Source organism: Polyodon spathula, chromosome 1, assembly GCF_017654505.1.
Source record: "Polyodon spathula isolate WHYD16114869_AA chromosome 1, ASM1765450v1, whole genome shotgun sequence".
In the NCBI taxonomy this organism is placed as follows: domain Eukaryota; kingdom Metazoa; phylum Chordata; class Actinopteri; order Acipenseriformes; family Polyodontidae; genus Polyodon; species Polyodon spathula.
Window position 1 is genome coordinate 43,625,743 of NC_054534.1, and position 72,089 is coordinate 43,697,831.

Consider the following 72,089-nt stretch of genomic DNA (forward strand, 5'->3'; position numbering starts at 1 on the left):
CTTACCTCAGTATTGCAATTTGTGTTTTGAACTATGAAAACTGCAACTGACAAATTGCCTTATTTTCAAATAAAAAGAGCTGTTGTTGAATGCGTTTTTGAAATGAGTGGACTTGCAAGTGTTTTTTTCACACAACTCACCGACGGTGAGTCTGAGATTTTGTGTAAAATTATATACGTAGATTGTGTTAGTGTGGATATTTATTAAGGATTTCAATACATCATTAATCAATGAAATGTTTCATTTAACCTGAAATAAATTCTACCGCCCCGTGCAACAACAGTTCAACCTTGTTTACATTGTCATCTTGTGTGTCTGTCTACTGTCTTGACCACAACTGCAAAGCAGGAAGTAACGTCCTGTCAAAAAATGCAGTACATAAACAATTTTACTTTTTAGACTAATCCCCCTAGCAAAAGCAACAAGGCTTATGCAGTATTACAAAAATAAGTTACTGACTCTCTTAAATTATACAAATAAAACATAATACAATAAATGTGGTTCATACACGCGTTGCTGCTATACGTTGTTCAGCTTTATATTTCTGCTTACACTAGGATAAACAATTGATAAGTCTATTATTTTTTCACAGATTTGTAGTTTTTATTATCTTGTTTTGTAATGCAGACCTTGTTTTCTGGGTCGATGATTTAGTGTAATGTAGCTCCACTACATGTCCGACTTCTGTCTAACCCTGGGAATGAATTACCTAGCCATCCACTCTGTTCCCTTTACACAGTGCCCTCACAGGTCAGGAGGAAAATTTAAAACCAAGATTTATTCTGTCTCTGTCACATATCCCACCGCTCAGAGTGGAGCTGAAGGAACACTCAGCTGAATCTACCTTTCCCATTACTCCCCCCTCCCGGGAAAAATAATTCGCATTTTGATGTTCTTTCTCTGCATGGTGGAACATATGATACCTGAAGGGCTGCAATGCCAGATACAATGAGTTATCCGGGCATTGCTGTCTTTCATTGTGCTTAAACACTTGAATGGGGTGTGGTCTGTGACGAGATCAAATGAATGTCCCAGTAGGTAGCATCGTAAAGAGTGAGTAGCCCATTTAAAGGCCAGACACTCCTTTTCGACTAAGGAGTAGTTGTATTCCCGGGGAAGAATCTTTTTGCTGAGATACATAATAGGGTGTTCTACTCTGTCTACCTTTTGGGACAAAATCGCACTCAAACCAACATCTGACGCATTGGTGTGGAGGATGAATCTCTTGGTGAAATCTGGTGTGAAGAGAGTGTGGGCCTGGCAGAGTCTCTGCTTAATAGTATCAAACGTCCTCTGACATGCTACTGACCACTTAATCAAATTTGATGCGCTCTTTCTGGTGAGGTCAACTAAGGGATTGACCACTGCGGCATACTCAGGGATGAATCTATGGTAATAACTGGGTAACCCCAGTAGAGACCTCACCTAAGCCTTGGTTTTGGGGATTGCCCAAATATTGTTTCTCTGTTTTGGCAAATGCACATTTTCTCAAGTTGGCTGCCAGCAGAGCTACCCTTAGAGACTGAAGGACGGCTGTAATCCTAGCCAAATGCTCTTGCCAGATGGAGCTGTAAATGACCACCTCATCGATATATGCTGCAGCATACTCACTATGTGGACATAAAACCTGTCCCATCAGTCTCTGAAAGGCAGAGAAATGGAACAGCCCTTCAGGAGTTGAAAATGTGTTTTTCTCTTTAGAACTGTGGGATCTGCCAGTATCCCTTCATCAGCCCAGAGAGGAGATAAACCTAGCCATTCCTAGTCTATCGAGAAGCTTGTCGACCTGAGGCATGGGGTAGGCATCGAACTTGGCAATAGTGTTTACCTTACAGAAATCAACACAAAAGTGGTTGGTGCCGTCCTTTTTGATGACTATCACAATCAAATTGCAGCCCAAATTTGAGCATCGCCCATACCTCTTTGCTAACGCTACTCCGTCAACTTTCTCGGATCCGGTAAGTTCTCTCTTGCACCATGATACCTGGGGCATATTCAACAAGGTTAGTACTACCGGGCAAGTCAGAAAAAACATCAACTCCTCAATTAACCGTTTGTGGTCCTATGTCGGACCAGGTCTGACATTACAATTTTCCCTTTCCAGTCCAATGTCAGATTCTGTTTGACATCATCAAAAAGACATAATCTGCACTAGTTCTTTGGCTATTGCAGCTGCACTATTGGACCTCAATGGAACTGCTTTCGGGTATAGAGTTGCATAATCTACCAACACTAACATACTCCCGGAATCAGAAGGTAGCACAGGGTCCAATACGTCCATTGCAATGCGTTCAAATGGAGTGGAAATAATTGGCAGTGGGACTTGGATCTACTCTCTGGCAGTCTTGGTATGTGGCTACATATTTCTACACTTCCTTATGAAGCCTTTCCCAATAAAATTGAGACAATATCCCTTCCCTTGTTTTGTCAACTCCAAGGTGCCCCGCAAAAAGGAATATAATGTGCCAGCCTCATGACCTCAAGCTGACAAGAGGCGGGAACCATCAGCTGTGTTACAGGCTGTCCTGTGCCCGTGGCAAGGTTTACCCTATATAATAATTGCCCCTTAATAACAAAGTGTGGAAATACTAGCACTCCAGCGCTTTCAACATCCTTACCTTCAATAGACTGGGACTGTTCCCAATCGTGCACCAGTGTGGGGTCGGTGCTTGAGGCCCACCAATCTGGTATATTGAGAAGGGCTGGAGTAGCCTTTGCTCTGGATGGCTCAGTAGCCTTGCCCTCTCGGTCACACTACGTATCAACTCCCTTTGATTGGCGTTTGTTACCATCCGAGTATTCTCCCACCAGACCCCAGCCTCGTCTCATTAATGCACCCTCCCATTTTCTGATCCGTCTCTCTTTGTTAGTTTTTCTTGGTCGAAAAGGGGTGAAAACATTTCACCTTGAAAGGGAAAAACATCACCAATCATTTCCCTTTTTTTCTGCCACGTTTACGTGTGCGGTCGAGACTGCCATTAATTTCACCAATTCTTTGTAGTTTGACCAGTCTCGGCCCAGAATTACTGGGTATGGTATCCTTTCCGCCAGCCCAACTACTAGGTGGCGTTTTATCTGTCCTACCATTAACCCTTTTCAGTCCATTTATTCTGCGGCTGTCAGGCTGGTCAGGTCTAATTAATTTTTGTAAACAAAATAAAATTTCAGACCATGTGCTGTTCAAAGTGACTTTATTTGCTAAAAACAAGTAACAAAGCAGTGTAAGTCCAAGGGGTCCAAAGACAACAGTACCAAAATTCTGAACAAAAAACTTTTTTTTTAAATTTTATATCAGAAAAACATTGGAAAAAAAGTAACAAAATTTCACAAATGTTTTGTTTTTATTATAACTATTTATATCAGGCAAGGCTTGCAAACAAAAAAAAGGCATTTACACTGGCAGAAATGATCTGTATGTGTCCATGGTATGGTATCTTTCAAAACAGTCATCTGGGTGTAACCATGGCTGCCTTGAGCAGGTTTTGCAGAACCATACAGTCTCTCTCCTCCCCCCTTTTGTCTTTCTGTCAGTCTTTGGTGCTCTTCGATTAATTTTTGGAAATGAAATGTATCTTTCCATTCAGCCTTTCTCATCAGTCTGTTGATGATGGACGACCACGTTTTCTTGAGCTAGGGTTGCGCACATCTCCCACCAGTTGTATCAGTAAGGCTTTCCTGAAGGTTTTATAGCGAACAGGTAGCTGTCCTGATTCCACCTTCATCAAATTGAACAGGATACCACTATTCACAATTGCTACTTCCACAGCCAAAAGAACATTTCCCTCCACTACTTCAGGGACTTTCTTGTGAAAGCATAGCTGGCACAGTACTGATCCGCCTGGTCCACTGCACCCATCTTGCTGTTGTAATCGCAGATAACTGAAGGCTTGTCCAGCTCTTTAATTGTTCCTCTCTTGATTGTGCGCTGTACCTTCTCACAATCACTGCCATCTGTCACCGTCTCATTTTTTTTTAGTTTGAGGCCTTGCTTCACTGGTACTGGCAATCCTCTTCTGTTGGCCATTACTGTTCCAGTAAGGTGGATTTTTATTTTTAGCAGTTCCATGGCCAGGTTGTAACCTGTGTAAAATCTATCTGTAAACAAATGAAAGCCATGTCCATTTGTTCTCTTCAGCAATGCTTCACACAGGTGAAGAACAATTCTTGATGAAAACTGCATGTCAGGTATCAAAAGGGAGTCTGTTGTTGGGCTGCCAAAGTTAAGAACAATAGCAGAGACATAACCAGTTTCACAGTCAACTAAAAAAAAAAAAAAAACACACGCATCCCCCACTTGGTAGGCTTCTGAGGATTGTAGCACTTGAAGATAATCCTTCCTTTGAAGCCAACGGTGCTCTCATTAATGCAAATGTCTCTACCTGGGATAAATAGCTCACAGTATTTTGTGTCTGTGTAGCTGACCACATTCCTGACCTTTTGTCCTCTGCTAACAAAAGCAACCTGAGGCACCTGGGTGGGGGGAGGGAAAAGGTTTAGCATCCAAAAGATCTACATAAAATGTGATCTCTTGAATACATCTTTGAAAAACGGCATTCTGTTGGCTATGCTCAATTGCAAGTCGCAATGTCACACTCTACTGCAGATGGGCACGACCTGACCTGGTGTTCCGGTTGGTGGCATCTAACACAGGTAGGGGGGACAAAGGGAGCATTGGTTAAATGACAATGGGGTAGGCGTAGAAAATCTACCCCAGCTGGGAGCCAACCTTGGCCTCCATGGACGGGAGGCAAAGTTGCCCATTGGAGTTTGCAGGGAGTGGTTGTACTGGGAGAGGTGGTACTCAGTTGCTCTGTGGTACTGGAGCAGCGGTGAGTAGGCCAGTCCTGGTGGAGACCAGGAATTCTTTAACCCTTTGCAGTCCATTTATTCAGCACCTGTCAGGCACGTCAGGTCCAATTTATTTTCACACGCGTTGTTTATTTTACACACGCCGTTTAATTCCCCCCACCCCCAAGTAAAACAGGTTTAAAGGGCATTGCAATGCAAAATGACATCAGTACTGCATCTCCAGCCAAGACCCACCCTGTGTTCGCTGTATTTCACATACCTTTTTATAAACGTGCATACTGATAAATCCTCTCCTGACAACTCGTTTTATCACCAAACTCCTCAATGATGCAATCCAAGTTATTATTTTATTACTATAACATCTCAAAAAGCTCTGCAAATGTCTGTGATATTCTTTGAGCACTGGATGCTGAAGCAGCTACCTCCTTTGTTTATGTCCACTTATCTCTGTGGTGTAGCTACTAGGGCTATTGCTCACACGCCCCTTTTTTCCGGTTTCATTCAGCTCCTTTTTGTCTTACTTGGCCATTAAATGGTTTTCTCTGCTTTTTCTGGAGAAAAAAATGACTAGAGACCTGTGCTTTACGTCTTTTCGATGATGTTAGACAGAATTTGACATTGGACTGGAAAGGCAAAATTGTAAATTCATACCTGTTCCGACATTGGACCGCAAAGGGTTAAAGTCCTTGTCCAGTTTCACTGCAGCTGTGTCGGGGTTGTGGTGTCATATCCATGTTTTGGTGCCGACCACATGGCAAAACTGTTTCACCACCATCTGTAAGCTCGTCTTCTTGGTGGGGTTCAGCTAGTGTACCATGTGGTCACACAACTTCTGTGCGACCACCCTGGGGTGTGTATCTGAAGATCTTTAGTACTCCCTGAACCACATCCAGTGTGTTTCCCATGTGGTGTTGAGACAGCAGAGGATAGCTAGCTTTACCAAGTCATACTTTGTTGGCAGCTTTGTTGTCCATCATGGCCTGGTATGCTGCCTAAGCCTCCCAAATCAGACAGGGTCCCAGCTGGCTCTTCGAGAACTGCTTGTAGCCAACCACTCAAAAGAGACCAGGTAAGCTTCCGAGTCATCCTCTGCCATCATCTTCCATGCCCGTGCCTTAAGGGCCGTCATCAGCGTCACTGCCAGACTGACTCTCTCAATCAGTGCCGTGTAATTTTCCTCTCTCTTTCTCTCCTCAATCTCCCGTCTGCCATCCAGCACCTCCAACAGCAACGAAACCAAACCAAACCTAACAGGATCAGTGAAAGCGATCTGACCAGCCTGACCTGTGTGTTTGTGACTTTTTTTTTGTTTACTTGTTTTATTTTTGCTCTCTGTGAGCAGTGTTTTTTTTGTTTAAATAGTTTATGAATTTTTTTGTCTTTAATAAAAATGTCGCACGCCGCAGCTTTTTGAACAGGCAGTGCCTGATTATTTGTTAATCATTTCGGCTTCTGGCCTGATGTCATCGCAACACCATTTCCTGTCACACCCTGGTACTGTGGTTTCTGCACAAGAAACAGTGGCAAAAGACACATTTTCATAAAGTAAATCATTATTGTGGTTTACTTCTGCCTTTCTTTTAGATGTACTCGCAAGTAAAAAAAACTTAAATAAACTTTTCAAAATGTATAAGAAAAGGGGGCATTGTACAAAGAAAAAACAACTAATCGTTTTTGTTTTTGTTTTTGTTTTTTACAGCCCTCATAACAGAAAATACTAGGATCACAACAAAACAAAACATTGAACACTATGCTTAACATGTACCTTGCAAGTTGGGCCAGTGTTTGAAAAGTGGGAAGCACACCTACATCTTTTTACACAGCACTCTCGCAGGTCAGGAGGGAGATTTATCATTCTGTCTCTGTCACAGTATAACATTACTTTTTTAGTTTTAAACATTGTTCTGTCTATAATGGGTTACTTTTTTTTCTTTTTGTTATAATCTTCAAGTTAATTAAATGAGATGCCTGCTTCTGCCAAGGTTAACACAGACTTCTGCGCATGATAGTGCTTATTAATTTAAAGATAGTGGAAGACACTATTTTTAAGTCTGACCAGCTTTAACAAAGGCATACAGACATGTTTTTTCAGCACGGAGAATCCGCTTAAATAAATGTCACTGAATGAATGATGATAATCATGATGATGATGATTGCGATTGCAATTACAGATGATTTATGACTGTGAGGGGCGCTCAGGGCCCGATGACTGGGGTCACTCAGGGCCTGAGTGAAAGATAAATTTGGCTGAAGGTCTCGTCCATGGTTACCTGCGCGAGGTCGGCTAGAAAAATATGAACAGTCACATGCATTTCAGTGCCGCAGATATAAAGTGGCTGTAGCTACCTCTCCCTGAAAAAGACGAGGCCACTAAACTATGAATAAATAATAATAGTTAACGCACTCCACAGTGATACTCTGCCACCTAACCCCAAATATTGAATTTAATAAAAATCAGCAGCTGAGACACGGCTCGTCCCCCAGAGCATGACTGCGCCGGGGGAGAGAGCTCAGCCTCTCCACTCACCACGCAGAACTAAATACGAACTGCTCAGTACTCAGGTAAGGAAAAAACCCCTACTCACATATTTTTTTTTATTTTTTAGGGGGAACCTCAGGAAATCCATGGCTGAGGGCAGCCCTTCCTCTAGGCTGTAAGCTGTCAACTCCCGTTTCGGCTTCCAAGCTCTTGAGTGAGCAGCCAAAACAAAAAAAAGCGACAAGAAAGAATAATACACCTTTTATGTGCTTTCTGATGACATATTGTTTAGGGGCGGATTCTCCTTCCAGAAAAGCAACCAAGTTTACAATTCTAACATTAACTTTTAATTCAAATTGTTATTATGCTCATAATTTGCTGCAATAGTATTTCTACTGGTTGTATATTCTTTAAAACACAATACAATTATTACAATATTCTGACAGTGTCAGTTAGTACTGAACTCTCATTTTTAACTAATATGTTCTTTCAACAATAATAATTTTATTTGTATAACAGTTTAACTTTAAATGATTTTACAACATGTACAGTGGATTGCGAAAGTATTGACCCCCCCTTGGCATTTTTCCTATTTTGTTGCCTTACAACCTGGAATTAAAATGGATTTTTATTTGGATTTCATGTAATGGACATACACAAAATAGTCCAAATTGGTGAAGTGAAATGAAAAAAATAACTTGTTTCAAAAGATTCTAAAAAATAAATAACAGAAAAGTGGTGCGTGCATATGTATTAACCCCCTTTGCTATTAAGCCTCTAAATAAGATCTGGTGCAACCAATTACCTTCAGAAGTCACATAATTAGTTAAATAAAGTCCACCTGTGTGCAATCTAAGTGTCACATGATCTGTCACATGATCTCAGTATATATACACCTGTTCTGAAAGGCCCCAGAGTCTGCAACACCACTAAGCAAGGGGCACCACCAAGCAAGCGGCACCATGAAGACCAAGGAGCTCTCCAAACAGGTCAGGGACAAAGTTGTGGAGAAGTACAGATCAGGGTTGGGTTATAAAAAAATATCCGAAACTTTGAACATCCCACGGAGCACCATTAAAGCCATTATTAAAAAATGGAAAGAATATGGCACCGCAACAAACCTGGCAAGAGAGGGCCGTCCACCAAAACTCACGGACCAGGCAAGGAGGGCATTAATCAGAGAGGCAACAAAGAGACCAAAGATAACCCTGAAGGAGCTGCAAAGCTCCACAGTGGAGATTGGAGTACCTGTCCATAGGACCACTTTAAGCCATACACTCCACAGAGCTGGGATTTACGGAAGAGTGGCCAGAAAAAAAACATTGCTTAAAGAAAAAAAAAGCTAACATGTTTGGTGCTCGCCAAAAGGCATATGGGAGACTCCCCAAACATATGGAAGAAGGTACTCTGGTCAGATGAGACTGAAACTGAGCTTTTTGGCCATCAAGGAAAACGCTATGTCTGGCGCAAACCCAACACCTCTCATCACCCTGAGAACACCATCCCCACAGTGAAGCATGGTGGTGGCAGCATCATGCTGTGGGGATGTTTTTCATCGGCAGGGACTGGGAAACTGGTCAGAATTGAAGGAATGATGGATGGCGCTAAATACAGGGAAATTCTTGAGGGAAACCTGTTTCAGTCTTCCAGAGATTTGAGACTGGGATGGAGGTTCACCTTCCAGCAGGACAATAACCCTAAAGCAACACTCGAGTGGTTTAAACCCCAAACATTTAAATGTCTTGGAATGGCATAGTCAAAGCCCAGACCTCAATCCAATTGAGAATCTGTGGTATGACTTAAAGATTGCTGTACACCAGCGGAACCCATCCAACTTGAAGGAGCTGGAGCAGTTTTGCCTTGAAGAATGGGCAAAAATCCCAGTGGCTAGATGTGCCAAGCTTATAGATACATACCCCAAGAGACTTGCAGCTGTAATTGCTGCAAAAGGTGGCTCTACAAAGTATTGACTTTGGGGGGGTGAATACTTATGCACGCTCAAGTTTTCTGTTTTTTTGTCTTATTTCTTGCTTGTTTCACAATAAAAAATATTTTGCATCTTCAAAGTGGTAGGCGTGTTGTATAAATCAAATGATACAAACCCCCAAAAAATCAATTTTAATTCCAGGTTGTAAGGCAACAAAATAGGAAAAATGCCAAGGGGGGTCAATACTTTCACAAGCATCTGTATTTCTAATTCAGATACTTCAATATAGCAATCTTATAAATTGTAATTTTATTTTACTTCACTGATATACACAGCAGGCAAGAGGTTAATTTTTAATTAGGCACCTGCTTAGCAGCAAATGCAACCTTGAATATTAAAACTTAGGACTGCTATACTTTGATATAGCCACAAACCTATTCTAGTTCAATTGTTCCTGGCCTGTTAACTGTATCCATAGATTTTGCCATTCTGTTCTCACTGGATTAAAATGTTTGAAGCTTAGTCTAATTAAAAAAGATGGTTTTGCCTGATAAGGGAGGCTTGGAACTTTCAGCAGGTCGGCCTGACGTTTTGATACCAGAAGCTCTTTCTCAGACCTTACACACTTATTCAAAAGGATACAAAATACAGAAACCTACATTACTATTAGCAATGTATTTCATTCTATAGCATCCAATCCATATCAAATAAGTCAGCTTGTTCTCAGCAAGATTTGAATTCTCCTCCTGGCTCAGCTTGAAGTGGCTTGGTGAACACCACCACAGGCCTGTGCATCCAGCATTTTACATTACAGGTGTAGGCGACCAGTCTACTTGATACCTGCAAGATGCTTGTACACGTTTGGCAGGAACATTCTAGCACACCTAAATGAGCCCATTATACTGGATGATCACGTTCAGTTTATGCATTCAATTCTTTTCAAATTATCTGGGTCCACCTTTAAGTGTGAAACGATATTCCTTCAGGGCCATTAATTTCAAATAGAATTCGACAGTGCCTGACCAAGAGACTACAGGCCTGGCAAAGTTTTTACTTTTTACTAATCGGCTCCAGCACCTATCACATCCACATTTCACACTTTCAGAATCAGTTTTCTACCGGAAACAATGGTTCTGGATCTATAACTGTTTTCTTGATACATTTCATGTTGTTCAGATGGTAATTTTAGGAGGTACCCCCTCCATCCACAATACAGATGTGGGCCAAAATTCACTAGTTCATATCACTTGGCTTCCAACCTATTCTTGCACATCATCAGTGGGCAAACACATTTGAACTGAATCTGGGTCCATTAAAGAACCACACACCCTTGCAACCAAGGTATTCCATGCAAAAGGATCTAATGACTTATAGCACAAAAGGGATGTGCCAGAACCACCTGTGACACCATGCTGCTCCCTACTCTTCATCTTGAAGGGGACAGCTCTCCACAGCCGAGGCACCATTCCTGGCAACCAAAGTAGTCGATGCAATTGCTGGCAGTGACGTTTTTGTTCATCGTTTCTTGGCAGTCAGTCATGTTGCTGTTTGTGTACTCTGGTAGTCACATCTCATGTTGCCAGCTTTAATACACGCATCACTATATTCTACTTGAATTAAGACACAGGCTATTTTTGAAGAAAAAAAAAAGACGGTTTGAAAAGTGAGTCTTAAATTCAAAGGAATATGGAAATTTTTTAAAACCATGCAGATAAGGAAAACATAGCACAGTAAAAACTTAAAGTGGCACAATTGCAGTCATGAATGGGGTTTCTCCATGATCGAGTCATGGAATACAGAAGGTGTAACGTGCACCGATTGGCCAAAAGATCCTGAGCTGTCTATAATATGCAATATGTTACCACCCTTTATGCATATTGCGTTTACAATCCAGCCTTGAAACCAACAATTTGTGCTGCCAGCCAGATATACAATTCTGTATTTGGCACAAGGAATTGAGTCTAGTTACATAAATATGTTGGCTCTTCTGCATTTACACTGGAATACATTTTGTGACAGACATGTTGCATGTACAGGCAGAGGTCAATTTTAGAACATTCTCTATTTGAATATACCTGCAACATGAAAGGGAGCCTTAAATGTATTGACATGTTTTATTTATTAAAAGAGTACATTGACTTTACTTGGACACAACCACCCTGCTCAGGCAAGGTGAAAATCTCATCCAATTTTACATGATCAACATTTTACTACAAACTAGTTACTTCATACATATATTTCTCTACTGTTATATGATTATATATTTCAGGGAGAGATGTGTGGGTAAAAGCAGATTATTATTTGTTCTTCCACAGCAAGGACTCGCACACATCCCGATATGGAATTTAGTTATTGCTTCCACAGAGAGCCAGCAGGATCTGCTCATAATCTCCCTTGGTATCATCCTGCAATAATTTAAAAAAAGAGGAAACATGTCAGCTGTGATAACCTCAGACAGGTTTATCTTTGAAACCAAGTGTACTGATTTTCATTCGGTGGAGGCAATCACTTCTTATACTGTAGGTCTATCGTACCACCTTTTTTTCCTCCCCAGATCAATAGAGATGCAAAAAAAATGTGATGGCTTCATATCAAACGGGAATATCAACTGAAAGCAGCTTATTATGTTTGCTGGTACAATATGTTACACACTTACCTGTTGGCTGAATAAACATGTAAATTTATATATATATTTTTTCCTGCATTCAGGTAGTACTGACAGCAGATGCGCCACACATTCTATTACATAATTACTATGGGATAATGGTAAAAAGAGAGACAACAAACAAGTCTGTGTTAGAGCTGCAGTGGAGATAGTCAATAAATGGGAGAAAAGTTGGAAAACCCAAGTGAAGCAAAGACACAAGCATATGCTACACACTCATTTTATTATGCACTTTTTGGAGGCACGGTGTATATGACATTTGTTATATTAAGATTTTGAAGAAATTAGCACACTTTTTTTTTTACTCTTGTGTTTAGGGCACTCTTATGTCTGCAAGTTTGATTGAATAGCAACACAAAACAAAGAAAAAAAAAAAAGACCAAAGTGCTGCTGTATTTTTTTTTGGATTGAATCTGCCCCTTAGCCACTTTACAGAGCCTCTACCAAAAACAGCTGAAGGAATCCTATGGCACACACATTTAGTATAACATTAAAAGAAAAAAAAAAAGGCACAAATTGGTCTTACAAAATAACAGCGGCAGCTATATAGAATTCTGAGAAAAACTTACCAGAATATCCTGGTAAAGAGTCTTGCCATATTTTTTCTGATATTCAGCTTTGATGTCCAGCAAATCAATTTCAGATCTGCTAATCATAATCCTGTTCAGTATCTTTTCTCTGGTTCCAGATCCCTGTATGCATTAACAGAGGAACAATGAGTAGGCTGCTATGGTGTTAAATGAAGGCCAAAAGACAGTATAGGATGTCCAAATAACGGCTGTGGGTACGAGCACCATTAGTTTAACATTTGTTTATAGCAGTTGCTTGGGAATGCCTTATCCAATTGAAATGCAATTTGGTATGGGCATTCCACAGCACACGTTTTACTTATAAACCAGGCACAGGAGTTGCATGGTACTAATATACTACACATGTAACTGTTGCTGGACAATAGTGATTATTTTACCGCTTAACCATTAAAATTCAGCATGATTTGAACCTTCAATTTAGGAAAAACAGAACAAACTTTATTTTTACCTTCATTGAGAGGTACAGCTTTTCAGCAAAGAAAGCTGGTTTGTTTCCAGCACATTTGACTGTTTAAAAAAAAAACAAAAAAAAAAAAACACACACACACACCACAGAGCGTTAATTACTCTTGTACAATATCCATGACTGAACGTGACATGAGAAATCACAAAATATAGTATTGAATATGAAGACAGTATCTCAAAGTGTTAGGTATGTATCATTTTGAAACCAACATGTTACATGCCACTAATATGACAGCCATCTTAGGTCCTAAGTGAAGGAAACCGTTTGACTTGCCTGACAAGTTTCTATTACACTGAAATTATGAAGTCAGCATCTGAGACAGCTTATATTCAGTTAAAGTACTGGTGGCAGATTGACCGTTTCATACAAGAACCATTTGCTATGCATAGCACTGTTTTTTAAAACCACCATGTTTAACAATGTTAAAACAGTATTGGTTTCAATAAATAAATTCTGTGTTTACAAAGAAAATATCTTTACATACCAACAGCAGTCAGGCAGCTTTCAATATCCCCCTTCAGCTCCAGATCAAGAGCCTGAGACACATCATGTTTGCTATATTTGCTGTATCTCTCAAATGCTAAATATTTAAAAAGACAGTTTTAAATGTAGGAAATAGCTATCTGCAAGCCTCATGTGTAAGTTGCATTGGAAGTGCAGTATTGGCAATAGAAACTTCTGACAACTACATAATGCCAAAAACACTGGAAATTTACCAAGAGCACCCCAATAATGAGTTAACTCAGCTCTGAGGGAACCTTTCTTTACAGTGTTACAATTCTCTCTAGCCCTTGCTCTCACAACATCTCACCACAGCACTGAAACTGAATGAACCTTTTAAGCTAAAGAAAAGTGTTTCTATAATGGCCCATTTACTTAGATTTACAAATGATTTTATTAAGGATATTTACTCAAAACAAAAGAACATATGTACTGTACCAAGCATTCCAATCAAGCCCTAATACAGAGCAATCCCTAATATACAGTATGGGACAACAGCAGGATATGAAAGCTACAGTACATGTGTGACACTGCAATAATTCTTAATGTTTTTCTTTTAACCTTGACAACGCTAACCCTTACTTTTGCGAAGCTGTGGAGCACTCCTGGTGGTGAGTATGTTGATGAAAGTCAAGCAATCTGTCCCCTTTCTCTTCTCCCCAGCTTCATACAGAGCCTACAGAGAAAATCTAGTTTAATTTCTACTAAAGGCTGAGTGGCTTACACTGAAATCACGTACTAAAAAGCAAAAAAATAACATATTTAGTTACTTTGACAAATGTGCATTTTATTTTCCTACCATTCCAAAACTGTCCAGAGGGGGAAAAAAAAAAAAAAAAAAAAAAAAGGACTGATGAAAGACAAATTCTTACTCTGGCATCACTGTCAGCGAGATCTTCATTCACAACGTTGTCCTCACTCCTGTCTCCCTAAAGAACGACCCATATAATATTAGTAAGTAAAATTTAAAATACTAACTTTGTCATCTACTCACAACAGCTAGTGATACAAGTGTCCTTTTCAGGCTCTGTGTTATAGTACCAACCAGTAAGACCAGTATTTCAAATTGTTTACCCATAAAACCCATATTTCCTAACTTACCTTACAAAGGGAAAGGAGTGCCCTTTTGAAGTCTCCAGATGTCTCAGAGACAATGTCTTTTTCAAGGTTGTTTTTTCCTACAATGCAACACAGAAAACGTGACTCGGGTCAGTTTAAAACATATTCACTTGTCTTTCTTACATGAATGCATTCCTTTCATAACTTTATTAAATTCCATACAACATGTAAATGAAATAATGCAATTACCATCATTGTAGACTTTTAAAATCTCTTTTATCTCTTTGTTAGTCCTGGATGCCAGCACCTCAATAAGACAGTCTTCATCGGTTCCAAGACCCTGCAAATGCGTTGTTACAAAGAGGGATTTTCACAGCACATTAATGGCTACTGCTACAACAAAGGGAAGCTGTACCATTGTACATATTGTCAGATAGATTTTATTAAAAAAAAAGACTACATTAAATATTTAACAAATATTTGGAACACATTAATATACAGTTGTTTGTATTCTGGTTTGGATGACAGGAGTAGATTATATTTAAGTTAAAACATTAGCCTTGGTAAAATCTAAGGAAACAAAAATTACTCTTACTTTGCCCTTACATTCAATAGATACCATAACATTTAAATTAATATATTTATGCCTCTAGGGTTATACCGTGCAGCAAGACAAACAATCTTTGAAGTCCTCTGTTAATATCCAATCCCCATATATAGAAATGCACCCACCCTAATTAAGTATTTATTCTGATGAATTCTGTTATTTATAACTATCCAACTTAATCACATAAAAATCCTTTGTTCGTGGTGTTTCATGTTTAATGTAGATGCTTCTTGTTGCTTCCCTAAAATAAATGAAGTAGAAATGTGACGTGCATCAACACATTTCTTGTATATTTTATACATGAACTAGAATTTAAAGAAATCTGTTGTTCTTAATCAGCTACCAAAAGCATCTGAATTGAACAGATCTGTTTTACAGTGTCCCCACTAATGTATGCAAAATAATATTCCAAATTAATCAATTACCTTGACTCACAATTACATACTGCAAGTAACTTAAACTTTCCACTGTAAGCTTACCTTCATGGCAGTCTTCAACAGGTGAGCATCATACTGGGCCGGTGTTTTTAACAGGGCCAGGACCACATCTTCAAGTTGGCCAGAGAGGGCACTTTTCAAAGCAGCATCTAGAGCCTATGTGACAATTAGTAAGCATGCATATATTTACTATAATTTAATAAGAAAAAAGGATTCATAAACTCATTAAGTTCTACCTTTCCGGTAGCCTTCTGGTAAGCCTCTTTGATTTGCTGACGCTGGGCATTGCTCCTCTTCACCAGTACTTCAATAATGGTTTTCTCATCCACACCTAACAATTTAAAACAAGGTTATGACCTCTTGCATAGTACGCACTTTGTATAAACAAAGTTCTCCTGACATTTTAGTTTTTATGCAAATAAAATCCCAGACGTGTATTCTGAGGTAAGCAAAAACGGACACATTTTGTTAAAGGCCTAGTCAATACACCAATCTTAAGTGACAAATATATGGACCATATTCTGGAACAGACTCCACAGATGTGTCCTACCTCAAACCCCCATCACTGGACACTTACTCCTCAAGAAAGATAAAAACACTTTACACACTTCTTGAGTTAAGTAAGTGCCCTGGTTGCTCACAGTGGATTCCGTACATTGGTATCATAGGTCACAGGTCAAAGTGAAGCATACAGTAGTGGCTGCGAGTTTAGAAAATACACAGAAGCTCCTCTCATTGGGATGCTTGAACAAAAAATAAATAAATAAATCCAGCCACGCTCATGTACTGAAGAGTTATTATTAATGTGTCTCTTGTGAAGTGTTGGAATGCCTTGTGGAATGTTGCAGTTTGGGTAGAATATGACTTAAAAAAAGTCAAGATAATATAGTTTGTTTCTCAGAGTTATTTCATACGGTTTTAATAAGAGTCTCCAGTTTCAAACAAATAGTGTCAACTTGCAGAACCAAGAGTGAGAATCATATTCCATCAATACCTTTTACTTTGATTGCTTTGTCCAACAGTGCGACATCAGCACTCGCATTAAAGTAAGGGTATGGAGTCACTGTTGGTCCTTTGTGTGGTGGCTAAAAGAGGTACAAAATATAATTAATTTAGAAAACTATAAAATATTCAAGTAACAAAGTAATAGATCATTAATGTTTTAATTTAAAAACACAATCTAATATATTTTAAGTTCAGCAAATGTGTTGCAGTAGTTACCTATGGCACAAAGCACTGATCTGTCTACATTCCATCCTAGATATTTAAAGGTCAAGGGAGGGGCTCACATTCCAGACTCTTGGAATCAGTTGCTTTGTCATGGCCAATTCTGAACAGAGGGAAATTATATTTTTCCTACTGGTTAATGCAAGCACAAACATAACTAACAGATATTGGTAGTCTGTGCCACTATCGAGATGCCTTGGGAGGATGAAAATCGCATCTTATCACAATGTAAGACACCTGCGATGTTGACATGCCAACTTTCTTTGCCACAGCAGCCTATGAAACCAAAGGAGACTCCAGCTCCTTTAAAAAGAGTTCAACCTGGTTTACGCAAGTCACAGCGTAATCACTGCACTGTGCTACATGAACCTGTCTTGCTCTCCAAAGTTACTTCTGTTCATTTAAATAAAAAAAATACAATATCCCAATTAAATGAAGCGACATCCCAATTAAATGACATAAATAACATTGGGAAGAACTGTCTCCCACTGTTCTATCCCATTCAAGCAGCAATCCCGATTATCAGTGTCCCGATTAAGTGGCACTGACTGTACATGGATACCTACTGGATAATCGTCCAGGCCCATATATACGGCCTGTTGCAAAAATTCTGTGATGAAGGACATTTTCAGTGAAGTTTCTGGGGGAAAAAAAAAAAAAAAAAAAATTATATATATGACATAACATGCACATCCATACTCTTCTGTGTTGTATGCAGCCACTGCTTGGCTTTTGATTGTTCAAGGATAATTTCATTAAAATGTGAGATGCTTTTAGGAAACTGAATCTTCCTTTATATCAGTCCATTATCCTTAATTTCTATTAAATACTCAAGTTATTTTTACTAATGTGCTTTTATGATTTTAAATTGAATTTGCATTTTTTCCCCAGAAGTTTAAATGATACAAGTGAATCTAAACAATAAGAATACATTTGGGGAAAGAAAAAAAAAAAAAAACACACACACTCCACACGCTCAAAAATGACTACACCTTATTACACAATCTGTACTGAAAAAACATACCATCAACTGTCATGCTTAGATTAAGAAAACCAGAAAAGTGACTCCTAAGATTGTCATCAATTGGTCAGAAAAACAAACCTGTCAGAATCTTGAGAAAGTCCTACGCAAATTCAAACCGACAGTTCTGAAGATGCAGACCAGATGCCAAACGATCTAATTTCAGATTCCCTCCAAGACATTAACAAGTTTCACAATAACTTCATGCAGTCTTAAGATAATAGAAGTGTGTGCTATTAAAACAGAGAAGATAATAAAATGACAGCCCAATTTGTTGGTTTGAAAAAAAATATACAATAATAATTATTGAAATGTTCAAAATGTGTTGCAGATAATGCCTGTAAAAATCATGTAATCCAAATTAATCTACTGTAAAGTTAAACCAAGCAGGTAGCTTTCATGTTGAAAAGTTACTTTTCAAAGTAAGAAAATCCTTTGTACTCAGCCCCCTGCTGTGCATATAAATTGCCTTCAATTTAATTTGATCATAGGGGAGCTGTTACCTAGGAAAGTCTGATATATACCCAGGTAAAGGTTCAATAAAACTAGGATTATAAATTAACTGAATTATTGTGCCAATTAACTTGTTACAATGAACATTATTATATATATATATATATATTATATATAATATATATATTATCATATATAATATATTAATTTTTTTTTTTTTTTATGGTTAACCATAACTGAACCTGCATAGAATTTGTGGTGCAGGAACTTAGTATTGTGGAAGTGCAACAGTGAGCAGAGACAAAATAACACCAAAAGATTAAGGATTGTTTAAACTCCAGCATAACAAGGTTTCTTTTAGTACAGTGAGAAATGGATCCCGCCTTAAAACATGATTCCAGAACAATTGTTACTTGTCAAACAGCTGAGGTTCTTTGAGCATAATACACAGTCACACAAGCTACAATTAACATGTATTGTAGTTGTCAGTTTATTAAGGGTACAATTAATGTTGTTTATCAAATGCATCGGAAAGTCTAGAGGTCTTCCAGTATCTGCATATAAAGTCCTGGAGAGAACACTCCCCTTCCCAGGGTTGCACACACTTGGTTTAAGGTATCTGCACTGCATATAAGTTATGTAATTACTGTATTACTGAATTACTGTATTACTTTCAAATGGAGCAAAGATGTAGCCAACTTTCTTAATTGTACAGACATGGTTCACTGTATCAAACCCATAGTCAGCTTTCTAAAGCGAGTTTGAAGGAGTTTTAGGGTTGGTTCATACTTCTGTCACAGGTGAATGTGATAACTCAGGCGCAGACAGCTCTAAAAGCTGTGTAGCTTCACATGCTGAAATTTTTAGACATTGCCCGACCTTGTGCGATTTCATGTGCAGACACAGGAGCCAGGATTACTTAATTCTGACATGTCACACAGGGATGGAGACCCTCCATTCTGACCAGACATTATGTTGGCATCTGAAGTACGAACCTTTTGTACTGTTCAATGCTTTCTTTGTATTTTTCAGGAACATCTTAAGATTGCAGCAGCAGTACCAATGCCACACCCAAATGTGGCAATTCATTGGTTTAACACTCTGGCAATATTAATCAGTGTAGAAATATAATAACCAACATGCTAACGGGTTAATGAGAATAACTGTAAAAGAAAACCATTAAAAAAAAAAACCAACAACAAAAAAAAACACACATTTATAGAACGCTTTGTATTATCAGATTTGTTTTATCTTTACTGTCATTGCAGGTCTGCAGTGCTCCCCCAGGATCCATAGTACCCGACTGAGACCTTTTTGTCACACAAATGGTAATCATTTTTTTTATGTTATAGCTCTGCTTGGTTTTATATTACTTTAGCAGGGGTAACGTAAGTTAAAGTGGTGATATATATATATATATATATATATATATATATATATATATATATATATATATATATATATATATATATATATTATATTTTTTTTTTTTTTTTTTTTTTATATCACACACATATATAAAAAAATAAAACAAAGTAGTGGTGATTTTTTCGATACCACTAAAAGTTTTTAATGCATTTGTCAATTTTCAAATTGTAAATGAAAAAAAACGACACCATATTTTCATGTTTAAAATTTCTGAAATGTTCCAGATATGTAACGGATAAGCGTTACATTAAACGTGATGGGACTACAGTGTGTCAATCAACCACGGGTGTGTAACATCAGCAATACCAAACTTCCTGGTCAAATCCTGTAGTTCTTTTCATAGAAATACCACACCTCACATTGAAGAATGATGCACAAAACAGTCGGCTCCCAGATGGCGTATTTAAAAATAAAAAACAAAAAAACAAACAAAAAAAAAAAAAAAAAAAAAACACATCGTTTACGATATTAACAGAATTTTTAAACTACATCTAAACATTATCCGATATATAGAGTATTGCACCAATATTTACCATTTACATTACATTTTACTGTGGTTTTGTAGTTTTGTATGGTCAAGAAAATGGTTATAGTAAAATTAAAAGGTTGCCAAATAGTGTCACGCAAACCAACATGTTGCAGACACTAGAAATATAATTGTCAGAGTTTAATACATACCCTAAATGTATAACTTAATGATAACTACATTTATCACTAAGCACAAAACACAAACAAACACCGTACCTCTTGTTTCTGTTGTTCACGAACTCCAACTGCCTATAAAAAACAGACTTTCCAGTGTGAGCTAACTCTTCAAATATGTATTTTATACCCACAAGATTGCCACACCTAGCAACAGCAGGCCACGCAAGACCCTTAATGATTGGCTGCAAGTTTTTTTTTTGTTTGTTTTTTTTTCCCATTTTGTCAGGCACGCGCCCCCAAAAAAGTTTCCAAAGATGAAAAAAGAAAAAAAAAAAAACTAACTTGAGTTAATTTTGAGCCCAATCAGTTTACGCATAATTTTAAAAGCTTTGGTATTTGTAAAAACTTTAAAAGTACCGCTAGAGGAAAGGGAACCCCTAAAATAAATAAATGAATACAATTAAAAAAAAAAAAAAAAAAAAAAAAACGGAAGCCTGTATACACAAGATCATAAAGCAATACTGTTCAATTCCTATACTATCCAGTATATTGCAGCACTTATTAAATTGTGTTAAACTGCTCCAAGTACTTGACATCTAGAATATGAAACAAAACAATATTAATTAACCCAGGGCAATTCATTCTTCGTGTTCTCGTTTAAAACTGGTTCCAATTACATCAACAAATTGTATCAGTGCCTTTATATAGAGGCTTGTTGGGAAATCAGGTATTGTATGATCTTTTTGCATTATATGGTGTTACGCTATCCAGAACTCCATGAATAATAGTAAGATTATATCGAAGCTCAAAAGACAGAGTGCAACCCGTCCCGTCCGTCCCCCCCTTCCGTCCCCTCTTCGAGTCTCTGGAACGACTCGTTGCTTTCGCTTCACGTGCACGCGCAGCTCATAGACACAGACGGCAGGGAGATTTTAATACCAACACATAATCGTTGCGTGCTGTTTTTATTATCTGGTAAAATAAAATAAAAAATAAAAAAATAATAAAAACGATAGCTATATAAATACAGATCATTATTAACGTTTCCCAGCAAAGTGGTTTGAATCAAAATAGCTTTAGTGTGTTATCTTGAAGTAAAGATATTTGCTGTAGTTGAATTATATATATATACACACACAGCTCTGGAAAAAATTAAGAGACCACTGCAAAATTATCAGTTTCTCTGGTTTTACTATTTATAGGTATGTGTTTGGGTAAAATGAACATTTTTGTTTTATTCTATAAACTACTGACAACATTTCTCCCAAATTCTAAATAAAAATATTGTCATTTTGAGCATTTATTTGCAGAAAATGACAACTGGTCAAAATAACAAAAAAGATGCAGTGTTGTCAGACCTCGAATAATGCAAAGAAAATAAGTTCATATTCATTTTTAAACAACACAATACTAATGTTTTAACTTAGGAAGAGTTCAGAAATCAATATTTGGTGGAGTAACCCTGATTTTCAAGTACAGCTTTCATGTGTCTTGGCATGCTCTCCACCAGTCTTTCACATTGATGTTGGGTGACTTTATGCCACTCCTGGCGCAAAAATTCAAGCAGCTCGGCTTTGTTTGATGGCTTGTGACCATCCGTCTTCCTCTTGATCACATTCCAGAGGTTTTCAATGGGGTTCAGGTCTGGAGATTGGGCTGGCCATGACAGGGTCTTGATCTGGTGGTCCTCCATTCACACCTTGATTGACCTGGCTGTGTGGCATGGAGCATTGTCCTGCTGGAAAAAACAATCCTCAGAGTTGGGGAACATTGTCAGAGCAGAAGGAAGCAAGTTTTCTTCCAGGACAACCTTGTACTTGGCTTGATTCATGCGTCCTTCACAAAGACAAATCTGCCCGATTCCAGCCTTGCTGAAGCACCCCCAGATCATCACCGATCCTCCACCACATTTCACAGTGGGTGCGAGACACTGTGGCTTGTAGGCCTCTCCAGGTCTCTGTCTAACCATTAGACGACCAGGTGTTGGGCAAAGCTGAAAATTGGACTCATCAGAGAAGATGACCTTACTCCAGTCCTCTACGGTCCAATCCTTATGGTCTTTTGCAAACCTCAGCCTGGCTCTTCTTTGCTTCTCATTGATGAAGGGCTTTTTTCTAGCTTTGCACGACTTCAGCCCTGCCCCTAGGAGCCTGTTTTGAACTATCCTCGCCGTGCACTTCACCCCAGCTGCCGTTTGCCATTCTTTTTGTAGGTCACTTGATGTCATCCTACGGTTGCTGAGTGACATTCGAATGAGTTGGCGGTCACCCCGGTCACTGGAGAGTCGTTTTCGCCCTCTGCCGGTCTGTAGCTTTGTTGTCTCTAATGTGTGCTGCTTGACCTTGTTCTTATGAACTGCCGTCTTTGAAATTTTAAGGATGGAAGCAACCCGACGCTCACTGTATCCCTCTGCCAGTAAAGCCAGAATTGAACCCTTCTTTTCCTCACTCAAAACTTTCCTTTTCAACTCTTTGGGCATGGTCAATAGTTATTTTTTGATTCCAATTACTTTTGAGGTACTACTAGCACTGTTTTGCCATCCAGCTGGTCCTATTGCAAGAGGATAGTGATGACCACAGGAGTGGTTTTTATACTTTTCCTCATTAAATAAGATTTGGTTCAGGTGATCCCCTAATCAGTACCTCATTCAGTAGAATGAGGTGTGCCTGTGTTGGAATTCAACAGACACTGGAATGGAATGGCTGCCATACATGTAGAGATGTTGATTTAAGAAAAAATTGATATATATATATATATATATATATATATATATATATATATATATATATATATATATATATATATATTATATATACAATTTCAAATCAATATTAGTTGTGTCCACCCTTTGCCTTCAAAACAGCATCAATTCTTTGGTTTGTCACACCAAATATGGATTTGATTTTTAGATTTTTCTTCTGTTCACTCACTTTGTATTTAGTTGATTGATAAATATAATTTATTAACATGTCTATTTTTCAAAGCATTCTTACTTTACAGCATTTTTCACACCTGCCTAAAACTTTTGCACAGTACTGTATATTTATAGTAGCTATCCGTGCATCTGTGTTTCGTGTACTGTATTCCCTTTTGTTCCCATTGTATTTGTGTGCTTTTTTTACCGCTTGTGACAAAGTGCCTGCCCCTGTGTGTATTTTCTGTTATATGTTGCGTGTGGTGTGTTAAATGTTGATATATAGTCATTGGTACACGGGATATAAACGGGTATGTGTAACACGAGTGTTTAAAATGTATATTTGTATTTAGGCATGAGGATTGCACAGCACTTCACGTGCAAGTAAAAAGTAATAATATGTGAGCACGGGGAATTGCACTTTATTAATTCACGTGCAGTTGTACTGAGACTCCAGTTGAATGACTGATTAGCAATCAAGTCTCGGTACAGCTGCATAAAAGCAGCATGTTTTCACATACTCGGGGTTGTGTGTTTGGTGAGTGGAGAACATATGGAGGTGGATGTAAAGATAATAAGAATAGTTAAAGTATCTGCTCACCATGTTTGTCTGTATAGTCTGTTTTGTTTGTCTTTTTGTTTTGGCGACGAGTGCCGTCCTGTGTTTTTGGTTGTTACAACCGTTTATTTTCTGTCTGTTCTGATCACTCATTAAATGCTGAGCGAAGCCATTCGCTCAGCTCCACCAAACTCCGCCTCTCTCTTTGTTTATTTTCCTGTTTCTGGTCAGACTTCCCCCACTCCGGCCGTCTTTATGACATGTGGTGTCAGAACCGGGACAATAGCGCCTCCAAACATCAGACCAGGGCACGAACTGCAGTTTGTGTGGGAAAAAGAAAAAGTGTTTTTGGATTAGAAAAAAAAAAATAAAATAAAGAAAGAAATGGGGAGAAGCAGGAGAGGAAAACGTCAGCAACGACTGCAGGAGGAGGAGAAGGAGGAACTAGAGCCCAGGAGGGAGGAAACAGAGCCTTTCCCGTCATCTGAGGATATGCTGGACTGGGTGTCGGACCTGGATTGGAGTGGGGAGGACCTCCCACTGGTTGTTGACCTACTGTGGGCCAGAGATGGGGAACGTTGGGAACACTGGGAACAACACCACTACCCAGTGCCCTTCGTGAACCCGGCAGCCATGGTGATTAATTACTTGGCTGCTGATATGGGACTGCCCCAGCAGGTTGCATTCCAAGTGGGAGGAGCCACGCCTACCTGCATCCTCAATGGGCTGAAGGGAGATGACATGCAGCTCACATCTCCACCAGCAGAGGAAGAATACCTGCTGGTTTCGCCAGAGGGAGAGGAGCCATTGTTTCCATCTCAAGTGCCAGAGGGAGAGGTCCCACCGCTGTCTACAGAGCAGGAGGGAGAGCCGCACCAGTCCCCTGCAAGTGAGGGAGAGCCGCACCAGTCCCCTGTAACAAGGGTAGACCACACTGCCACTCCCACCTCCGCCACCAGGAGACTACAGGCCGCTCCACCTCCGTCTCCAGGAGACTACATGCCTCCGCCACCTTCACCGGCAGGAGCAGAGCAGCAGGAGCTGCCTCTGCCTCCGCCACCTCCACCGGCAGGAGCAGAGCAGCAGGAGCTGTCTCCGCCACCGCCACCTCCACCGGCAGGAGCAGAGCAGCAGGAGCTGCCTTTGCCTCCTCCACCAGCAGAGGGTGAATGCCTGCTGGGTCCCTGTCCACCAGCAGAGGGTGAATGTCTGCCACCAGAAGAGGGTGAATGCCTGCTGGGTCCCTGTCCACCAGCAGAGGATGAATGCCTGCTGGTATCACTTCCCCCACCGTCATGAGGAGAGGATCTGGAGCTGCCTCTGCTTCCATCATCATCAGGGGGAGAGGAGCAGGAGCTGCCTCTCCTTTCACCAGAAGGACCAGGACTAGATGCTGACGGTCCTCAGCAGCCCTTGCATTGGCTGCTGAGGGAAGCACGGGGAAGAACCGGCAGGCCGCAGTGGCTAAGAAGAGGGCCAACAACCATACAGCAGCTTGTCGTGACTCCCTGCCACGCTTTGCCCAAGGATGCCTGCCACGCTTCGCCAATGGATGCCTGCCTGGCATTACCTGGGGTTGCCTGTCGCTCCGCATTGCCTGGGGTTGCCTGTCACTCTGCATCACCTGGGGTTGCTGGAACTGCTTCGCCTGGGGTTGCCAGCCGCTCTGCATCGTCTGGGGTTGCCAGTCGCTCCGCATCACCTGGGGCTGCCTGTTGCTCTGCATCGCAGCAGGAAGTACTGTGGCCAGAACCCCACCAAGGGGAGGAGGTCAGGAGACCACCAACCCCAACAGCAGTTTCACTGCCGGAGATCGTGCGGGAGGTCAGGAGACCTGCTTCCACTGCATCACTTTCGCTGCCAGAAGTACTGTGGTTGGAGCCACACCAAGGGGAGCTGCTGGCTACGAAGAAGGGGGTTGGTCTCCTTTCCACTGCCAGGACTACCCTGGCTTGAGGAGCCAGACTGGGGACTATTAATGTCTCTGCTGACAGCATTTCCGCTGTCAGCTGGGAAGCTGCCGGCATTGCCATCAGCAGTAGAAGAGTGGCAGGAGTATGCCACCCCACTGACAGCATTGCTGTTGACAGCCTTACGACCTGTGGGCCCCTTGAAGCCTCCGGTCCTGGCCCAGGACTTTGTGCTGAACTTTTTGGCATTTACAGGGGGAGGTGGCCATTCAGGCCATGTGTGCTTTGCATGGGGGGGGGGGGTATATGTGACAAAGTACCCTCCCCTGTGTGTATTTTCTGTTATATGTTGCGTGTGGTGTGTTAAACGTTGGTGTATAGTCATTGGTACACGGGATATAAACAGGTTTGTGTAACATGAGTGTTTAAAATGTATATTTGTATTTAGGCACAAGGATTGCACAGGACTTCACGTGCAAGTAAAATGTAATATGTGAGCATGGAGAATTGCACTTTATTAATTCACGTGCAGTTGTACTCAGACTCCAATTGAATGATTAGCAGTCGAGCATAAAAGCAGCATGTTTTCACATACTCAGGGTTGTGTGTTCGGTGAGTGGAGAACGGTGAGTGGAGAAGTGTTTGTCTGTATAGTCTGTTTTGTTTGTCTTTTTTGTTTTGGCGACGAGTGCCGTGTCCTGTGTTTTTGTTTGTTACAACTGTTTATTTTCTGTCTGTTCTGTTCACTCATTAAATGCTGAGCGAAGCCGTTCGCTCTGCTCCACCAAACTCCACCTCCGTCTTTGTTTATTTTCCTGTTTCTGGTCGGACGTCCCCCACTACGACCATCTTTGTGACACCTCTGTATTGTGTTTCTTTCCTCGTCTGTATTGCCTGCAGTTGTGGGTTAGCTCTGTCCCTGTGTTTGTCTGTGATCTGGCCTGCACGCATGATGCGCCCTGTGTTCCTGTCATTGGCTGTTGTAGGTCTGTGCCCATTGGTTCTGGTGTATGGCTAGGAACCAATGGGATATGTGTTCGCTCTGCACCCGATTAGCATAAAGGGGGAAGAGTGCCGTGACCCGCCGCCTCCCATCGCAAGAAGAGCCAAACAACAGGAGGGAGAAATGGCTCAGAGTATCGCCGCACTGACAGAGACCCAGCGGGGCGTTGTTGCTGTCCAACAGGCCATGGTAGAACAACCTGGACTGCACCCTCCTCTGGGTCCTCATCTCTGCTGGGGGTGCGGGCAACCCGGTCACATCCATGCCTACTGCCCACAGCATGAACCGCAGCCGAAGAATAACCGACCGCCAGTGGGACACGAGAGATGGCCAAAGTAAGAGGGGAAGCTTCGGCCCGGGCTTTCAACCTCGAACGAAACATCAACAAGCCCGTCATCTTGGGAAGAGCCGGGATTGGGGCACACCTCCATCTGCACTGCTAGGTGGACGGCGTACCCTGCACTGCCCTGATAGACACGGGATCCACCGTCACCCTGGTCAGGCCTGACATCCTCCAACAAGTGGGCCAGTCCAGCAGGGCTAAAGTAGCGGACATGGAGGTGCAACTGCGGACGGTGATGGAACAGCTATCCCCGATGCAAGGAAGGGGGCTGCTGCAGCTGCGTCTGGGGGAGATCACCTTTGATCAGGAAGTCTGGGTCGCCGATATCCAGGACCAGTGCATCCTGGGACTAGACTTCCTTCAGCAAGCAAGAGGGGCGACTTGACCTGGCGGAAGGGACGGTGACCTTCAGAGCGGGCCTGCCACTGGCCCTAGATGAATGAGCCACCCCGCCCTGTTTAACCCTGGTACAGGCTAGGCTTCTCAAGGGCTCCCACAAAAGGTGGCAGCCAGAGTTGAAGCACCGGTGGAAAGCCAAAGCCAAAGCCAAAGCCAGAGCCAGAGCTACGGCCATCATCACTGCATCCAGTCTTCCCTACTCATCTCCAGCCGGCAATTGCTAGTCCTTTTAATGGCTGTCAACGGCGTGTGCCAAGAGCAAAGCACAAACCATACACAATATCGGTGACGACCACCAGTACCCCCACTAAACCCCGGCAAGCCCCAGTCCTTTTAAGGGCTCCTGCAAAGTGTGTGAGCAGAGAGGAAGAGTCCAGAGCAGATCCACAGCAAAGCACCAGCGAGTGTCAGCTCTTTTACGGGCTCCTGCAACCGATGCGTTCATAAAGCACGAAGCCGCCTTAGTGAGGCTACGGAGGGGGTGTACTAGTGCAGCAAAGAAGGGCTCCTGGAACAAGAGAGAGCTCAACTCTGAGCCCTACTGTGAGAGTTTGAGCACATCTTTGCGGTTAGGCCAGAGGAGGGGGGACGAACAGGAATGGTACAGCACCAGATCGATATGGGACATTCACTTTAGCTGCCCCTGTTCAGACGTGAAGCGTCTGCAGATACCATCTGGGAGATGAAAGAAGTTGGGGTGATTGAACCGTCAGATAACACCTGGGCCGTGCCCGTGGTACTAGTAACCAAGAAAGATGACAGCCTTTGTTTCTGCATAGACTACTGCCGTTTAACACAGACACCAGGAAGACTCCTACCCACTTTCCCGTATTGACAAGTCACTGGACCTCATTGCTGGGTCCTCCTGATTCAGCTCTCTTGACCTGCAGAGCTGTGGCAGGCTGGCGAGTGGATAGAGGCCCAGAGACAGACTGCAGTTCAAAAAAATAACTATTTTATTATAAATAAACAAAAATAAAGTGCACAAGGGCAAAATAACAGATACTCAAACACAAATAAAGCAAAAACAAAACTCACAAAAATAAAGTTTCCAGGCTGGGCAATGCCTTCACTGGATTTAGAAAATTCAAAAACCACAAAACAAACACCAACCTGCTTCCTCAGCTCTTTCTCCCCAAATGAGAAGCAGAGGCCTCCTTTTATATCAGGTGGCTGGGCGCTGATTGATCGTTAATCAACCTAATCAACTAATCAACCCCAGCGCAGCCACCTGAACATAATAAACCCAGGCAGGTAGGGGAAGTTAACCCCATCCCTGCCAATTTCTAAAGAGCAGAGCTTTGCTCTGCCACAAGAGCGGTTATTGGCAAGTGGAGCTCACCCCCGATGCCAAGCCAAAGACCGCATTCTCCACGGGACAGGGCCTCTGGCAGTTCAACGTCATGCCGTTCGGACTGTGCAATGCTCCGGCATGTTTGAACGGCTGATGGAGAAGGTACTGGACGGCATCCCCATAAAGGTGTGTGTAGTGTACCTGGACAACCTGCTGGAACATGGACTGACCTTTGAAGTAGCCCTGCTCCACCTTGCGACAAGTGCTGCAAAGAATCCAGGCCGCTGGACTGCGACTGCACCCTGGCAAGTGCCACCTTCCTCAGGCATCCGGTTAGCAAAGAGGATATCACTACCGACCCCGAGAAGATCTCCGCCATGCAGCAGTGGCCCACCCGAGCCTGGCTTATATGGCCTTGGCATCCTATTACAGGAGGTTTGTACCAGGGTTTGCTATCATTGCCAGCCCCCTTCACCGCCTCCTGGCAAGCAACAGCCCTTCCAATGGACTCCTGCACATGAGGCCACCTTCTCCTAACTGTAGCAGGCCCTGATTAGCGAGCTGGTCCTTGTGGCCTCATCCACGACAACCCCCTTCATCCTGGATACAGATGTCAGCAACGAAGGTATAGGTGCGGTGCTGTCTCAAGATAACCCTGAAGATGGAGAGAGAGTGGTAGCCTACTTCAGCTACACCGTTCGCAAGGCAGAGCGCAATTACTGTGTGACCTGGAGCCAAATGTTGGCGGTAGTGGAAGCCATTAATCACTACCGCCCCTACCTCTGTGATCACGAGTTTCTGCTCCACACTGACCACGCCACACTGCAGTGGTTGCTGCGGTTCCGAGGAACCCAAACGACAGGTAGCCTGCTGGCTCGAGACACTCCACTCTTATGACCTGCAGATCCAACACCGGCCGGGGGTGTAGCACGGAAATGCTGACGCCCTTTCCAGACTACCTTGCAGTCCAGCACAAAATGAATGGAGAGAGATGCACTGGAAGAGGAAGGGGATGCGGTGATGATGATAGAGGTACAGACCCTGTCTGAAGCGGAGAGGCAGGAGCAGCAGAGGCAGGACCTAGAGCTCAGATGGATCCTGCGATGGAAAGAAGAGGGCCAATGACCCGACTGGGCTGAAGTATCCCCGCTCTCTCAGACAGTGAAAGTGCTACAGTCCCAATAAGCTGTCTTTGGAGCTCCAGGAAGGCGTCATGCATTGCAGATGGCAAGTTCCATCCACCGGAGAAACCTGTAGCTGGTGGTGCCCGACTCGCTCGGACGCACCGTGCTCCAGGCCAACCATGGGGTGGCAGGGGTAGGGCATTTCGGTGTCTCCCAAACTCTGGCACACCTCCACGACTGGTACTACTGGGGGCGTTGCCGCTGCGATGTGAAGACCCACTGCCCACGGTGTGACGACTAGACCCCCAAGAAGGGACCAGATGAACAGCCACATGTACCCCTACAGCACTGCCAGGTCGGGGAACTAATGGGGATGGTGGTTATTGATGTGATGGTCCCCTTTTCCACCTCAGACAGCGATCTGTGTTGGCAGCGGTGAATTATTTCACCAAGTGGCCGGAAGCCTACAAGTTGCCGAACCAGGAGGCACAGACAGTGGCTGACGTGCTCCTCGGCGGGTTCTTCTCACCGTTCGGGGTCCCGCAGGAGCTACATTCTGATCAGGGCCGTAACTTTGAGAGCAAGGTCTTCTGCGATTTCTGCAAGCGGCTAGGGATCAGCAAGACCTGCACCACCCCCCTTTGACCACAAACCGATGGTTTGGTTGACCTGGACGCACCCTGGATTGGACCCTGTACAGATCTGGCCTGCATGGGAGAGGTGGTCTACATAGTCCAGCTGCTAGCCTGGAATTGCAAGGTGGTACTCCACCGTGACCGGCGTGCCCCCGAGGTTGGCCGTTGCATCCCTCAGCCCAGCAGTCGCCTCTCCAAGGGTCTCACCATCAGTGACCAGGAAGCCCCCTGCCTTGTCGGTGCTAGCAACCTCCTTTACCAGCTCAGGACCTGAATGGGACTCTCCCTGAAGGGGGACTCGGGCACAGTGACCCCGGCAGCTGCCAGCTTGTTAACGGGACTTTGTGTCCTCTGCTGCACAGCCCAGTTGGGCAAGCGAACCGTGACTGTTCAGAGCGCCTCGCGTTACAGTCACTTGGGGGGGTTAATGGGTTGCTTTTAGGCTGGAAGCCTTGTACACTCATCAGGATCGACAGCGGCAACATGGAAGACCTGGAACGGATCACTAGCGATGGAACTGGACTCTTGGACCTTGTGTTCACTGAACTTCCGTGCATCAATGTTTCATGTACTTTATTCCCTTTTGTTCCCATTGTATTTGTGTGCTGTTATTACCGCTGTATTGTGTTTCTTCCCCCGTCTGTATTGCCTGCAGTTGCGGGTTAGCTCTGTCCCTGTGTTTGTCTGTGAGCTAGCCTGCACGCATGGTGCGCCCTATGTTCCTGACATTGACTGCTGGATGTCTGTGCCCATTGGTTCTAGTGTATGGCTAGGGACCAACAGGATATGTGTTCGCTCTGGCTCCTGATTAGCATAAAGGGGGGGGAGCTAATTTATAAAAGGGGAGCGTTGCGCGCTCAGTGGTGTGTGTGTTCCAGACACGCGGTGAAGCAGGTACAGCAGTGGACTCTACAGGGAGATGGAGAATAGTGCACTAAATAAAGAGCAGTTTCCAGTAAACCAACGTATCGTCTCTTCTCTCCTGCCTCTTGCAAGAAAGCTACTGTGTATGTATATATATATATATATATATATATATATATATATATATATATATATATATATATATATATAGTATGCCGAAGCCTAGTTACCCTTCCACCTGACCACTACGGGATGCGTTCCATGCCCAGTTCAATCTGGTGGCCCATCTGGAAAGATGTACTGAGGAGAAGGCGGCTCTTCAACTCGTCGTGTGTTTGGCGGAGGATGCGCTACCCTGCCTGGATTTGCTGAATCGGGCACTGCCTCCCTCCGGCTCCACTATAAAATGGGCTGGGAGCTGGACATCGGGGTTAGCTTTATGCATTTAAACGAGGATTTTTTTCCTCTTATCTACACACCATAGTCCACACTGTTAAGGTGAAAAAAAGTTTTTATTGAGAAAAAAATATATATATTAAAAATACAAAACTGAAAGATCATAATTGGATAAGTCTCCACCCCCCTGAGTTAAAACTTGGTAGAAGCACCTCTGTCAGCAATTACAGCTTTGAGTCTGTTGGGATAGGTCTCTGCCAACTTTGCACACCTAGATTTGACAATATTTGACCATTCTTCTTTACAAAACTGTTCAAGCTCTGTCAACTTCCTTGGGGAGTGTTAATGGACAGCGATCTTCAAGTCATGCCACAAATTTTCGATTGGATTTAGGCTGTGGCTCTGACTGGGCCAATCAAGGACATTTACCTTTTTATTCCTTAGCCATTCCAGTGTAGCTTTGGATGTGTGCTTTGGGTCATTGTCATGCTGAAAGGTGAACTTCCGTCCTAGTTTCAGCTTTCTTGCAGAGGGCAGCATGTTTTCCTCAAGGACTTCTCTGTACTTTGTTCCATTTATTTTCCCTTCTATCCTGACAAGTGCCCCAGTCCCTGCCGATGAGAAACATCCCCATAACATGATGCTGCCACCACCATGTTTCACAGTAGTGATGGTGTTCTTTGGGTGATGCTCTGTGTTGGGTTTGGCCAAACATAACTCTTTGCATTTAGGCCAAAAAGTTCCATTTTAGTTTCGTTAGACCACAAAACTTTTGGCTACAGAATAACCTGAGCATTTTTTTTGCATACTCCAAGGTGGACTTTCTTGAGTAATGGTTTCTTTCTTGCCACCTTACCATACAGGCCAGATTTGTGGAGTGCTTGGGATATTGTTGTCACATGCACACTTTGACCAGTCTTGGCCATAAAAGCCTGTTACTCTTGCAAAGTTGACATTGGCCTCTTGGTAGCCTCTCTGATCAGTCTCCTTCTTGCTTGGTCATCCAGTTTGGAGGGTTGACCTGATCTAGGCAGGGTCTTGGTGGTGCCATACACCTTCTACTTCTTAATAATCTTCTTGACCATGCTCCAAGGGATATTCAAGGCCTTTGATATTTTTGTTATACCCATCCCCTGATTTGTGCCTTTCAACAACTTTGTCTTTTGAAAGCACCTTGGTGCTCATGGTTGAATCTTTGCTTTGAAATGCACTACCCAGCAGAGGGAACATACAGGAACTGTTAAATGTATCCTGAAATCATGTGAATCATTACAATTTAACACAGGCGGAGGTCACTTAACTTGGTGTGTGATTTTGAAGGGGATTGGTTACACCTGAGCTAATTTAGGATTGCTATTACAAGGAGGTGGACACTTATCCAACCAAGCTATTTCAGTTTTTATTTTTAATTAATTTTCTACAAATTTCTAGAATATTTTTTTTCACTTGGAAGGTGTGGGGTAGGATGTATAGATACATGAAAAAAAGTATTTGAATGCATTTTAATTTCAAGCTATAAGGCAACAAAAGGTGAACATTTTGAAAGGGGGTGTAGACCTTTTATAGGCACTGTGTGTGTGTGTGTGTGTGTGTGTGTGTGTGTGTGTGTGTGTGTATGTGTATGTGTGTGTGTGTATATATATATATATATATATATATATATATATATATATTTATTAATAATACTATGCTTTACAAACACTGCAATATTTTATTACATGATTTAAGGCATTTTAGAAGCAGCGCCATGAGAGGCTCCGATCTGCAGCACTATATTCTTGTTTGTTTTTGGGTCAGGGCAGTACTGTACCAGCGAATCAGGAGTGTGTATTGGTTGCTATGGGGTGGGACAAGAAGAGGAGAGAGAACAGTAGTTGAGTGTGATGCAGTTGTTTTTCATAACAAAAAATATTACCTCTGAATATCGGTTTGATTTCTGTTAAAACTAAAATATATCCTACTCGGTTATTATTACTTTTTCTCACTGTAATTTCTTTGTAAGAGAAACCGAACTAACTCTTTTCATAGATAATAAGATCAATAAAAAGATCATAATACAATTTTAATATAACTGTAAAAGACTGAATAAAATTCCAGTTGAATAAAAAACAAAACAACTGAACCCCCTACAAGAAGATATCTTCAACCAGCTTTTGGATAGCGCTTAGAGTGACCAGAGAAGCTGTAACATCCTCTGATTAAGTTTTCATCATCCAATCTGAGGACGAGGTAAACAGACAGCCCTTATTGTATCCCCTGCTGTGTTGGCTGACATTAAGGACTGCTGTGCTGTAAGTAGTTCATCTTGGGTTGTCTGTCGGGACTGTACCATAAAATAAAATTTTCTTACTAAGGTGTTTGAACATTTGTTACATAACTTGTATTACATGGTGGATTGAGGCTGCAGTCTCTTCGGGGGCATCACATGTACATAGCCAGAGTTGCGCATTTCTTTATTTATTTTTTGAGCAAGGGTAAAAAAAATATAAATCTTTACGTTTCTTAATTGAGAGCGGCTGTGTCTATTTAAAAGCTGATATCTCAGTGAAGCGTTAATTTGAGGGACCGCGTTAATTTGAGGTGGCATTCGACATAATATATATATGTATAGATATATATATATATATATATATATATATATATATATATATATATATATATATATATATATATATATATATAATATAGTTCAATAATTAGTCAAAGTGACTAACTAGTTATAAAATTTGCAACCCTAATAATTAATAACTTATTAATTATTATTATAGTAATTATTATTATGTATTAATACATGTTTACAAAGTCTTACTGATCCGTACTACTAGTTAGGAAAAGGGCATAAGATGACAACCAAACATTGGTTCTGACCTCAACAAGAGTGGTCTTGGTATTTCATTTACTGTGTACAGTTACCCTTGCAGTAAGAAGTTTAAGTAAATTAAAACATGAGGACACTGTTGCATGTGACACCAAGTATATCGTATCCGAGCAACTTGAGCAGCTTGGGGAAACTCTCAAGTTAGAATAATAGGTGCAGCTCCTGACTTTTACTGTGGCACACCTGCTACTACCGAACCAGAAAGATTGATAATGCTAATGAAAATAATACCACCAAGCTTTGAGATATATCAGAGTTGCCTGAAGCAGTTAATAATGCGAAAAAAAGTATGGAAAGTTATTTCAAGAGTTGCATCGCACAGTGAAGAACTTATTTGAAGCAGCAGAAAGGAGCAGCAACTGGCTATGGTTGAGACAGAAAGATTCTGGATGGGGATCTCAAGCACAATAGAAAAAAAGCAACACTGATGTACAGGTAAGTAAGCTGGGCTGAGCTGAGTGGAGGATGGAGGGGGTGATGCTGGGACACCAGAATCACTGTTGAGCCCTCTTGAGGTGTCGTGGGCTAGTCAACAAAACACTGAGGATGGAAGGTGCCCACTTGAAGACTCCAGAGATGTACCCTACTTAGCTCAATCCAGACGGTTGTCATGTTGATGCGCTGGGGAGACCTCACTGGGTTGATCCCCGCAGCCAGCATCACAGCCGTTGTGTGTGCTGATGCGCTGGAGAGGCAAAATGAGCTGATCCCTGGAGCCAGCATTACACTTCAGCAATCAACACCAGACAGATGGATATCTACATCATCCGATGGAAAACAACACAAATGGATGGAGATGCAGATGAATCACATTAGTTTACTGCAAAGCTACGTCTTAGTTGGTGCTTATCTTGGCGAGAGCCAAGTTCAAATCAGCATAAAGTTCAACATCTACTCTCATGTAATGGAAATCAAAATCAATTGAAGCAGCACAGCAGGGTTCAATATATCTTATAGATATTTTTATGACTGGACAGGATGGGATAATGTCTTTTTAAGATTTAAACACCAAGATTTAAAACTGTCCATATTCACCTATTGGTTAATACAAATCCCAGGCTGGGAAAAAAAATAAAATAAAAAAAAGTGATTTTAGTGACTTGAAGCACACAATGCATTTTGTATGTTATGTTCTCAATTTTCAGTTCACAATTACAACATGTTAAGACATGTTTTAAGGATGTAATTAGCACTACAAATGATATCACTGGTCCCTATTTCTTATACTGAAAATATTTTTTGTTATTTAAAATACGATATTTGATGCAACAGGTGTTTCGTGTAACTTACACAAGAATACTCCTCCCTTAGGAAAACAATCAGTCACCAAAAACCATTGGTGTGATTGATTCATTATGTTAAAAACATGAATTTATTATGGCTACCGAACAAACAGAGCCATTGGAAAGGAATTGGTAGGTAAACATACATATCTTGCCAAATCCAGGTTTGCATATTTTTTGGTATCTAGATGATAAAAGTATTTCATAGTATATGGCACTAGTATCATTTTTGTCGCTGCTTAAAAATAGCTTTCAATGCTGTGTAATTAGATATAGTTGAAACAGGTCAAAGGTTGACCAATTGATAAATTAGCCAATATTATTTATTGGGAATGTTAAACAAAACAAATGAAAAAACAAACAAAAACAAAGTCCTTTAAAAAAAAACAAAAAACCCCACTATTTTCAACCACAGGGAGGTGCTTCTGAAGAGACTCCTAAAAGCTGAAGGGAAGTGGTTTTAGAAATGACCAATGGGTGTGTGGAACTATAACTTCCTTACTCTCTTAAGCTGTGGCAACTGAAACTTAAATGGGACATTTCTATACAGCCTCATACACCTGGTGGTCATTTTTTGCTGGTTCAAACATAATAAGTGTGCTACAAAATAAGCAAGTATGTCAAAAAATAATCTAAGCAAAAAACAACAAACATAACAGGATATTTAACAGGTAAGAAAATAATTTATAGATGATAAAGTCCCTTTAATGCCTTGCATTTCATTTTAAAGGTATTTAACTGGAATATATGAAACACATCAATGTTTTATAACCGTTTATTATTTCTGTCAACCTGTTTTTAAGTAAATTAAACATATGTTAACCTATTAAGTGTGATTCAGGGGCGGGAGCTGGTCTCCACCCTATCCTTTCATCTCCTACCATCAATCACATCTACTTCCTATATATATCATTAGTCACACCCTATGCAGTTGTCTTGTGTTTTTTGTTTTAGTTCAACCTAAGCGACTAAAAAACCTTCTTGTGTAAAGAGCAAGAAATAGTGGAATACTTACAACAGCTCTCTTCCTTGGATTTGGAGGGTTTCGAGTATAATTTCATGTCCGTATCAGAGTAGTCTCTGACAGCATAAATCCAGGGGCTGATCTCCATCACTCTTCCCTTTATCAGATGTCTCTGCAACATCCGAACAAGTGCTGAACAGGATACCATACCATTACCAGCAGTTCAAGGAGTTAATCCTCGCTGATCCAAGCAGCTCTGAACTCAGGATAGCTCTCCTGAGCATCTGTACTTTAAAGACTGGACTCTCAACAAGTTGATAAAGACCTTCCTGAAAAATGGCAGCGAAATCCCGGCAGGGAACAATTGAGAATTTTTTTATTGTAAATCTATCTCAGCAGAACCTATTTTTCCACCCAAGAAAACTCCCCAACCGAGCTCGGCTGTTCAGTGGCCCAAGTCAGACAGCAGGTAGACTGTTTCAGATCAAGCTAATCCCGCAGCCAGCACATCAGGCCAGCAGACAGCTATTCCATTCAGCGAAACTCAGCAGGAACATTTTTAATGATATAAAAGCATTCATGCAACCATTCGCGGATACCTTATCCTCAATCAGTAACAAACTTAGCAATTTGGATAAATGGGTGTCCAATATGGAGCAAGAGAAGCAAGGTTCCACAGTTGCAGTGTTTTACTCCATTCTTGCAGTAAACTCAGCCACCGCCTCAGCATCTACTGTTAATTCCGGTTTTATACCAACCTTGATCCCTACAATAGAACCTCCAGTCTACAATCTTGCATCTGCAACAGTATATACTCCTGCCGCTTCAACCACTGGCCGCCATCACTCAATATCCATGCAGATTCGTCACAGCATAATTGAAGATTTCCAGAATTCACCATCTGGTTCCTACAGCTTAGACATCAGTGACACCCCAGTTCAACTAGCCAATTTTCAACTGAACCCAACAATCAGCAGACTGCTCAATACAACGCAAGCATACATGGCTGCAGCACTTGCTACTTCCCCCAGATCCTCTTACTCCACTGGCTGGACCACCTATTTGACTTTCTGCTCCCAAAGCAGGATTAATCCGACCCCATTCAACCAGGACTGGATTATGCATGTATAGTGCACGCAAAGGACTCTTTACATCTTGCACCAGCTACAATCAAATCCTATCTGTCAGGAATACAATACCAATTTCGCTTGATGTCTAGTACCTCCCTAACTCTCCTATCAATACCAGCTATCCGTCTCCTCCTGCACGAAATCTCTAAGAGCTCTCCGACCACTTCTTCTAGACTATCTATTTCCATAGCTATTCTTAGCAATTTGATTTCAATCCTCTGTCAAGACTGCTTCTCTATATTTGATGACCTAACAATGGAATGTATATGTCTAGCTGTATTTTTTTGTTTTTAAGATGCTCAGAATATACAGTTCCTTCTACTGGCAGCTTTCCTATGCTGGGAACTCGCTGCAGTGATCTCATGCTCATCTTAGATTCACGTGTGATCTTCTTGCTGTGCATTTCCAAAACAGATCAACTTCAGCAACGTCAAATTATTCAGCTACCAAAAACCAACTCTCATTTTCCATATGCTTCTATGCAGAAATATATTGCAGAAAGCAAACCTATTTCAAATTCTGACCCCTGTTCATCGAGTCAAGCCGGACCATTATAACCAGATATTGGCTCAAATCCCATCTGTCTATGTTGGTTTCCAGAGCAGACCTTCTCCCTCAATTCTATACTCCTCATTCCAGAATCGGGGAAGCCACTTCAGCAGCAAGAGCAAAGATTAACCAGCATCTAATAAAAAATATGGGGCGCTGGACCTCATCAGCAGTTGAATCATACATACATTCTTCCCCATCTGAGATATCTTCTTCAGAACAGTCTATTGCTAGTATGTCTGGAGTGGGCAAGACCCTTTCTCCAGGGCTCCCTCTGGTGGCGGTGGCGGGGACGTCGGCCCAGCTCCCTCTGGTGACGAAGGCGGGAACGGCAGCACGGCTCCCTCTGGCAGACCCTCGGGATCAGCAGACGAGGACAGTGGCCACTCTGGTAACGGCAGTTCCAGCTCCTCCGGCGGCAATGGCTGCAGCCCCTCTACCACCGGCGATGGGGGCTGTGGCCATTCTAGTGGCCTCTGAGGAAGGGCTGATACCTGCCGTAACAATCGGGTGCCCCTCCGCTGGGCTTCTCTCAGCAGCACATGTAGAGGCTGCTGTGGAGTGTCAGCTCTGGACTGGGCTCTGGCAGTGACGGCTCCTCCCTTTCTGGTTCTGGGGACGGCAGCTCCTCCCTCTTTGGATCTGGCGATGGCAGCTCCTCCTCTCTGGGCTCTTAGGATGGCAGCTCCTCCCCTCTGGGCTCTCAGAACTGCAGCTCCTCCCCTCTGGGCTCTAGCTGTGGCAACTCCTCCCTTCTGGGCTCTGGCAGTGACGTCTCCTCCCCCTCTGGGCTCTGGCGACGGCAGCTCCTCCCTCTCTGGTTCTGGGGATGGCAGCTCCTCCCTCTCTGGTTCTGGGGATGGCAGGTCCTCCCTCTCTGGCTCTCGGGGCAGCAGCTCTTCCCTCTCTGGCTCTCAGGATGGAGGCTCCTCCCTCTCTGGCTCTCAGGACAGAGGCTCCTCCCTCTCTGGCTCTCAGGACAGCAGCTCCTCCCTCTTTGGCTCTCGGGAGGGCGGCTTCTCCCTCTCTGGCTCTCGGGATGGCAGCTCCTCCCTCTCTGGCTCTCGGGATGGCAGCTCCTCCCTCTCTGGCTCTCGGGACGGCAGCTCCTCCCTCTCTCGCTCTCGGGACGGCAGCTCCTTCCTCTCTGGCTCTCGGGACGGCAGCTCCTCCCTCTCTGTTTTAATGGCTGGGGCCTCTCCCATGTCTACCGCCAGGTAATTAAGGACCATGAGGGCAACCTCTGGGAAGAACGCCGAGTGATATTGTTCCTCCCACTCTTCCCACCTCCCCCCACCTTGACACCACAGTATGTTGATAACTATGGGGAGGTCTTGGAAGAGGTCCGCGTCAGGGTGCATCAGCCAATCCCATATCTCCTGGGATGGTGGTGAAGGTGGTGGTGCTGGAGGTAGTGGGGTGGCCGCTGATGCCTAGGGTGAGAACTGCTCCTCTTCCTGGGCCTGATTTTAGGGGCATCCTGCCCAGTTGTGGCCGTCTTCCTCACAACGGCCACACCAGTCTGCCGGTGGCCCTTCTGGGCAGGACCTCCAGCAAAGGTCCTCCTTCCCGCACCAGGAACACCAGGGGAAGAGGCTGGCCGGGTCCTCCAGTGGTGGCTGTTGTTGCAGCAGCTTACATTTCTTTGGCTGCTGCATCTCCATCTGTCTTGCCCCTGCCTGCTTTTCTTTCCCTTTTTTTTAAATTTATTTATTAAAAAAATTGTCCCAAATGTTCCATAAAAAAAAACATGCAGTACTGCTCTGAGCCTCCTGGAGGCGCTATATCCCAATGACACCAAGTGTGACAGGCTGGCGAGTGGATAGAGGCCCAGAGACAGACTGCAGTTCAAAAAAATAATACTTTTATAATAAATAAACACAAAATAAAAGGGCACAAGGGTCAAAACAATGGTATTTATACACAAATAACAAAGCACAAAGCAAAACTTTGAAAAATATAGGTTTCCAGGCTGGGTTATGCCTTCACTGGATCAGAAAATACAAAAACCAAAACAGCAAACCAAAAAATAGCAAGCGCAAACACCAGCTTGCTTCCTCAGCTCCCAGCTCTCCCTAATGGGAAGCTAAGGCCTTTTTTTATGTCAGGTGTCTGGGTGCTGATTGATCGTTAATTACTCCAATCAACCCCAGCCACCTGAACACAATAAACCCAGGCAGGTAGAGGAATTTCACCCCATCACTGCCAATCCATAGAGGGCAGAGCTCTGCTCCGCCACACAGACCTTGAAGTCGATGCTGAGATACTTTGTAAATCAGGAACAAAAAACATTGGGCAGCGCTTCTTCCCTACCTCCTTTTTGCAGTGAGAGAGGTGCCACAGAGTTCGACGGCATTCTCCCCCTTCAAGCTCTTGTACGGCCAGCAGCGTTGCAGCATCCTCAATCTGTTGAGAGAGGGGGCCATATGAAGTGATTTGGGCTCTAGGAAAAGTAAATTACAAAATTAGACAGCCGATCGACACAATGAAAAATAAATGTATCACGTAAATTTATTAAAGCCCTGGCAGGCAAGGGAGGCCTTATTTAGCCCCAGGCAGTGTATAGAATGATTAGGGCTAGATACCTTTAGCACAAAGGACATTTCAATGGGGGAACAGTTACTTCCTGATCAGCAACATAAGCTGAGTATGTTAATTGAGGAATTCAACAATACATTTTCTGATGTGCCTGGTAGAGCTAACCTTGTTGAATATGCCATTGTCTCTCTCCCAGGTGTCAATGTGCAAGAGAGACCTAATTGGATCACAGAAAGTCAACGAGGTGGTGTTCGCAAAGAGGTATGGGACATGCTTGAACTTGGGGTGATTGAGCCATCCAGGAACGAGTGGTGTAGTCCAATTATGATAGTGGCCAAAAAGGACGACACCAACCGCTTCTGCATTGATTTCTGCAAGATAAACGCTATTGCCAAGTTTGATAAATCCCATATCCCATGCTTTGGATCAACAAGGTTCTAGATAGACTGGGGACGGCTAGAGAGAGAGAAAAACGCATTTTCAACACCAGAGGGGCTGTTTCATTTCACAACCATGCCGTTTGGGCTACATGGTGAGCCTGCTACTTTTCAGAGACTGATGGACCAGGTTTTACATCCACAACGTGAATATGCGGCAGCATATATGGACGATGTGGTTATTTTCAGCACCTGGTGAGAGCATTTGGCTAGGATCACAGCCATCCTTCAGTCTTTACAGGCAGCCCGGTTGACAGCTAACTTGCGAAAATGTGCATTTGCCAAGAGAGAGACACAATATTTAGGATTTATAATGGGGAATAGCAGGGTAAAATCCATTGCCACCAAGGTCCAGGCCTTGGTTGACGCTGCAATCCCCAAAACCAAGGCTAAGTGAGATCTCTACTGGGGATTAGACGGTTATTACCGCTGCTTTATTCCAATTTATGCCACAGTGGTTAATCCCTTAGTTGACCTCACAAGAAAGAGCGCACCAAATTCCATTAAGTGTCAGGGGGTGTTTGAGATTGTTAAGCATAGACTTTTCCAGGCCCCCGCCCACATCACTCCAGACTTCACCAAGAGATTTATCCTCCACACCGATGCATCAGATGTCGGCTTAGGTGCAGTGTTGTCTCTAATGGTAAACAGAGTAGAACATCCCATCCTGTACATTAGCAAAAAAATGCTCCCTCCGGAGCGCAACTACTCCACTGTTGCAAAAGAGTGTTTGGCCCTTTGAGATCCACGTGGTTAAGCACAATGAAGGACAGCAATGCCCGAATAACTCGTGGTATCTGGCATTGCAGCCCTTCATGTACCATGTGGTACAAAACCACCAAAATGTAGATTATTTTTCCCGGGAGGGGGGAGTAATGGGAAAAGTAGATTTAGCTGAGTGTTCCTTCGGTTCCACTCTGAGCGGTGAGATATGTGACAGAGATTGAATGATGCTTAGTGTTAGTTATCCCTCCCGACCTGAGAGGGCACTGGATAAAGGGAACAGAGTACCCTGGACTAAAAGGCATTTTATTCCCATGGGTAGGTGCAAGTCGGCCAGCTAGAAAAGGAGCAGAGTTATGGTACCTGAACTCAATGACCCAGACAGGAAACGACATGGCATCCGTGGATTGGAGAAGTGAATGCGCTCATTAACCAGGGGGTCATGAGCGAGGGTATAAAATAGTGGCGTAGCAAAGTAATCTGTTCCTTTGTAAATGGTTAGCATACAACCTCAAAGGAGACCTTGCATTTATAAAAAGAAAACGTGAGTGTTCTGTTAGTCTGTCTTGTAAGACTGTCTGTTTGTGTTGTCTGTTTCAAGAATACTAACACGATCCGAAGCTGCAGCCGCAGGCCAGCATCAAACCACTAGAACTTAATTTATTTACCTTAGGAACTGCGTCTGTGTTTTGTATTTTGTGTGGGTGATAAAAAAGACTGGACTTTTGGTTCCGGGTCAAACCTGATGGATTTACAAACCGAAGTGATACACGCCGCTGTTTACAGGTGTTTGCCATAAGGCTCTGGACATTATTAGAAACATTTTCAATAAACACCCTTGCACCTGAATATAACACCGTGTAACAAATTATTATTATTTTTTTTGTTCCTGGGTAGTAAGTGTTATTTCCTAATTGCTTATGCCTCAAAAGTAAAGAAAATGGCTATTATTCCCCACAAACTTTGCTTTGTGACCAGGACAGTGATATTTCAAAATATCACTATTTCCAATGGGCAAATGGGCAAATGTGTGTCTTTTCGTTCACATAAAGTCAGAAAAAAACAACATATGAATCCAAATTAACATGTATTTATACTAAAGTAATACAAAAATGACTACAAAAGATTTAGAAGTGAGTAGTTTTTCGAGATTTACGATTATACTGTATTATACTGTATTTACACACATTTGCCCGTTTTCCCATTGGAAATAGTGATATTTTGAAATATCACTGTCCTGGTCACAAAAGCAAAGTTTGTGGGGAGTAATAGCCATTTTCTATACTTTTGAGGCATAAGAAATTAGGAAATAACACTTACTACCCAGGAACAAAAATTGTGTTGCACAGTATAATTGTCTGTGTGATTGTCTGCACTACACTGTATCCACTCACCAATTTGCCACAGTTTCGAATTCCAAATAAGAAAGCATCTAAGAGAAATGTCAATTTCAGAATTTCCTAAGGGCTTAGTGTGGGTATTACCAACATCTTTTTTTGTTTTTCTACTATGCCATACTTAAGTGTGCTGTTCAAGTTGGAAGAAATAAAGTATAATCAACGTCAGCAATATCATGCCTTGTCAATTAAATGTTTCTCCAAAGTCAACACATAGAAGAGGATACCATGCAAATCTTCAGGATATTATACCCGTAGGATGTTTTCAGTTCATCTGGCACCTTGGCTATAGCTTGTGTTATATAACTTTTTTTTTTTTTTCTCCCAGCTTGCCACGTACAATGATATTTAAAGCTACTTAATGTTTGTTTTGGGTGGTTCAGGGGGTAATATGCAAAATCCTTTCACAATAATATTCCAAACAACAGAAATATATACTGAAAAAAAATAAATTACAGCAGGTGCTATATTTGAAAAAAAAAGCAAAACATAAATCATGGGTACCATACTGTATTTAACCCATTATCAAGGCAGAGTAGTGGTTTGTTTTTCTTGTGAGAAAAAAAAAAAAAAAAAAAAAAAAAAAAAAACATCAGTCTTGGAGCTATTTCTGTTTCAATGCAACATTTTGACCCAAGTGTGGTTATATAGATTGGTGATTGTAGTTGTGTGGGAGTGTGACAAAGTGCCCGTCCCTGTGTATATTATCTGTTATATGTTGTGTGTGGTGTGTTAAATGTTGGTGTATAGTCATTGGTACACAGGATATAAACGGGTCTGTGTTTCACGTGTGCTTAGAAATGTATAATTGTATTTAGGCACGGGATTGTACATCACTTCACGTGCATTTAAAGTAGTTAATATGTGAGCACGAGGTTGCACATAATTAATTCACGTGCTGGGATTCAAGTGAATAATTAATTAGTAATTGAATCCCAGCACAACAGTATATATAGATGCAAGTTTTACTCACTCGGGGTTGGGTGTTCGGTGAGTGGAGCATGGGAGAGAGAGGAGGAGAATTAGAATTAAATATCAATTGCTATTGCGTGCTGGTGGGACCAGCACAATACTTGTTTATTTATCTGCTCACCATGTTTGTTAGTGTGTCTGTCCGTGCACCGTATTAAGTGTTAGTCCTCTTTTGTTTGTATATTTATTTTGGCGTAGAGTGTCGTGTCTTGTTTCTGTTTGTTCAACACTTTTATTTTGAAATAAACCTGCTCAAGCAAGCGTCCTCATCATTTCACATCATCTGTCTTTGTGCTCATTCCTTTTCCTGGTTCTGACGCCGCCCACTTCGGCCGTCTTTGTGACAGGGAGGTTCCAATTTAAAATAAATGCAAAGTTTTCATCACTTTTTTTTTAATTCAAGGTGAATCTCCAGAGTTGTTCTGGGGGGGTGGAATTTTCCCTGTCGATAAAGTTTCCAAAACCAGTCAGTATATGAAATCATTTTCAGTAAGGGGGAAAGCAAAATAAGTGAAAAGTTGCAATGTTTTTATAATTCTAATTGAATCTAATTTATTTTCATACAAAAGTGAATATATGCTATGGCAATTCTTAATTAAGGCTACATTGGAACAATTTTTACTATACTGAGATCAATGTTTAGACTTAATTAAATACAATAAAAACTGATTTATGGGTCATCTGAACTATAATGCCAGTACACCCCAAAACAAATATGTGTCAAAATGACAGTGACATCTTAAACAAGCAGTTACCCATCTATAAGCACAATATACTTGACCCCTTTGGTGACTGGTTAATTCAGTTTTCACTGTATGATGAAAGTGACATAAATAACAGATTTTATAGATGACAATTGTTTTTATATTTCATATGTCAATTAATATAGTTATTTAGTAACAACAATTTATGCATTCTGTAAATGTAGATTACTATATATGCACCTGCACAAGGTTTAGAAACATCTGCCATAACACTGGACCACCAATGATTCTAGAGTTGTGTAGCACAGTGAAGGACTTTTCTGAAGCAGCAGAAAGGAGCAGCAACTGGCTGTGGTTGAGACGGAAAGATTCTTGCTGGGGATCTCGAGCACAATAGAAAGAAAGCAATGCTGATGTACGGGTAAGTAAGCTGGGCTGAGTTGAGTGGGGGACGGAGGGGTGTGATGCTTGGACACCAGAATCACTGTTGAGCCCTCTTGAGGTGTCGTGGGCTAGTCGACGAAACACAGAGGATGGAAGGTGCCCACTTGAAGTCCCCAGAGATATACCCTACTTAGCTCAATCCAGACAGTTGTCATGCTGATGCGCTGGGGAGACCGCACTGTGGTTCATCAACACTAGACAGAAGGATATCTACATCATCAGATGGAAAGCAATGCAAACGGATGGAGATGCAGATGGATCACATAGTTTACTGTAAAGTTACGTCTTAGTTGGTGCTTATCTTGACTAGAGCCAAGTTCAAATCAGCATGAAGTTTTAACATCTATTCTCATGTAATGGAAATCATGAAGTCTTCAAGGTGTTTACATTGTTCTGGAGGTATAAATGGCCATTCATGTAAGTACACAAAATAATTAAGATTTGTGGTGTCTATAATAGCAGTGGCATGTTTTATAGTTAGTGTTTCAGCCTGGACAGCACACTAACAAGAAATTACCAACATGCAAAAATATTTTGTATGCTTACCTTATGCATCTTACAAAGCAACCAAAATCTAGAAAAAAATTAACCATAATGGCTAACAGACCTCACAGCCCCAAGGCCACAACCAATTCCTCCTCCATCCCCATGGCTTGCATCTGTACAGGCTGTATATGTTCCCTTGACACATCTAACTGTATTTCATCAAGGCGACCATGGTAAAATGGGGGGAAAGGTATGACTGCCTACTCAAATGGAATACATGGTAAAAACTCACTATTAAGGCCAGTCAAAGGATCAGAAGTGGCTTTAATAGGAGGTGACCTTACAACTGCTACTGTTAGACCATTTCAATACTGTATATACACTTTAAACAGCAACGTGCTTACCACTTGCAGTTCAGGGAGAACACCTATAAGAAACATGAAGAAAGATTACTATTATTATTATTATTATTATTATTATTATTATTATTATTATTATTATTATTATTATTAGTTGTCGTAGTAGTAGTAGTAGTATTTTAAATCGCAAATGATTAGTATTTAAACTACCCAAGGAAACTAGATCTATTGTGTATCCAGAACAACACAGACTAGGTCTGAAGAACATCTTCAGATGTTGAAGACATGCGTTTGGCACAGCTAGTTGCTGACTCTAATGAGATTGGGATTTCAGATGTAGATGTTTGAAATGAAAGAAGATAAAGATAAATAATGAAAACAATTTCTTAGTAATAAAAAATGCCTTCAGAAATCCACTGTACACATATTAAATGAAAGGAGTGGTGAAGACTTAAAGGTTTTTGTGATTGCCATTTACTAGTGATAGTTAAGCTCTGAATGTACTACATCTATGAGCCAGCAAGATCAGAGGTGGGGTCAGGTTGCTTATGAAGGGCATGTTTTTACCTTTTATACACTGTATCCTTCTTTTTTTAAAATTTTTTGCTCTCTGTAAATATGATGCCATACCTCATAACATCCCCCTGGTACCTGCTGGGCCCAGATCACATCTTTAGAGTTCAACTGGTAGGCAGGGATTTGATGCTCTGAACCATTGAAATTCTTTGCTTTTTTAAATATACAGGATATTAGACTCTGGTATTATATATCTGTTTTACCATATTGGGAACTGAACGGATATTCCATTACAACAAACTGATACTCAGTCATTACTTTCCCTGCAAATGAATACCCAGTGAACTCTCACCTGACATCTAAATGTTTCAACAGTGCTGAAAGGTTCTACCTACAGCAATGATCTCTTCTTCAGCTTCCCATTCAGCTGCTCTAAATACCAACACAACAGTGAAGATGTCACATTTAATGGTTTCATTTTAAATTTAAATTAGTGATTCTGAAATGCAGGTAGGATACGTTATACTTTGATGATACTGCGTAAGTATATGCAAATATTTTCTTGGTCTATGTTTGTGATCTCAGCGGTTAAAAAAATGTTCTCTAGGCGGGTCTGAGGTCTTGAGTAATGCTTGTATTTGTTGTGATCTATAGCCTTTGTATACCTCCTTCCACTGGCTAATTTAACATTGTGTAGCATAAGTAAGGGACATTAACTCAAGGTTAGTCCAGTTAATCTGGAATTAAAACAACAGTGTTTAACTGTCTGAGAGGTGAATGTTAATGATCTAAACTGGCAGATCTACTGTAAACTGTATTCATTTCTGGTAATCTGTTATATGTGTACCATATATCAAAACTGTTGGCCTTAGCTGTAGGATGTTTAACTGCTCTTGACTTCTCCTCATGTGGAGCAATACCCCTAACTTTGCAGATATTGGACTGTATTTGAACACCTTGTCAAGTTATTGTTTTCTTATAAAATGGCAAAGATAGAGGGGGCCATCTCATTTGCTAACAAGCATTCCACCTGGAGCTAATATGTCACCATAACAGCACAGCTTGGAACTTTTAGAACCACTCTGCCTGATTCACTAAAACTAATTCACTCTGCTAGGGATGGGAAAGGCTTGAGCATGCCATTTTATAATCACAATAATACACTACAGGGTATTCAAATTTGGTCTAAAATTCTCAGGCCTGGACTGTTAAATTACGTATACTTGAACACCTTGTTGTGCATTATTGTTTTCATATTAAAGCTGTTCAAATACTAAAAAGTCCAAGATAATTTTCATGAATACCAAATTGTATATATACAAAAGACTTGATATCAATGTGTTAGCAATAGCTTTTCTTCATTTAGGAGTGACCTTGTTCAAATGCTGTTATGAACCTGAACACTTCCGCAACAGAAACTGTTTCCCTGTCTCCAATGTATTTGGGAAAGAAGATTAGAAGATCTTCTGTAGCTCTGGAACACATGTCCAAAAACAGTAAGTAACCTCGGTTTGCTGGATAAAGATGTTTTGGAGGTCACTTTTCCCCTTGTTTAGTAAGAAACAGGCCTGTAGATATTTGAAGTATTAAGGGGCAGAAATAGGAAAGAAACATCCAATACAATAAAGATTTAGAGAAAAGAAGGGCTTCCAGGGGAGAGAAATATGTCTGATGCTTGTGTTGGGAGTCACTGTACATTCTCTCTGTTGTATTGACTTGAAACTTAGCTGGTTGGTTAAGTAACCTTGACCTTGTCCTCGATCTAATATGGCTATTTCGAAAACATTTTGGAGTGTCTTCGTCATACCATGATTGCTCCAAATCAGCTGAACAAATTTCTTTCAGTTATTTTGAGCAATGTTTAAATTAGATTACACTGAAGGAGGAATGTGTGACAATGGAAATTAAGCTTAAATACTTTACCTGCATGAATGATGTTCTTTTAAAAACAGATGTGCAAGCATGCTATAAAGACAAACATTTTCTAAATCATTCTGTGTAGGAATCTCGCCATTCACGTCATTTCTTATAAAGTTTTCAACCTTTTGATCTGGTTCAAATATGCAGCAAGGAAATATATTAAAATAATTGGCACATTTTGTATCACAGATCAATGGACCATATGCATTTACAGTGATCTTTAGTTTTATTTGCATTGTTTTAAAGTTCTTATATATCTTATATTTTATAACATGTTCAAGAGCAACTTAGTAATGAGTATGAAATATCACAGTTACCTTAACTATTCTTCTTGTTTAGAATCAGTTTGTATTTCATTTTCGGTTTCAGTTATCATACACTGGTGACTTTTTAAAGCATTTATGTGATGACCGAAACAGAAAATTACGTACAAAGTGATTTTAAACATCAAGAAGAATAAATTTATTAAGATAACAGTGATATTTAATTGTGATATTTAATTCGATATTAATCCTGACAGTTTTCCAGGGTGCTTCCTTGACCCCTTATTAAAGGGCACATAAGGACCTTTTTATTTTACTGTGTTACATGTTCCCATGTGTTGCTACTACTGTTTATGTAAGGTGTGTGTATTGTTTTAATTTCTATTTTTTTTACATTTTGACCACTTTTTTAAAACTTTTAAATTGCATTCCCTGCCTCTCCTGCCTCAGGATGGCTTCTCCCATGTACCAGCAAGGACTTCTCAGAATTACATTTCCCATCATCCCCCTGCTGGCTGTTAAATCCATCTCAGTTACATATGTGAGCAGGAGGATGATGTGCAAATGTACCTTGCTAAGACACACAATTTGAATGTTAAAGACCAAAGACAAGGCTTTATTTTTTCTCCAACTTGTTATAGTGGTATTTCTAGTTGTGGTAGGAGATAGATGTTACTAACATGCTGGTTTTGGTTGCAGGAGCCTGGGAAACAACAGTTCTCCCTTCATGTTCTCATGTGGCCATCAAGCCCCTGAGACCAGACCATGGACCCAAGAATCACTTGGCCTTAGTGGACCTACCTGGCAGCATCGGTGATCTCCAGGAGGAATTCCAGTCCCATCAACCATGCATCAGAAACACTAACATTGACAAAAACCCTGGAGCCAGTAAGTTTATGTTTTATAACAGTCAGCTGAAAGAAGGGGAAAGTAATCTTTTAATACATCTATATTTAAAGCAGGTTATCCACAAATAGTGTAATACTAGACCATAAAAAGAAAGAGTTTCAAAGAAACATCTACATGAAGTTTCGAGGGATTTGTGATGTGCTGGTGTGGCAAAGTGATTAACAGGGTGCAGGTGCAGGAATGCAGCAGTGATCAATGATAATCCAGGTGCAATGATATTTTATTTGTAAATCCAATGGTCTGATGACACAAATACAGCAAAACAATTGTTGTAATTCACAGGTTGGCCCGAAATTATAACAGTCCTGATCCTAAACACTTACACATAACACAAAACACAAACACAAGTCCACAGTGAGTGTGATAGTGCTTGTGGTGTATATACAGTTATTCGTGAAACAATAGTGGAGTGTTGTCCCAGGTTTAGTGCTGGCCTTTTGCGACAACTCTGGATCATGTTAGCTGTCTAATAACAACAAACAAACAGGTTTTAGACATGACCAACAAACAAAGCACTTACGATTACAATACAGGCCTTCTTCCAATTTAACATTTAACCATAGCAAGGAACAAATCAATTCGCTACGGCCCCTTTTGTATTGTCAATCATAACCCCTTGGTTAAATAGTGCAACCCCTCCTCCAATCCATTTTCTTACCGGGTCAACGATTTAGTGTATTGCAGCTCCACCCCCTTTCTAGATGACTTCTTCTATCTAAATCTGGGAATTAATTTTCTAGCCATCCAGTCCAGGGCACCCTGTTCCCTTTACACAGGGCCCTTACTGGTCGGGAAGGAGATTTACCACCAAGAATCATTCAGTTTCCGTCACAATTAAATACAGCATTTGTATCGTAAAACCAATAAGCTGGGTCTGAAGTGATACTGTATATCATTGTGATGGAGCAAAACTAATATAAACTCCATCACTGGGTTAACAGTAAATAAACAGTGGGACTCACGGACTTTATCTCATTGGGAAATATTTTTTAAAAAGGGTTGTGTAAAATCATGATTTAAACAAAGAAAAGCATTGCAGTAGCAAAACCTGAAAATAACTTACCTGGGTGTCCTGTGTTCTGGGTACTGTTGACTTGTTAACCAAGCCTGGAAGGAAAAAAATAAAGGCCTGTTGAAAAATGTTTGTTCTTTCTTATGATAGTGGGGCTTGCTTGTGTTCATTGTGTGGAATAGGTGCACATATTCTATACAATGGATATACCTAAATACGTTATTCAATTTTATATTGCTTGTTATTGCAGTTGGTAAACTTGTGTTAAGTCAATGAACAGTATGTACCATTTTAGTAGAGTGCATTTGCGCTGTGTGTAGTAGCCGTGGGTAGGATTTTAGGCAGTGCACACTCACAGTCCGCATCCTGACATAGACGTGGGTCCACGCAATTCAAGTCAATGGGGAACATATTAAATGGGAATTATTTCTTTTGTAATTGTATTGTGATGAATATGGGAAATTAATGAGAATTACTAAATGGATATTGTGCTGTGATAATACGGTTTAGCTGAAATAAGTTTATATGGATTTTATAAATTAAATGTAATTTATTTAGGCTATATAAATGTACTAAATGTACTAAACAAACTCAAGGCTATTTGCGACTTTTTAGGGAATGCTTTGCGGCAGCAGTTTTGTTTGTGGTTCAATCATAGATGAATATGTAATTATGGCATTCCTCCTTAAATTCGCAAAAATGGGGTGGAGACAGACTGCATAAATGTGCCGCTTGAACACCTTGAACTGTGTTATCTTTCAATTCGAATGACAACCATTATTCAAAGGGAAGAGCCTATCTGACCGTCAATCACTGAGCATATATAAAAAAGCTGCTCTATCAGGGCCCTGCTGTGAGGGGGATGTCCCTCCCACCTCCTGTTGAAGAGGGACGTCCTCATAGTAGCACAATGTCATTTTCTCTCTCACTCCTCTGAGACAGGTCACAGATTGCGTTTGCTTTCTTGTACCGAATTTGGCTGATTTGTTTGTTTTTTTACCGACCAATTGAATTAATTCCACTGTAAAATCACGCTTTCGAGCATTCTTGAGAGTGCTGCTACCTTAGTCTCGTGTCAGTTTACTGACTAGAGCTGGTTTCGACCCCTCTCGGGAGATTGGTAAGCAGCCAGTACTCTTTTTTTCACTGCACAAGGCTTCGTGTAGTTGCCAGATACTGTGTTGAGAACTGTTATGGTGCTGTAAGGAGACCTCGTGGGCTCGCGGCGTCATCCTCTATGGCAATTTAATTGGCCACAGCGCCCATCTCAAGCCTCTGACTCTCCTAGCGCAGCTGCGCTTGCCCTCGGCAACCACTCCGACTGAATCGGCTGCATACCCCGGCACCGAACTTGAGGCTGAGAAAAACAGCGCCTAACCAGGGCCGATTGACTTGGCACCGGTGTTACCATCTTCGGCGCCACCTACAGCCCGGCACCGACCATGCCTACCATCGGCATCGACCTTGAAACAGGTCAATTCGGAACCAACTGTTCAGCACCGACTGCTCTTTTCGACGCCGATCCTGGCACCGATTAACTCAGCATTGGTTGACTAGCTTCGGCGCCATCTACAGCCCGGCACCGACCACGCTACACATCTCGACGCCAATTGACTCGGCACCAACCTCTCGGCACCAACAGAGCTCCCCTCGGCACTGGTGAATCGTTTAAGAGCCATCTACAGGCAGGCACCGACCACGCTACTATTGTTGCGAACGCAGCAGGTTTGCATATGACGCTATGTCAGTACAATTGACTGGGTCCTCCGCTGAATTCCACCAGTGCACGGTGAAACTACCCAGGCAGGATGAGCACCGGTCCTGCACCAGATGCTTAGTGCCAGAACATGCGGCCAAAGCAATGGCAGGTGAGCTGGACTGCTCTCCGTGTAGGAAGTTCTCTAGAAGAACTAAGCGCCAGAGAGCAGCCTTATCCTCAGCAGAGACTCTCTCCCTGAGCCATGGGAGAATGAGGTCCATGGTCCAAGGGCCTCCGCAGAGGTCTTCTAGGACCCCCCTTGCAATAGTGACCAGAGAGCTCTCCCGCACACCTAGGTCACCCTCCACTTCCCCACCACCGGTACTGAGATGTAGACACCTCTCAGGGGAGGTGAGATGGTCACCGCAGAGGCAATTCCGCTTGAGGGGATGCTCACCAGGGGATAGGCGGTCACCGCGCAGGCACCGCTCCCCTTCCCCGTGCAGGCGCAGACATTTGCCATCGCAGTTGCCTCAGAGACGCCCAAGCTCAGCTGAGAGGCGTTTCCGGGAGCTGACAGAGACTGTGAGGGCTCCGCAGACAATGCTTGAGTGCCTGCATAAATCTCAAGGTAGATTGCCCCATACCACTGTGCAGCGACAACCACCCCAGTCCCGAGCTCCATCACCAGCACACAGACTTCCGAGCACAGACGAGCTGTCGCTCACAGCCTCAAGGTCGGATGTGTCCGAACCCAGCACTTCAGTTATGTAGGCCAAAACGGGGGGCTCTGTACCGCCTCTTCTGCATGTATCACAGAGGGACGAGTTCCGGGCCTTGATGCAGCTTGCAGCTGCTGCCTCAGACGTTCCCTGGCCAGCAGAGCAGGAGGGAAAGGGAAACTGTTTCTTAAAGCAGAAGGGGCATCCACAGCATGCCCTCCCCTTGTGCCAGGATTTTCTGGAGCTGCTGCACTCATCCTGGAGCAACACAGAATCTGCTGCCTCAGCCTCTAGGACAGCAGAGGCCCTGCTACACACCGCAGGACACTACCTGCCCTGCCAAGCCGTGCAGAACAACAGACGCCATGCTGAAAAATGCATATGCATCCATGACACTGTGTCAGCTAGAGTGGCCAATGCAATGGCTATACTGGTCCTGTACCAGACACAGCTGGCTGAGAGGCTGCAGGAGCGGGCAACGAAGGCAGACACATGGGCAGTAACAACTGCAATGACCGACCTAAAGAGGGAGTTAGGTCAGGCATCAGGCAGGTCTCAACAGGCGTTGGTAGCCGTGGGCAGACATCTCTGGCTAACACAGGCCAAGGTCGTTGAGACCGGGAAAGGACTGCTAGATGCCCCTATTACACCAGGGCAGACATTCGGAGCAACCACTGATGTGGGCCTTGAAAGGTCCCACAAGACCACGAAGGTCGCATTCCTGCCTACCGCCAGCGCCCAAGGTGGCAATTACAGCCTGTGAGGGCAACAGGGTGGGAACACCGCCCGCCACCCCAAAACAGACAATGACCTATGGCAAGACTGCACCCAGGACTCCTGGGTGCTATCAACAATGAGACACGGATACGCTCTACAATTTTGCATAGGTCTGCCTCCCTTCAATGGGGGTGCTCCACACCACTGTAGAGCCAGCGAAAGCGATACTCCTTCAACAGGAGATTGCCAATCTTCAACACGCTGTGCGCTTGGTAGATCCAAGCAATGCCCTCAGCTGATTTTATTCCAGGTGTTTCCTGGTGCCCAAAAGGGACAGCAGTTTTAGAACTATTCTGGACCTCAGGGTCCTAAATTTGTTCCTCAAACAGAAGAAGTTCAATATGTTGACAACACAGCATATCCTTCAGTCCGTCCAACCGGGTGACTGGTTCACATCGATCAACCTGCAAGACGCCTACTTTCACGTCCCGATCCGTCCCACGCACAGAAAATATCTGTGCTTTGCCTTTCCAGCCAATGTGTATGAATTCTGCATGCTGCCATTTGGCCTCTTGCTGGTGCCTCACACATTTTCAAAGTGCATGGGTGCAGCACTGGCTCCACTCAGGCTGTTGGGTATTTGAATCCCGAACTATCTGGACGATTTTTTTTTTTTTTAATATAAACAATGTTTTTATTTGAGGGGAAGTTGGAGGCTCCATTACAGAACTTGATGGGATTAAACTGCCTTTCATTATTTATTCAACAAAATGTTGCACAACTCGCTAAGATGACACAACAAATATTTAAATTTGTATATTGTGGCTCTCTTTATTAACATATTTTCTCTTAGTACATTAAAAAAAAAATGCATACTTTATGAATGGTTTTAGATTTTGCAATCAAAAGAGTATCATTTTATTTTTTTCTTCTCAGTAAAGTTTTGATTAGCATTAACAGAGTGTAATCGGTGCTGGTAAACTACCTGGATGAGTGCTGAATTGTTCTTGTCTCTTAGAGGTAGCTGTTATGTTTATAGGTTCTCACATGAGTGATGTTTATTCTGCTTTCTTGAGCAAACACTGAATACAAAGAATCCTGGCTGAATATAAGCAAGATTAAGTGGACCGCCTTCAAAAACTGGATTACAGTGGCAAGAAAAAACAAGGCTGCTGGGACAGGCAAAGGTATACGGCAACATATAGGGTTTTTTTTTTTCTTTTTTTTTTAGCACAGTTTCCGATTATTGATTTTTAGTGTATTTTTAGGATTCTGCAGATTTTGACAAATTTATTGCTACTTTAATTTAATGGGTAAAATGATTTATATTATAAAAGCAACATATGCTGTATCACCATCTCACTAATTGTATTTTTTAATTATATAATTGTATTTATTTACTATTTTACTGCCTTTTTAATTAACTTTTTTGCTTTTCTTCCATTTCATTTTTTTCAAAGTTAGTCATTCTATCTTAATGTTCAATGCGCCTCTAGGTAGTGCCCAGATTTGCATTCTGCAGGTTTTTAATTATTATTAGTTCATAGTTAACAGTGGTATACATGTAAACAGAAATGTGAACTCTATACCCTCAAGAGATGGACATACATTGTTCATTTTTCAAAAATTAAAAAAAAAATAGTTATGTTAGCAAATGTGGTGATACTTTTGTAAAGTTTCAAAGAAGATGCCCTGATTGCTTAAATTTTCCTTACATCTTCCTTAGAATCTTCAATATTCAGAGACGCACTTTCCAAAGAGATACAACCTGCGCAGTGTCATGAAAAGGTTGCAAACCAGATGAAGGCATTCATTCCATATGAGAATGCTAAGTTATACATAGCTCAGGTAAGAAAGAATGTCATTTTGTGTTTGTTACAAGAAGTCCCTTGGTACATGAGCTGAATTTAAACCCAGTGGAAGACTGTCATATTATTGTCAGATAACAATGCCTGTGATGGTCTTGCTGGACTACTTTGCACAATGTGTAATAAGATAGAAATGATCATTAATGATGCACTGTTTTGTTAAGGTAAGGTTTTAACAACCATTTGGTTGACAGCAAGTTGCATAATATATCATGTAAGGAAGTAATTATTTATTCATACATGATTAATCATTTCAACTCTAACGCACATACAAGAGTCTATTACCCTGATCTGCTTTTCACTAGTAATCATTTGGCATATATGCCATGAAGTGAACACACTCATATTGATAAATATCCCATTGTTTAATATAATAGTTTGTTATAGGTATACTAGAAAATTGAATTGGTACACTATTATAGATCTCATTTTAGTTTAAGGAACCAGTTTTTTTTTCAGACTAGAGTAACATTTCTAGAAATACATTAACCCTAAAGGTAAAGGAATAGCTGAAGTTTTTGTAGATTCATGGAATGTACATTCTATTCTGACCATGATTGATTGAACCAGTTTTGTGAAGTAGTCTCAAGCACGACCAGTTGAAACAAAGACAGTAATAGGATGGACAGGTATCTGGCTAGATGTAGCCTTCCATTGATGATTGGCTTTTCCATCATTCTAACAAGCCATTCCATGGAATGCACAGAACAAACACAATGGAGTGCCCTGGCCAGACAGACCCCACAGAACAAATCTGGGATCATCTTGACAGCAGCTTCACTACAGGGCATCAGTAGTTTGCACTGTAGTTTGAAAGAGTCATACAGTACCATCTTTTAGCAGCCCTGATGATCTTAGGAGCTTCATGAGAAATTTCGCTTTATTATTACTGAGCCTTCCAGAACTTAAGATTTTTATAGCCTGGGTGTTATTTTTATGTATTTTTATGTAATTTGATTTAATTTGTATTTCTTTATGTATTTATTACAGTTCCATTACATTTAGAACTGAATCACAGCTCCTGAACTCAACCAAAGCACCTTAACACAAAATAAAGTAGTATTTGAGTAACTGCTATAAAAACACCAGGATGATTACAAAAAAGAGTTAACACACACATACACGTACAGACACAAGCATGCAAAACCCCCTCATTAAAAAGGTATGTCTTTAACCTACTGTGGCAGGACGATTGTCCTGCACAATGGAGAAATAGTGTTGGTGTAATTTGTATGTGGAAATTGGTTTATTTTGTGTCTTTTTGGAGTTGATTTGTGTAATTAAATTATTGTTTACAGACAGGCACTCGATTGAGACTGGTTGCTTGCTAGGCTTGGTTAAGGGGAAGGGCAGCAAGTGATTGGCTGTGCTGGTCCTCAATCAGCAGGGGGGTTGGTCTTGATCGAGTGTCCGTCAGCATAAAAACATCGGGTGGAGATGGGTTGAGGCGATTGCAACGCCATGCTTCAAAGGGGAGCGGCACATACTCAGGAGGAGAGGGTGTGCGCTGCAGGAACGACAGCTATAAAACCCTGAAACTGCAAGAGGTGCTTGTGAAGGCAATGCCCAGCCAAGGCCGTATGAAACAGCAGGAGTCGTCGTATGACTACCAGCTCATAAGTAGGTTAGTTTAGGGGAGAGTTATCCCATGTAATGCATAGCTAGGGTTACGTAGTGTAGCCAGTTCCTGGAGCAGGACGCCTTGTTTATAAGGCTAGCACTCGCCCTGTGTGGCATATTTTATTTGTAGTTTTTGTACAGTGTTTTATTATTGTACAGCTTGCTGTATGTGTCATCTGTGCGTTACCATCGCTAGTAACGTCACATGACCACCTTTGTTTACTTTCTTTTTGTATTAATAAATCCTGCATGGCTGTGTTGGCGTTTGAACTCCACCTCCATTGTCTCTCTGTATTGCTTAAACAGCGATTACCCAAACCTGTCACACCTACTTTTGAAACACCCAAGTGAATCAGCCAGATGGATAGATTCAAAAATCTCTGCCACCCATTGATTTAGAGGGACAGTAGAAACTGACAGCAGGCCATCACCAGATGATGAATATGTGGAGTTACCAACTCACAAAGGTAGCCAGGACCCAGATCTTTAAGAGCCTTGTAAGCCAGAAGCAAGATTTTACTAATGATCTTGTCTTACTGGCAGCTGGACTAATGAAGCAAGGATGGGGCTAACACTATCTCACTTTAGTTCTCTTTAACAAACGGGCTGTATGATTTTGAAATAACTGAAGCCTTGGAATTGTTGAATCTGGAAGCCCTGCAAACACAGAATTACAACAATAAACCAGTCCAGACAGATCCTTGCGTTGTGATATTCCTTTCTGCTTTGCAGGTACAGAAAGAGCAAGCAAAGGAAATTCAGTGATACTAAGATAATACATTCACCTGCTGCAGAGCAAGTAACAGAATGAAAGTAATAGAGTGAGCATGAGACAATGACTGAGTGTCCCACAGAGGGGAGATTTTACATTTTTCACAACATTATAAACAGGTTTAGCAACACGGGTTTCAGGTATTACCGTGCCTTCTTTTGCGTATTTTAACAAAGTCCCTTTCACAGGTAGCAGATGATATGAAGTTGATGAAGACTAAGCATCTGAATATCCTCCAGGAGCTGGAAGATAAATGCCACATTGCAGCTAAAGAGAACCAGGTGATTTAGAATGCCTTGTTTTCACAATCATTGTCCCCATGTATGTGGACTATACTCTTTGAAAGCAATTATTTTTCCAAATTCATTCAGGATCCAGCTTGCCTAAAAGGAAAGGTGTGTTTACATTTAAGGTAAAATCCAAAATCTGCACAGAGAAATGAAGCAAAGCTGTGGTTCAGCCTCTCCACTTATCAGCAGATGTATTATATGTTAAATATGTTATCCAAGAACGTATAATATGCATTTATGTGTTATCATGTCTAATCTGTAATAAATATTTTATCTATCGCATGAGTTCCCTGTCTGAACATCAGTTATGTGGTTGTCAACTTCAACATCAATTCAGTTACACAAGCATGACACAGCCTTGCGTGTACATGTTTCAACACATCAGCCTCTTCCGCCTTACTGACTTGTCCCAGCCCTCATTCCATAACAGACTACACAGGAGGGCCCTGAGAAACATGCATGCCTTTCATGCCAAAAGTTACACACCCTTCACAGAGTGAAGTTACAACCATTAGTTCATCATAGAACAAACTATTCCCTGGAAGCTTATGAAGATGAAATGTGGCAGTCATTGTTATCTTTCCCACAGCTTGTATTGCTATTCAGTCTTGTCCATATTTGAGGCTGCTTGCTAAAACTGCTGTATCGTTTACTTTTTTTTCAGACAGAAAGGCAAGTGGCTTTTGACAGTTGTGATTTTTTTTCTCATTTTCCTCAAAATCAGTTGTTCAGAAACATATGCTAAGATTTAGAAAACATAAGAAAACCAGGGTTTGAAAGCTTCTCGGTAAATAATGGTAGGAAACGCTGAACATCAATTCACCTGCTTCAATTCACCATGAATACTGATAACTTGTCTACCAAATGTAAAACTGTATATTTTCTTTGTACAAATCAGTATTGAATATTGGATGATACCTACAGCTTTTGCAAATCCAGTTTTCAATAGAATGCAAGGTATTTCACTTTAAAGCTCAAACCTTAATATTATGTTGTTGTCTTTAGGAACAGACAGTCCAGGTTATAAGGGATCATTACTATAACAAAATGAAGATGATATGGAGAACTGTAGAACTCTACCAGGACAAAATAGAAAAGAAGAACTACTATTTTGATATGCTGATTAAGGTAAACTGTAAAATTCACCTGAATCTGTCTGAGCAGTCCTCTTCTGATCACAATACATGACTTATCCTTCTGTTAACAATACAACAGTGCTACCTTGAGGTAAACCCATGATAAATAAGTAATTTTGAGGGCATACTTTACCATGAACTGACTAAATTCTCCCTTATGGAGTATAATGAAACACACCATACATGAGAATATTCAACTGACCTAAATTGCATCTGATCTGATTACCACGTCCTATAAGTTTGTACATGCATTTTTCTGTTTGTGTTATAATCTGCAATTTGGAGACCTACTGCAATTTAGGTGTTGTCTTGCCTTTATTTATTTTTTGGAGGTCTGAATTTGGGGCTTTGCCTTCATGACATCTCTGTATATGAAAAGTGAACTGTGTTCTGTTAATTCAGCCAGCTCATAGAGAACTTATGGATCCATTGCTTTGCACAGCTTCATTACACATGTGTTGAATACATCATATATAAAAAAAAGGGGTTCATAGTGCGGTGAATGATAGCTGGATGACTGGAACAGATTCCTCTATCATCATTTAAGGCTAATATGTCTCATATATCTGCCAGGAAATCACTGTATGGAAAGGCTGAGCAAACCGTGGAAAGCAAAAGTGGAATTGATAAAAGTACCAAGTAATAACTATTAAATTGTATCTGGCCAAATCATTTAAGGGGGGCAGATGGCAAGTCAGATAAATATGATGTATAAAAAGCCATCTTTTTTTACTTTATACTTGTGGGACGATAGTGTTGTCTTCAAGGCTGGCCAGTGGCAGGAATAGCAAAGAATGATGGCAGACTGCAGTTCAGCACTTGCTGCGCACTTTTATTAATACAAGAAACAAAGATTCAAACAAACAAATAAGGCTATCTCAGTGCAGGACAGAGTGCACAGTCTGTTCCTCCCAGTTCCGTTTCAATTTGAAGACGATCACCAACCAATACTTTTGGTATATGCCTGCCTTAGGTAGGTATTCGCTGAGCATTTTATGTCAAAGCTGCTGATAGGCCCCTTCATGGAATGACATCCTCAGTCCCACCTGCCAAGGGAATAAGTAGTCACTCCGTGGAGTCCACTTCGTCTTTTTCCTCTCACCTTCGGTAAGGTACCCTTCTGTGTCACTAACCAGAGTGTGTTTTTTTTCGAAAAGAGATCTTTGGAGTCGACTGCTTTGCTTGTTTTGCAGAACATCTTTTCTTGGCTGTCTGTTGTATGAATGTGACTGCCTGTGCAGTATCAGTGTGTGCGTGTTTTGTTTTTCAGCCTACACCTTCCGTTGAGTGACTCTGCTGGCTGTTGTTCGCGCAGCTTGGGGGAAAAAAACGTAAAAAAATTACATTTAAATTAAATTAAATATTAAATTTAATTAAATAAAAAACCAAAACAGTCAGTCAGCCTTGTGTTCCTCCATCAGGGCTGTGCTTTAGCCTGCCTCACTGTCGAGTAGACCCTGTTGGCTGCCTCGGCCCGCCCACCGCAGCTTTGGCCTGTGTGTCTCCCCTAGTGCATGCTGACTGTTGACCAGGTGGCTTACTACACGCAGCTAGGTTAGGCACTGCTGCATTAGCTGCCCGGTGCTTCGGTACCTCTGTGCATGCTCAGCCCTTGGTACTTCGGTGCCTTGGTGCACGCGGTGCTTGGTGCATGTAGAGCACATGGTACCTCGGTGCCTCTGTGCACATGGTGCTAAGTGCTTTGGTGCCTCGCCGCACATAATGCCTCAGTGCATGGTGCATTCAGTGCTCGGTGTGCACAGTGCCCAGTGCATTCCATACACGTGACTCTCTGTGCTTCGGTGCACGCGGTGCTTGGTGCGCACAGTGACCAGTGCACTCCATGCGCCTCGGTGCTCAGTGCACGCAATGCTGGGTGTACCCAGTGTGCACGGCACTCGGTACCTCTGTGCACGCTCAGCCCTTGGTACGTCAGTGCCTTGGGGCACCCAGAGCTTAGTGCATGTGATACTCAGTGCATGCAGAGCACATAGTACTTCAGTGCCTCGGTGCACGCGTTGCTCGGTGCACGCAGAGCACATGGTAGTTCGGTGCACATAGTGACACAGTGCTTGGTGAGCTTGGTGCACTCGGTGCCTTCGGTGCTTGGTGTGCACAGTGCCCGGTGCGCGCAGCTGTCTGTGCTTCAGCACCTCGGTGCGCATAGCGCCTCTGTGATCAGTGCACACATTGCTCGGTGTACCTGGTGGGCACAGTGTTCAGCACATATGGCACTTCAGTGCCTCGCTGTTCATAGTGCCACGGTGCTCAGGACACACGGTGTACTTTGTGCACGTGGTGCTTTGTACACTTGACGCGCATAGCACCTCCGTGCCCGGGACACGCGGTGCTTGGGGCACTCGCTTCACGAGCTGTGTAAGCCATACTTGGTGTACTCTGTACACACAATAATCAGTACACAAGGCATTTGGCACGCTCAGTGCACATGGTGTACTCTGCACGCACAGTGCTTGATATATGTGGTACCCTCTGTGATTTGGCACCTCGGTACACGCAGTGTTTAGGCACCCCCTTGCTTACACTAAGTGCAAGACAGTGTGCAGTGCCAGGGTCATACATGAACAAAACCGCTAAAATTGGGGATTTTTCATTTTTCATGTCTATTAAATATTCCGTCTGATTTTTTAAAGCTGCCAGTAATCGCGGGCCTTGTATTTGCGTGATAATTTTAAGAACTCTGAAAAGCAGGTGTTAATTTGCCGCAGTCAGACAGTAATCTATATAAAAGGAAAGGTGACGCGGGAGACTTGTCTGCAGCAAGAAGGAGACATTGTTTTCATGGACAATGAAACATTTAATAACGTTTTGCAAAGAGCTCATTTGTTAACCGTTCTGATCAAGTCAGTTTGTAAATTACAGTTTATAATACCGGTACCGTATTGTTTTGCAAACTCCAATTTTCAATACATGTTTCATAGCTTACATGACAAAACACAGAGTCTGAAAATAGAAGCACTGTGGCAAAGTGATGAATATGTGCAGGTGAGTGCAGTGCAGAGCGAATTAATCACACAGATGAATGATTTACAGGTGAAAGGGTGTTTATTAATGATTATAATGTCCAGAGCCTTATGGCAAAACCTGCAAACAATAATAATGATGGAAGTGGTACAGCGGCATCTATCACTCCTTTTTATAATCCCATGGGTTTGACCCGCAACCAAAAAGTCCCATATTTTCTCACCCACACAAAACACAAACACAGTTCTGACAGTGCGTGATTTTAGTGCTAGCAGTGCAGAGACAGTTCTTGTAGTGGAAACGGTGACTTGTGATATTCGAGTTTATGCTGGCCTGCGGCTGCAACTCCGGATCGTGTTTAGGACTCTTTAGTGAGAAAACAAACAACACAAGACACACAGTGTTAGTACACAGACTGACACACTCACGGCTTTCTGTCTCAATAATACGGGCTCCTTCTAGGTCGTTTCGTATAACAATATGCAAAGGAACAGATCACTGAAGCTCCGCCCCGTTATTTATACCCTCGCCCATGACCCCTAGGTTAACGAGCGCATCCACCCCTCCAATCCTCAGATGCCACGCCATCTACTGTCCGGGTCAGTGAGCTTGGGTGCCGTAGCTCCGCCCCCTTCCTAAATGGCCGACTTCCACCTACCCTACGGAATAAAAGTCTTGCCATTTGCTTAAGGTTACTCTGTTCCTTCTTTCTAGTGCCCTCACAGGTCAGGAAGGAGATCTAACACCAAGTGTCATTTGATCTCTGTCACAAGCACCTAAAAAGGTCTCCCCACAGTGGCAAAGCAAGGTTCTAACGAGAGCCTTTACTTCTTAGAGTTTAGGCATTATTAAAAGAATGGTGGAGGAGATTAAGAAAAGATTAAATGATATTCCAAGATGCACGAAAGAAAAAGTCTCTTATACAGTAAAAGCTCATTCTCCACCGTTATTTTAGTAATGCCTACAGAATGTATTTTTTGTAATATGGCATTCTGGTATTTAACTAAATTAAATTTTAATTGAGAAGAAAACGGTAAAAAAAAAAAAAAAGGACAGAGGGACAGATGACGCAGTTAGTTTGTAGCTAGATCGAGTACAGTTTTTTATTACCATATATAGCATACATAGAGTAAGAAATACAGAAATCATAAGAAATAGGAGAGTTGTAACTGCATAAGACTTTAAGAAGATAAGTCGTAGTTAAACTGAAGACTATTAGTATGCAGCTGAACATATTACTGTACAATGATGAAAGTATTATCCACCTGTTTGACTGCCATGGATATAAGTAAATAAAACTTGTTGTTGCTGAAGTTTGAAAAGTCTTATGGCTGGAATTATTCTACGTGAAATAAGACGTTGAACTAATATGTGAAACTTATGCTTCGTAATGTACAAACTTCTACAAACTCTGAAGTGGTACATTTGTTTATTAAGAAGCCACCGCACATTCCATATTTTATTCATTTGTCCTGGTGATGTATTTCGAGCTTGTAACACACCTTCATGTGTTACAAGTACTGCTTGTACCAAAATCTCCAATTCCATATTGGTAAATTTCAGTTTTTGCTTCTGAGCATCCTCATCACCATGGCTAGTACCAGGCTGAGGTCGTTGTGTGCCACTTATTTTCTTTTGGAATGTGTAGCCTACACACACAGGGTTAACCCAAACCCGCTATTTATTGTGAGAGGTGTGTAGTTCTCAACCGCTAATTATGGTGAGGGGTATTTAAATTGGTTGATTGCAGAATCGACTGCTTATCTAATTAGTCTTATAAAATAGGCTTTACTGAACATTTACTGCGGTTTTTGTCAGTTTTTCCCCTTTATAAATTTGGGCCTCAGTTTCCCCGACAGCCCATATTCTGGCGACCCGTTTTCTAAAGGGTGCTCGGCGACTGCGTCCCCCTAGAAGGAGAGCCCTCCCCAAGTGAAGTTTAGACATGGTACTGGAGGCACTTACTGAAGCCCCGTTTGAGCCTCTACATTCCATAAAGCTGAAATATTTCTCTATGAAGTCAGCCTTTTTAATTGTCCATTACCGCCGCTAAGTTGGTCAGTGATCTGCAGGCTCTGTCTGTGCACAGTTCCTATATGCATGTCTGGGATAAGGGAACCAGGCTATCGTTAAGCACGAACCCTGCATTCATACCCAAGGTGATTACAGCTTTCCACTTGAACCAGTCAGTGGAATTAAAGGTTTTCCACCCCCTCCCTTTGATTCAGAAGAGGATAGGAAACTGAATTCTCTTCCTGGTGAGGGCATTGAGAGAGTATATGGATAGGACGAAGGCGCTGCATCAGTCTGACCAGCTCTTCATTTGCTATGGTGAAAGGACCCTAGGGCAAGCCCTCTCGAAACAGTGACTGGCCCATGGGATTGTGGACATAGCATCGACTGCTTATAATGAGGCCGGCCCACAGGGGAGGGTAGCAACGCATTCTACTAGAGGGGTAGGGGTGGCCACGTCATGAGCACTTTTTCGAGACCCATCATTGACTGACATTTGTACTGCAGCTAGCTGGGCTACTCCATATACACTCATCAAGTTCTACCACATCAATGTGGTAGACCCCTGTGACAGAAACAGAATGATTCTTGGTGATAAATCTCTCTCCTGACCTGTGAGGGCACTGTGCATAGGGAACAGAGTGCCCTAGACTGGATGGCCAGACAATTCATTTCCAGGGTTAGATGTATGTCAGCCATCTAGAAAGGAGGCAGAGCTACGGTACACTAAATCATCGACCCGGAAGGGAAACGATGTGGCAGTCGCGGAGGACCGGTTGCACTCGTTATACAAGGGGTCATGATTGACAGTACAAAAGGGTACGTTGTGAAATTATCTGTTCCTTTTATGGTTAAATGCTGAACCGATGTCATAGGAAATAAGTTGACCCTTAAATAAGTTGCTGAAGCTCTAGAATTTAAAGAGGAGGTTCTGTTGTTTCTAATGTCTACGAGCTTAGGCTAGGAAATAAGAGGATCGAGCCCAGGAAATATGTTGATCTGATATATTAACAAACAATAAATAATTTAAAATTCATTTTTACATACAGCACTTGATATAATTATGACAGAAAACAAACAGGAGACTGCTATCATCATGCATGTATTTCAGGCTTGGGAAGAAACAGTACATTAAATAATTAAAAACTAAAGAGTTAAAGTCTTTGCTAAACCGTGGTAAATACATGGAGTTCAATACCAACCAAGATAGCTATTGTAAGAAAGAGAGATCATACAATATAAAATCTCTTTGTGATTATTTTTTGTAAGCCCCTTTTGAAAATCAAACTGTACAGTATATGTCATGTTATTCTATTTATTTGATAGACACCGATGACCAAAGAAACACACCTGAACCTGAGAGTAAATTGATCGCATTAAAGAATAAGAGACTTTTAAAAAACAATAACTTTAATTAAACAATTAAAAAACAAACAATAAAACAATAAATGGTGGGAATGGGATGTGGAAAGGAGAATCATTTGTACATGGTCTTTGATTCCATGTTGTAGGTTTTTCAGGCATATACCATTTCCTGACTCGTTTAAATGGACACCATCTTCCTAAAAAGCCCAATCTGATCATATTTAATGTCAGGGAAATGAAATGACACTGTACACCCAGTGACGTGGTTTGTTTATTTTTGGTGATGCCGTAACATATTTCCAAAGACGTCTCTAGGTGATGCATGAGAAAATAATTTTTGTTTTTGGAAACATCTCATGCAATTTAGTTAAATCTTTTTTCATAACACAAATTAACCTCACACTTTTAAGTTTTCTTAAATCATTGCCACAAGCATTAATGACCAGAAGATCAGGAGGTGAACAATTACAAATCAAAGAAATAAAAAAAAATTAAAAATATGCCATTTCAGGCCCCTCCATCCGAACCAGCGGATGGAGGCGTCCTGGAGTTGCAGGTCCAGCCCGAGCCCTCTTTTGGCCTGCTGTTCAGCCCAGTGGACAAAACTATGTCCAACAATCCACACAGATGCTGTGAAGAAAAAGTTATGTAGCGTCAAGAAGGTTGATTGCAATCACTACAAACACAACAGTGGTCAATAAATGAAAGCATGGACCTTTGTAAACAATATGAGTTTTGTTAATGCTTAACAGGTATATTTACAGTATGTGTTCTCAAAATCAGCTGGACTGCCAACACTTTAGTTGCAAAATATTACAAAGACAACAGCTATAATGTAACAAAGTAGGTTAAAAATGTCTTAAAATAATCAAAAATAATTAGACATCTTCCAACTCTCACATTACAACCATTCCAATCATAGTAATTTATATCTGTTTTCACATCAATACATTCATACACAGGTAACATAATACTCTTACTTTTTGAGGCCGTTCTCCTGGCATCCATCTTTTTTGTTTTTAAGGTGTTTGTTTATGAGTGTGACAGGATGGCTAAATGGTGACGTCAGACCAGAGGCAGGAACAACAACAAACAGGTAACAGCAGTGAAAAAGCGCTGCAGGGCCGTTTATTTTCAATAAGTAACAAAAGTAAATAAAATATTTAAACAAAAAACAGTGCTCACAGAGCCAAATAAAAAGGTGTAACAAAAACAAATCTCGAACACAAAATAGACCTAAGGTCAGGCTGGGCAGTTGCCTTCACTGATCCTTTTTATTATTTAAAATTTCTCTCTCCTCTCTTGCTCTCGTTCCGCCTCTTGAACACCCCACCAGGAACTAAAACGCGTACCAGGTTTATATACCCAGGTCGAGGGGTTTAACTAGTTAGTAATTATTCTATTACCTCTTGGCCACAGTCTGCAGAAGTTTATTAATTATGTGTCACTGCCAACTAGTTTAACAACGCACTAGCCGACAGCCACACATCATCACAAGGTTTTATATTTAAAACAATGCACACTTGGCCCAGAAGAGGGGGAGCAAGATGTCGATGGTGGCGGCCATGGTGGAGGTCCTTCACCCCCCATTCTTTCATGGCTGGCAGCTTCCTCTTCCGGGGCTTCAGCCATTGTTTCTCCTACTGGGAAAGTGCGGCTGGGGGGAGCTGGTCTCCTGACCTCCTCCCTCCTTCTTCATGGCCGGCAGCTCCCCTTTGTGGGGCTCCGGCCACCGTACTTACTGTCATGAAAGTGCTGGCAAAGCAGAGCAGGTAGCGATCCCAAGCGTAGCAGAGCAGGCAGCGACCCCAGGCATCTTTGAATGGTGCAAGGCAGGCAAACCCGGGAAATGGCAAACTAGCATCCCTGGACGATGGCGAACTGGCATCCCCGGGAGATGGTGAACTGGCATTCCCGGGCTATGCACGACAGGGCAGCAGCAGTCCCTCGGGAGGCGACTGCAGGAAGGGAGCCAGGACTAACTGTGGTGCTGGGTATGGCCCTCTCCACAGCGGTTGCGACCCAGCAGTTTTCCCCCTTGCTCCCCTCAGCAACCTATGCAGAGGCTGCTGAGGTCCGGCAGCATCCTGTCCTGGTCCCTCCAATGATGAAGAGAGAGGCAGCTCCTGCTGCTCTCCCTCTGGAGGGGGTGGAGACAGAGGTAGCTTTTGCTGCTGTGCTCCAGGTGGTGATGGTGGTGGATGCAGCGGCAGCTTTTGCTGCTCTGCTTCTGGCGAAGGTGGCAGGGGCTCCTCCCCTTCTGGCAGCAAAGGTGGCAGGGGATCCTCCCGTTCTGGCAGCAAAAACGGTAGGGGCTTCTCCCCTTCTGGCTGCAGTGGGGGAACCAGCAGACATGCTCCCTCTGCTGGTGGAGGTGGAAGTGGCAAGTAGTACTCTCACAATGGTGGAAGTGCCACCACTAAGTATTCTCGCTCTGCTGTTGGAGATAGGAGCGACAAGCAGTCCTCCCTCGGCTGTGGTGGTGGAACCAGCAGGTATTCTGCCTTTGCTGGTGGGGATGAGAGCGGCAAACGATCCTTTCATGGAAGTGGGGGTGGAGGTGGAACCAGCAGGTATTCTCCCTCTGCTGGTGGATGCCTGGGCTGTGGATTTTCAGCCTTCCGCTTCTTGGGCTGTGGACACACCGACTCCCCCCTCTTGGGCTGTGGATGTTTGGGCTCCTCCCATTCAGGAGCAGGACGTTTGTGCTCATCCCACTCAGGCGCAGAACATTCTGGCTCCTGCCACTCAGGCACAGGATATTTGGGCTCCTCCCTTTTGGGCTGTAGTGGGGGTGGGCACAGCAAGTGTTCCTCTGGTGGGAGGGGGCAGTTCGCTGGGAAATGCCCACACTTCCCACAGATGCAGCAGCAATACTGCACTCCCATGTTGTGGAGGAGGGCCTCCCAGCCAACCTCCTCCTATGGCTGTAACCCCGGTTCCACCTCCTCTTCCTGAGGTGGAGAGTGGTAGCTGTTGGGTTGTTTTTTTCCGACTTTATGTGAACGAAAAGACACACATTTGCCCGTTTTCCCATTGGAAATAGTGATATTTTGAAATATCACTGTCCTGGTCACAAAAGCAAAGTTTGTGGGGAATAATAGCCATTTTCTATACTTTTGAGGCATAAGAAATTAGGAAATAACACTTACTACCCAGGAACAAAAAAAAGGCTAACCCTAACCCTAACCCTAAAACTCTAAAACCCTAACCCTAACCCTAACCCTAACCCTAACCCTCTCAAACACCCCACCAGGAACTGAGATACTTAGCAGGTTTATATACCCAGGTCGAGGGGTTTAACTAGTTAATAATTATTCTATTACCTCTTGGCCACAATCTGCACGAGTTTATTAATTATGTATCACTGCCAACTAGTTTAACAACACACTAGCCGACAGCCACACATCACCACAAGGTTTTATATTTAAAACAAAACAAAACACATGGCGCTTTGCCGTCATATATAAATGTGATAAATAATAAATAAACAAACATAAAATAACAAGGTGCAGAGGGGGAGAACCCGTTCTAAAAATAAATACACATTTAAAGAGCAGGGCTTTCCTAACGCCCTACTACAGCGAGTCTGTTAGAAACAATATATGTGTGTTTATAAATACATTTTTGTCATCAGTAGTTTGCTGCATACAAGGCATATCATTGGAAAATATAGTTATATGCATTACATGCGCCTAATATAAGAAATCAATTTGTCCTAGTGTTAGTCCTAGTAAGTATTTTAATAATCTGAACACTACACAACTCCTAATAAACTATCCTAAAGACAAATTACAAAACAAAACAATGGCTTTTTTCAGTATAATAATATATACAGTACTGGCAATATTAAATGGTTATTCTACCTGTTGTTGTTGAAGTTTTTGAATAAACTCTAAGACAAAATGCATGAACACCATTAGATGTAGAAAATAAAAAAGACCACAGCTAATACATTTGTACCTAAACCTTTAAATTGTGTTATTTATCTACAATCTTTCAACTCTATAGTACTTGTTTATTTTTTTACACGCATGCAATTGCATATGCTTGTAATGTAGGAAATAAAGGTAGAAGTTAATCATGGTGATGTTAAAAAATCTATTATCTTAACTTTTGTTAACTCAAGAAGAATATAAAGTAATCTAAGTTAAATTTATTTAAAGGTAAGAAAAATCATAAATAGATCTCTGTATACTCATACGTGAAGCACGATTGCCAAGAAAAAATAAAGCTAGGTCACTATGATAATGTGAATCCTTTCTTTTTAATATGGTTGTTATCCATACATTCATCGGAAGAACCAATCAAAAGCGTATTTAGCCATAGTTGCAGAGTACCAAGCCTAACCAATCATATCTACCTAGGCATACATTTTCCATTTCTCTATTTGTCCTATCTACAGAGGATTTGACAGGGTCCTTTTTTAACATAGTACAAATCTTATCCCATAGTAATAGTATCTATTACTGCAAGGAATACAACTGTCACATTTACGAAGAATATGGCGTTTGTGTTAATGTATTGTGTGCAAACAACATTTTTTTACAGATTTTTTTAAATTCCCAACCTGAGTACACGACTGTGGTAATGTGGTTTGCAGTGTACAGGTGCAGGAGTGATGTGGTGTGTAATTTACAGACAGAGATCTGTAATCCAGTTGGAAAGGGGTTTCTTTTTATTTTATTATTCCATGTCTGGTGACCAAAATAAAGATCCCCGGCAATACACAAAAATGTGTAGTGAGCAAGGTAATTAAACACGGGTATGGAATCCCAAATAATAAACACGCGTATCCTTCCCATAATGTACAAACATGGTCACCAGTCCCAAGTACATGCTGTAGAGGTCGATTTTGTGCTGGCCCTTGGCAACAGCTCCAGAATGTGTTAGCCACCTACTAATAACAAGAACAATTATAAACAAAACAAACAAACTCTCATGATACTTTTAATCACAGGTTTCACACAGTCCTTCAGGGTTATAGCTCATAACCAAAGCGAAGGACTAGATTGCGTGTCTCCGTCCCCTTTTTTATCCCGCCACACATGAGCCCTTGGTAAATGAGTGCAGCCGCCCCTCCAATTCGTGACTGCCACATCGTTTCCCTTCCAGGTCGATGAATTAATGCACCAAAAGTTCCACCCTCTTTCTAGCTAGCCAACTTCTTTGAACCCTGGGAATGATGTGTCTGTTCAACTCATCTACGGTACTTTGTGCTTGCTACCTCACAGGTCAAGAGGGAGATTTACTACCAAGAATCACTGTATTTCTGTCACAACGACACAATTCCTCTAAAAAAAAAAAAAAAAAAAAAACTTTCGGCTGGCTATTTGTGGTTAATTATCTTCACCTTATCCCAATTTAAAAACCACAACCCTAAAACTAAAACCTTTTTTAAATAAAGATAATTGTATGTGTAAACAGTAAATGTTAATGTTTAAGACATGCAGACAAAACAATGTCCTGTATATACTATTTTTCTTTTTTTTACTGGCAGTGGTAGGCCTACATTTTGCCACGTCTAAACTGTAGTAAAGTTACAGCTATACTAATATTAAAATGTAAAAATACGACCTTGTCATACTAATATTATGAATACAGCATGTAATTAGATTATATTACTGAAACATTTTAATTTTGATTAAAGATTGACAACATTTTGA

General features: G+C 41.8%; 2 protein-coding genes across 3 annotated transcripts in view; one reads left to right on the forward strand and one right to left on the reverse strand.

Annotated features, from left to right (window-relative positions):
* Positions 1 to 11,315: 11,315 nt before the first annotated feature.
* Positions 11,316 to 20,521, reverse strand: LOC121319023 (annexin A1-like). Of its 2 annotated transcripts, XM_041256259.1 has the most exons (14): positions 20,414 to 20,511; positions 17,870 to 18,021; positions 17,334 to 17,407; positions 16,535 to 16,625; positions 15,777 to 15,871; positions 15,583 to 15,696; positions 14,746 to 14,836; positions 14,539 to 14,615; positions 14,310 to 14,366; positions 14,020 to 14,113; positions 13,421 to 13,516; positions 12,919 to 12,977; positions 12,450 to 12,572; positions 11,316 to 11,620 (listed from the first exon to the last, which is right to left on the reverse strand). In XM_041256259.1, exons 3-14 carry the CDS (start codon positions 17,391 to 17,393, stop codon positions 11,561 to 11,563), a joined length of 1,017 nt encoding a protein of 338 aa, XP_041112193.1. In that variant the 5' UTR covers positions 17,394 to 17,407; positions 17,870 to 18,021; positions 20,414 to 20,511; the 3' UTR covers positions 11,316 to 11,560. The 2 variants fall into 2 exon arrangements, with proteins under 2 accessions (XP_041112193.1, XP_041112188.1); XM_041256254.1 differs by lacking the exon at positions 17,870 to 18,021 and having other exon boundaries at positions 20,414 to 20,521.
* A 47,775-nt stretch (positions 20,522 to 68,296) lies between these two features.
* si:dkey-96l17.6 (kinesin-like protein KIN-14I) overlaps positions 68,297 to 72,089 on the forward strand; it is a 27,870-nt gene continuing 24,077 nt past the window's right edge. Inside the window, exons 1-2 of the mRNA XM_041258475.1 lie at positions 68,297 to 68,417; positions 68,874 to 68,996. Coding sequence (XP_041114409.1) covers positions 68,297 to 68,417; positions 68,874 to 68,996 — 244 coding nt within the window. The remainder of the gene's footprint in view (positions 68,418 to 68,873; positions 68,997 to 72,089) is intronic.

What these genes read in the sequence shown, in the direction of transcription:
- LOC121319023 (XM_041256254.1), bottom strand. Translation starts at nt 17,393, where the DNA reads ATGTCCTTCATCACAGAATTTTTGCAACAGGCCGTATATATGGGCCTG. An exon ending in TGTTGAAGACTGCCATGAAG is followed by an intron (nt 14,837 to 15,582) that starts GTAAGCTTACAG and finishes ACGCATTTGCAG; the next exon opens with GGTCTTGGAACCGATGAAGA. An exon ending in AAGCTGCCTGACTGCTGTTG is followed by an intron (nt 12,978 to 13,420) that starts GTATGTAAAGAT and finishes TTTTTTAAACAG; the next exon opens with TCAAATGTGCTGGAAACAAA.